Source organism: Lytechinus variegatus, chromosome 2 (assembly GCF_018143015.1).
Source record: "Lytechinus variegatus isolate NC3 chromosome 2, Lvar_3.0, whole genome shotgun sequence".
NCBI lineage: Eukaryota > Metazoa > Echinodermata > Echinoidea > Temnopleuroida > Toxopneustidae > Lytechinus > Lytechinus variegatus.
The window spans coordinates 24,554,322-24,608,723 of NC_054741.1; the positions used below are offsets into that span (position 1 = coordinate 24,554,322).

At 37.1% G+C, this 54,402-nt stretch overlaps 2 protein-coding genes across 2 annotated transcripts; one reads left to right on the forward strand and one right to left on the reverse strand.

The window, feature by feature from the left end:
* Positions 1-1,214: 1,214 nt before the first annotated feature.
* LOC121409698 (testis-specific serine/threonine-protein kinase 4-like) lies at positions 1,215-2,240 on the reverse strand. Its single transcript, XM_041601605.1, has one exon. The coding sequence runs from the start codon at positions 2,238-2,240 to the stop codon at positions 1,293-1,295; it is 948 nt and encodes a 315-aa protein (XP_041457539.1). The 3' UTR covers positions 1,215-1,292.
* A 25,123-nt stretch (positions 2,241-27,363) lies between these two features.
* Positions 27,364-53,452, forward strand: LOC121407654 (multiple epidermal growth factor-like domains protein 10). Its single transcript, XM_041598828.1, has 16 exons — positions 27,364-27,593; positions 28,483-28,588; positions 29,611-29,727; positions 30,230-30,259; positions 31,022-31,117; positions 32,010-32,114; positions 32,558-32,587; positions 33,352-33,450; positions 34,507-34,641; positions 39,913-40,041; positions 40,824-40,940; positions 42,662-42,694; positions 44,730-44,846; positions 50,221-50,424; positions 52,049-52,215; positions 52,689-53,452. Exons 1-16 carry the CDS (start codon positions 27,531-27,533, stop codon positions 52,806-52,808), a joined length of 1,668 nt encoding a protein of 555 aa, XP_041454762.1. The 5' UTR covers positions 27,364-27,530; the 3' UTR covers positions 52,809-53,452.
* Positions 53,453-54,402: the final 950 nt, after the last annotated feature.

The window sequence follows — 54,402 nt, forward strand, 5'->3', positions numbered from 1 at the left end:
ATATGGTACTAAAATTAAAATTAAAATCACGAACATTTTCCCTTTTCACTGAATCTTTTTTTTTTTTTGCTCTGGGTTAAAAAAACCTACCAAAATAAAAAAAAAATATCTGATATGCATAAAAAAATGGCCACACTACTGGATACAGGCCTGCTTGCTAGTAAGTGAAAGTAAAAATTGATTAATTTAATAAATCTGATTAAGTATTACACAGTTGTAATTTGATAGAAGTTTCCTGCAACACCTCGTCTCACAGGTTTATTTGGCAACCCTTCTCCATTTGAAGAAGAGAGAATATTAATGACAAGTGTGCAAATAATTATTGTTTATTTTCCGAGGATATTTTTACATTTAAATATTTTCTTAGCTGGATGCCTACAGTACTCCTGGTTACCCATTGCACATTTATGCTCTACCAAATATCCATTTTGCCTTCATTGCACACAATCTTGATAGTTCTGTAAATTGTATGGCGCCCTCTAGACTATAAAATTATAAATGATTGTGACAATGTCTTCTGCAGTAAATGATTGATGGTTGGGGGCAAGCTGTCTGGTATAAGCATGGACCGTAGTAGGTCCGTGGTATAAGTGAACAATAGTTTCTGACTAGTACATGCATATCCTTGCAGAAGACCAGTAAGCGCAATAATGTTAGTTTCAACACTTTCTAGCTACTATCAATAAGTCATAGATTTCTTTAAGTATAGTGAATTCTCACCACTATTTAGCATGTAGAAAGAGCGATATTAAATGTATTAAAAAGAGAGAAACTTACCCAACTCGTCACATCTTTTCAAACATGTTCAGTCAAATTACATGTATATAGTTAAAGGAGATGATTTGGCATGTTATCTTTAAGTTCAGATAATCAGAGAGTAATTATTTGAAAATATGAACTTAATAATGCCCTGTCAACAATATTGAACGTGGAAATCTATATATCATGTCAATTTTTATTTGCATATGTCATAAATATGTGTAAATAGATTTTAATAAAAAATCAGTCGAACAAGATTTTGTTAACGCTATCAATAAAATAAATATCAAACAAGGTAGTGATTTCTTGCTTTCACATTTCCTTTATTGCCTTGTAATGTGAATTACCATGGGTTTTGAGTTCTGATGTTATTTTCTGAACAGTTTCATTAATTCTTCTCTCTGTTATCTATTATTCTGTTTTATCCCCACACTTTGATTAAATTTTCTTCAAATCATATTATTCATATCTGGCATAGTAGCTCGAGATTTGTATGGGAAACTTTACTACTTAACATATTAACTATCGATGTATTAGTCTTTCTTATCTTGGGCAGCTGTGTTCTGACCTTCCCCCGTTTGCTTGGTTATGACTGATTTCTTAGGTTTCCCAGCAGTTGGTGTGACCCTGATATACCAGGCGTTTTGTTGAATCTCTTCCATGTTGATCCGCCGTTTTGCAGGGGACAGGATTCTACAGATGAGGTCCTTGCAGTCACCCGGGACGACCTTGCTGTTGGGGAATCCAGGAGGTCTTTGTACCTGATTCAGGAGAACCTTGTGGTTGGTGTCGTCGTATGGTAGCCGTCCGTACAACATGGTGTACAGGATGACACCCATGCTCCAGATATCTCCCAGCATCGGACAGTAAGGAATTCCTCTCAGGATCTCGGGAGGGGCGTATGCGTAACTTCCACAGTAGGTCTCGCTAAGAATGGTTCTCCCAGGTTCTGATGGCTTCATCTTGCTGCGGGCAAAACCAAAATCCGTGATCTTCAACATATTGTTTTTGTTGAGCAGCAGGTTCTCGCATTTCAGGTCTCTATGGACAACGCCCAAGTTGTGACAATATTCCATGCCATCAACCAGTTGGTGAAACCACATTCCTGTCTGTTCCTCCGGGCAAGCACCGTTGGCCTTGATGTAGTCCAGCAAGTCTCCATTATCCGCAAGCTCCATAATCAAATAGACGCGACTGGTAGTCTCGATTGACTGCAGGAAGCATATCAAGTTCGGATGTTTCAAAAGCTTGACAACCTGTATCTCTCGCGGTAAGAACTTGACGAGATAGTCTTCAGGAGCTTTTCGTTTGGACACCACCTTGATCGCTACTTTGCACTTGTGTTTATTGGAATATGCACACTTTACAGCGGCATATGATCCATGACCGACGGTCTCGTGAACTGTAAAGCCATGAGACTCTAAAACAGACTGCCCTTTGTCTTTGCCATCAAGTTTACTCGAGTTCTTCTCACTTGCCATAACAGGAAACCTTTTCAGAGAAGTATTCTACAAAGGAATTACCTTGAGTCTTTCCATCTTTTTCGTATTTCTAACCCGATGTTACATGGCTGACAAAATTTTATAACCTTCTTCACATGGCAAGTGTTTCGATGTATGACCGCGCTTATAATTGTATTTGAGGTAGATTAATAATTCATTCACCTGTCAAGAAACACTAGCGTTTCTATGCATATGCCACTTACTTTTCATGCGCGCGCAAGATTTATTGTTGACGCGTTTTACGTCAGTGCAGCAAATACAATAGATTCGCGCATTAAGGGAGCGTTTCATCAACATTTTTCTGACAAGTTGTCAAATCTGACAACTTATTGATTCTGATCAGCTGAAAAGCACTGCTTCCCCGGACTGCTCTTGTGGTAACTGTCGGATAAAATATCCGGCAAGCTCTTTCATGAAAACGCTCCCTTGATACCACACTATGTATGCATGTCATGTTAGAAACGGGGGGGGGGGGGTGTGAGGGTTGAGGACTTTCACAAACAAACTCGTCGCTTCAAATTATGTAAGCGCGATTTTCTTTTTCTCGCCTTGTATTAAAAGACTTGAATGCACTCGCGACATTTTCCACCCTCCAAAATCTTTCATTTTGAGACTTTTTATTCCAGACATCTCCACTTTATCTCTTTCTTTCCCACCCCCTCCTTTTCCCTCTCTTTGTGAGGAGATGTCCATGATCAGAGCTTCGGATGGATTAATATTTTTTCTAGTCTCTGACACCCCAAGTCATATCCGGGAGTCATATTTTCAATTGTAGCAGGTTTGCATCACCAACGAAACACTATATATGTCCAATCATCCTGAAACATAGCACATGGGATGGGTATTCTGGCCTACATTTTCATCACGGTCAAGTGACATGATATCTTTTCAAGATCAATACAGTTAATAACATATATCATTATTTAAAGTAACACCAGTTTCGGGCAGGCGTTGTCCTTATTTTTACAGTCGCTATGATTGAATTGCCCATAAACATAGAATTTTGACAGGGAAGAGAAAGTACTCAAAATAACCATGGAGCAAGTTCCATGAAATAACCAACCGTTTATCTTTCTCATGTAAAGGATTATAACTTCATCAAAAATATATATATATATTTGGGTCTTGCCGCTGTATTTTTTTCAAACCTTATTTCTTGCCTTCATAAAACACGCACAATCATCACGATGATTAATTCAAAAAGAAATCTAGATGAATAAATATCACTTATTTCGGCTTAGCTTATAGCATGCATGCAATTGAGCTGAAGATGTTGCATGAAAGCCACATAGTCTGGATAATCTTATCAATTTATAAAAATTTATTGATGGACAGGTAATTACTTATTTTGAAGCTCTTATAATCTCACACGCAGGCTTCACATGATTGATTTATAAATTGGCAGTGAGAAAAGGAGAGAAGGAAGAAGTGAAAGAGAGAGGGGAGGGAGAGGATATATACGAGGGGAGAGAAAGAGAGGGAGTGAAAATATAACAAGACCATTCTCGAGAAATTGTCAGTAGTGATAATGATGATATCGGTGGTGATCATGGTACTGAAGAAAAAAAAGAGAAAGAGAAGAAAGTGATGAAGAATGATGCGGATGATAGTAATCGCTATATGATGGTGATGATGTTCTTGCTGGAAACAGTGATGTTGGTAATAAACTAGAATATAACAACAACGACAATATGAATTGAAACAAATGCAGGTCAGCTCAGTCGGCATGCAGGATCCAGGCCTAATTTCAAATTAATTAGCACCTAGTAATTAGATGAACTGAAGGCATTCACACACATCGTCTCAAAGCATATTTACACTGTAAACATGTCTAATTACCACCCCCAGCATTCGTTTCATTCTTCCCTGATGTATCATGGATGTATTATTAGAAATAAAGATTTAAAAACAAAAATTTGGTTGTATTTTTGCGCAGAGAGAGATTGTCAAGCAATATACTGAACTGCATCCCCGGACTGCATCTTAGGAAAAAAATGTAGGCCGGGTGATGTCGAGTTCGTGAAGAGACAAGCCGTATCTTCGGTGATAAGAGAGAACATAATTATGTAACTGAAAAAAAAAATGTATCACAAAATATGAGACAGGAGTCCCCATCTTCCCCTCACACACATAAACAATTAAATTATTTTAAAGTGATTTGTCAAATTGCCCGTTTTATATTTACCACACGCAGGAAGAAAATGAAGACTATTCAAATTTCACAAACCTGATTCTTTTTTAAGTAAAACAAAATGCTATAAAAAAAAAAACATTTGTTATCATATAACACATTCTTCTCCTGGTTGTGGAATAGCCTTACATTTTTCATCAAAAATGTTTCTTTTTATTAACATATTCATTTAATGCTAAAGTTCACTTGGTCAATTCCATATCATGACATTATAATTCATTCATAAAGCATAACGGCGTGCTATTTTGTCGTCTTTTGCATAACATCGGCATAACATGTAATTTAAATTGATCTAATCAGTGGCGGATAGGGGGAGGGGGCAAATCCGGCACGTGTCCCCCCCCCCTTTATTTAGAGCAGTAATATTTTTTTGCGTAGAAAATATCGTGCATATACGCAAGTGAGTACCTTTTTTTACGTTTTTAATTAATTTATTTATTTATTAGATTTCTGGGTATGTCATAAAACTCCTAAACAAAACTGTCCCTGGAAAATCCTGGATCCGCCCAAATTTACAATCTGCAAGTTGATATGAAAACAAATTATATATTTCTTTTAAAAAAATCCACTCAAATAACAATAATAAGTACTTTTATCTCATCAGAGGGACAATCATACATTCTATTAAAAAGTGAAGAGTTTGTTGCAATAATGAAAAAAAAGTTTGCCCTTTGAAAATTGAATCTCGGCCTATTCCATTTGACAGAAATCGACAAAGTCATTTTGTACCAGACACTGTTCTCCTCTGACAATTTTAATCTGAGGAGCTTTAAAATCGATCAACTTCAGAAAATTGTAAATTGCTAGGCTTGGAAACAGGCAATGCAATGAATGCTTAACACTGGAAAAAAAATATTGAGTAAAATTTTAACCAGGACGGGGGTAATTATGTGTCCAACCAATTTGGGGCAGTATTTTACCAAATGCGGGAAGCATGTTGTCCAGTAAGGTTAAAAAACAAGCAGCAATTACGTTAGAATGGGCAAAATTTTCATCACACTGGATAAATAAATATGCCCAAAAGAATGCCCAATGTTGGTTGAATACATAATTACCCTAATGGAGCATTTTTACCCGATATTTTTTAGTTTTAGAGTAAAGCATGATATAAATATATTTTGAAGTTGAGCTCTTCTTTCTTTTCACGTTCTTGTCAACACGACAATTTGAGATCTTGTGTAACTCACCTAGATTCAGTAGGAGGCCATACAGACACAGATCATAAATAAATCTCAATCACTTCCTCGCTAAGTAACCTAATAGAGCATATAGAAATCAAACTCATTGCCAGGTTTCTCCATTTTATACCTTTCCAGGGTAGGGGCTCATTTTCACCCTTATCCAGGGCACTGTATGGGGGCTCATTTACATTATTCAAAGGTATATAGCTGGGGGAAGTGAATGCCTGGATCAGCTCGGATTCGCTATTCCCCAAGAGCTACCGGCAATATCATATACTCCCCACGCCCTCACAGACCTCATCCCTGCAGCTTTGTTTGGTGGTGGTGGTGGGGGGGGGTAGGTGTCAGATCTTGGGACTGAAATTCCCAGTCTGGTAATAGATTTGGTTCTGTTTGAAATGAAAGTAGTTACCACTTGCAATAATCACACAATCATTCAATATCTATATGTAACATAAATTTAATTCAGAGCGACCAGCTCTATAAATGTACATATAATTAAAGAAATTGAATAATCAGAATTAAATCATGAATCACATGCATATCAACATAACATCAAACTGTATTCAGCAGTTAACATCAGCATGAATTAACCTATACTGAATATGTTGCAATAGGTATCTAATGAGAGTGATTTATTTATATTTAATCAAGGCCTAATAATTTGGCATCCAAACGTGACAATATTTTTGGTTATTAATTCCACCAATTAAGTTTCATCAAAGGAGGGTTTAATACTTGGATTAATACCTACACTGGACCGTAGTATATCTAATCTGGTTATAATTTATATAGTTCAGAATAAGGACCCCTTCGACATCGTCAATGACTATCGTTGGTCCGATGAATATAGTCGTCTAAGAGCGAGCTGCGGTGGCCTCGACGACGCGAAGTAAAGCGAGCGAACTCTCGACGAAAAGCCAGTCCAGATTCGCGGACGAAATGATGAGGGCTGAGAGCCACAGTACGAAGATTGCTACGATGAATCACAAGTCACGAACTCTGAGTTCAAGGATGAAGTACGAGCCCAGCTCGTCCAGTTCTTTGGAACAGTCGTGCCTGGTGAGATGAGGGCAGATGTGGTGGCTTTACCTGGCCTGTGCTGCCTGGATCCAGCCTGCCAACGATGGGGATTAAGACTCCGCTGTGCCTGCACTACACAGCCTGCAACATACACCCAAAGTAATGGCCTACGAGAACCACACCCTCACACTCCGAGTTAAGACCAAATGTGGAAGGGTCTTCCTCTCCCGAGAATCAAACGATTTCTGATTTGCTTTTACTCAAACACCACTCCATCATGACTCTCACAAAGACAAAGTCATTAACATTCTCAATATTCCTCTGCTTTACTCTTCCACGCTGAACATATCCAATTAAAACTACTTAACTATCCAAGCTTTAATTTCACCTATTCAAAACTCCCATCTCAAACATTCTCAACAATCTTTTCCTCTCATACATAAAAACAAACATCTATAGAATTTTAGAGACCCATTGAACTTAACAAGATATATCAAGTTAAATGACCCAATGCTCATGACCTAAGCTTGTCAAGAAGTCAAAGTAAATTCCTAATCCTTACACCCCAGCGGGTTTGATCACTTACTTAAAGATACAGTTGATTGACTCTGGGACTATGACAAGAGTCAACCACCCAAATTCCTTTTATTATATACAAGCTGAATGGTTACTAGGGGTTAACACTAAATAGACTTACAGTCGCATTGTGACATATCTCCCCTTCCTTCAAGAAATTTCTATAATTTTTGGAGTGAGTTTCTCCGAACCTGGAAGGAAAATTAAACAATTAATATATATATACAAATATAAATGTATTTACAAGAAAACCAAAAACACTCATCCTGGTTTCTGCTTCATGTAGAATCATTATCCGGTATCCTACTTAGGTAGTCTGCACCGACGTTCTCTACACTTTTGATCGCTGTGATGGTGAACCGGAACAGGTGTAGTAGCAGAGCCCATCTCAGGATCCTTGCGTTTGCCACCTTCGACTTGGCAATACATTTCAGAGGTTGGTGATCCGTTTCTAGGTGGAAGTGCTTGCCATAGAGATACGGTTCAAACTTCAGAACTCCCCATACAACCGCTAAGCACTCACGTTCCATGACTGAGTAGCCTTGCTCTCTTGGAAGTAGCTTCTTGCTGGCATAGGCGATCGGAAACTTCTTACCTTCTGTTTCCTGAAGCAAGATTGCTCCGAGGCCATTATCTGAAGCATCGGTCCTCAAGATGAAAGGGTGATCTAGGTCTGGAAGATGGAGGATGGGTTCTCTAGCGAGCTTCGTCTTCAAGGTATTGAAGGCTGCCTCTTCTGCATCTCCCCATTTCACGAGAAGTGGTTCCCCCTTCTTCGTTCGATCAGTCAAGGGTACTGCTATGGCTGCAAAATTCGGAATGAATCGCCTGTAATAACCTACAAGACCTAGAAAGGATCGAAGTTGCTTTTTGGTCTTCGGTCTTTGAGCTTCTTGCACTGCTTTGACTTTGTCTTGCACTGGCCGAAGCTCTCCTTGACCTACTCGATGACCAAGAAATTCGATACTTACACATCCGATTGTACACTTCGTTGGTCTGGCCGTCAAGTTGGCCTTCTTCAGTCTCTCGAATACCTCCCGGAGGGTATCCAAATGTTCCTCAAAACTTACCGTGTGAATCAAAATATCATCAATGAAGTTGTCTACATACTTCAATCCACGGAGTAGATCTCTCATAATCCGACTAAAACTTGCTGGGGCGTTAACTAGCCCAAAAGGCATGCTTCGAAATTGGTACAAACCTTCTGGTGTCACAAATGCCGTCAACTCCTTGGCTTCTTCTGTTAGGGGTACCTGCCAATAACCTTTGGTTAAATCAATTTTAGTGAAATACTTGGCCCTAGACAATTTAGCAAATATTTCTTCCTGATCGGGAATTGGTTCTGCATCAGTTATGGTGACTTGGTTTAATTTGCGATAATCACAACAAAACCTAATAGACCCATCTTTCTTTTTTACCATAACAACAGGGGATGCGTAAGGGGAATTGGACGGTTCCACTATCCCTAAATCCATCATCTTTTGAACCTCTTCGTTCACCTTACCTCGCAGAGCATGTGGCAATGGATACGGCTTACTCTTAATGGGCTCCTTAGTGACAAGTTTAATGTCGTGCTTACCTAGGTTTGTCGATCCCGGCATATCTGTCAAGACTTCTTCATACTCATGTAAAAGAGAGTTGACTTTCTCTTGCTGGTCATCATCCAGTTGTGGACTGATTTGCACATCGTTGAGTGATTCTGTAGGGTTAAGATTAGGGAGATGAAGAATGTCTTTTCTTACCGAAGGGTCCACATCTTCACTCTCTCCTTCACAATCCTGGGATACGTCCTCGTCCACTACAGAGACACAAACAACATCAAACACTCCCGCACTTACCTCTTCTCTCCTGTAATATTTCTTCAGAAGGTTTGCGTGAAATGTCTTCGTCTTCCCGTCCAAATCGATTTTGTAGTCGAGAGGTCCTACCTTCTGCACCACCTTGAAAGGTCCTTTCCAGTGCATCAACAACTTGTTGTTGTCGCTTGGAAGTAGAAGAAGAACTTCGTCGTCGACTTCAAATTTTCGCTCCTTGGCTTTCTTGTTGTACTGTCTTCTGTATGTCTCTGCTGATTTGCTGAGATTCTGCTGGGCAAGTTGACACGTCGACTCCAGCCTCTCCTTCAGATCCAGTACGTATTGGTAAGTAGTCTTGGTATCTGGCTCGTCAACCTCACCCGTCCAGAGCTCTTGAAGAATAGCAAGAGGGCCTCGAACTGCTCTCCCATACAGGAGTTCAAAGGGTGAGAAGCCTGTGCTCTCCTGCACTGAATCTCTGTAAGCAAACAAGAGGGGGTTAAGATACCTTTCCCAATCCTTGGGTCTTTCTTCACACATTTTGCGGAGCATGGACTTCAAGGTACCATTGAAGCGTTCAACTAGCCCATTGCAAGCAGGATGATAGGGTGTAGTAGTCATCTGCCGGATGGAGAGTAGACGACTCACTTCCTTCATCAGCTCTGATGTGAATTGGCTGCCACGGTCTGTCAACACCTCTCGTGGTATCCCTACCCTGGAGTAGATGTCCATCAGTGCCTCCGCAACCGTCTGTGCGTCAATACGGCGAAGCGCTACTGCTTCTGGGTAACGAGTAGCATAATCTACAACAGTTAGTATGAATCGGTTACCTTTACTACTAGCTGGCTCTATCGGTCCAACCAAGTCCATCGCCACACGTCTGAAAGGTTCATCGATGAGAGGGGTTGATCCCAGAGGTACCTTCGTGACCTTTCCCTTCGGCGAAGTACGTTGACATGGCCCACATGACCGACAATACCGGACTACATCTGCATGCATACCTGGCCAGAAGAAATGCATCAAGATCTTTTCACAGGTCTTCTTATTCCCTAGATGACCACCTAGAATCGACTCATGAGCCAGTTTTAAGACTTGATTTCTGAACTTGGTGGGCACGACAACTTGTAACAGAACATCTGACCCTGGGGTTGCATCCATGTATTCCCTATAGAGTACATCCTTATTAAAGAAAAAGCAAGATGAATTTCCACCCTTACTTATCTTCTTTTCTCCTTTCTCAGCGGCTTTCCTAGAGGCATCCAACGAGCTGTCTTCCTGCTGGGCCTGGATGAGATTATCCACTGACACAATGTCTTCTAGTGGCTTGGGTACAGGAAGAGGAGGCCTTGTCCGTCCCGCCTGCCGCTTCTGCCCTCTTGTCTCCACTGCACTGCCTTGATGATCTCCTGGCGTCCAGTCTCCGTCTGGATCAGCTGGTTGCCTCGCTCCAGGAATATTACCTAATACAAGATCATAAACAGGGGTTGGTACACATAGAGCTTCTACCTTACCCTTGAAGTATGGTGTATCTATGTCGATTTTGGCACGTCGGAAGTTTCTCAGCGTCCGGTCGACGAGCAAACACGTCAGCCTATCTCCAAAGAACTGCTCTTCACGCACCAACTCATATCGGACGATGACTGTTGTGCAACCACTGTCGCGAAGAACATCCACGGGCTTCCCATTCACCAATCCATCGACGACTGGCATCTCCACTTCTGATCCACTCGCCACTGCCGATAGTACCGGTAGAGTGTCACCAGATGCCAACTTCACTCCGCTTCCATCTTCTGTGAGATTCTCCTGCACGATTAGACTCAAACTCTTGTGGTTGAAGTGTCCGGCCATCTCTCTAGTGTCGGTAGGTCCTGCTGCAGCATCATCTCCAGCTGATGTGTCTTCTGCTGACCTGCCTGCGACAACACTGGCTCCCATCTCTCGACGACCTTTCTTGTTAGGACAATTAAAAGAGATATGTCCAAATTTATTACAATTGAAACACTTCTTGTCATCAAATTTGGACTTACCTGGTTTTTCAGCCTTAGTGTGACTAATTGCATTGTTATTACTCTTATTCACATTAGGATTTACATTTTTAGAACTGGACTGATGGGCTTTATTCATTCTCCTTATTCTCATATCTGCATGGGCTTCATTGAATTGATCAGCTAGATTTAGAACTTCCGACAGATTACAGGGGTGACGTTCCTTAATGAACATCAATAATTCTTTTCCACATGAATTATATACTTGCTCCTGGATGAGCAAACTCTTCAGACCTTCCATATTGTCATCATAAGAGCTTAGCTCAATCCAATGATTGAGATACTTCTCAATCCTGCAAGCGTACTGCACATAGGTCTCACCATTATTGAGTTTAGCGTACCTGAACTTAGTCCTATACCCTTCTTCTGTAAGATCATACCCTTTAAGAAGTGAGGATTTTACTGTTTCATACTCCTGAGCCTGGGACACTGTAAGTCTTGAAATTATATCAAGAGCCTTACCTGACATCAACGCACACAATGCAGGTGCCCATACTGACCTATCCCAACCCACAATTATGGCGTGTTTCTCAAATCTAGACAAATAACTATCTAAGTCATCCTTTCCTTCTTGAAAAACAGGGAGGGGCGGAATACTAGGCTTATGTGAATGCCCTGCACGTGAAACATTTTCTGTCCTATTACTTTTCCTTAACTCTTCAAGTTCAATCTGTTTATCTAATAACTCTGATTCTTTTTTCCTAGCTTCATCCTCGGCATTCCTAGCTGCAACCTCAGCACTCCTTGCTGCTGCTCTTTCATCTCTAGCTTCTCGCACACATCCATCAACACATGCTCTCAATTTATCACCCTCTAAACCAAACTTCTCTCCTTGTGCAATGAACTTGTCTCTCTCCATACTGTAGGCCACTCCACAGGTTTAGTTACAAACTTACCATATGCAGACAGTTTACGCAGCGCAATGTAGTCCTGATGCACACAGCACTGGCACGTACAGGCGTACACGCAGTAAAGCCTCCTTGCCCTGACCTCCACATGCACCACTGTCTTCTACAACCTTGGACCTACAACAACTTTGTAAAAACAACCAAATGGAAAAGAGATCAAAATATCATTATCAGATCTACATACAAGTATAATTACAATCAATGATAACAATCATTTCATTATTAACCTAACCTATCAAATGGACAAGAGAGTCCCTTCGTGGTCGCCAAAATGTCAGATCTTGGGACTGAAATTCCCAGTCTGGTAATAGATTTGGTTCTGTTTGAAATGAAAGTAGTTACCACTTGCAATAATCACACAATCATTCAATATCTATATGTAACATAAATTTAATTCAGAGCGACCAGCTCTATAAATGTACATATAATTAAAGAAATTGAATAATCAGAATTAAATCATGAATCACATGCATATCAACATAACATCAAACTGTATTCAGCAGTTAACATCAGCATGAATTAACCTATACTGAATATGTTGCAATAGGTATCTAATGAGAGTGATTTATTTATATTTAATCAAGGCCTAATAATTTGGCATCCAAACGTGACAATATTTTTGGTTATTAATTCCACCAATTAAGTTTCATCAAAAGAGGGTTTAATACTTGGATGAATACCTACACTGGACCGTAGTATATCTAATCTGGTTATAATTTATATAGTTCAGAATAAGGACCCCTTCGACATCGTCAATGACTATCGTTGGTCCGATGAATATAGTCGTCTAAGAGCGAGCTGCGGTGGCCTCGACGACGCGAAGTAAAGCGAGCGAACTCTCGACGAAAAGCCAGTCCAGATTCGCGGACGAAATGATGAGGGCTGAGAGCCACAGTACGAAGATTGCTACGATGAATCACAAGTCACGAACTCTGAGTTCAAGGATGAAGTACGAGCCCAGCTCGTCCAGTTCTTTGGAACAGTCGTGCCTGGTGAGATGAGGGCAGATGTGGTGGCTTTACCTGGCCTGTGCTGCCTGGATCCAGCCTGCCAACGATGGGGATTAAGACTCCGCTGTGCCTGCACTACACAGCCTGCAACATACACCCAAAGTAATGGCCTACGAGAACCACACCCTCACACTCCGAGTTAAGACCAAATGTGGAAGGGTCTTCCTCTCCCGAGAATCAAACGATTTCTGATTTGCTTTTACTCAAACACCACTCCATCATGACTCTCACAAAGACAAAGTCATTAACATTCTCAATATTCCTCTGCTTTACTCTTCCACGCTGAACATATCCAATTAAAACTACTTAACTATCCAAGCTTTAATTTCACCTATTCAAAACTCCCATCTCAAACATTCTCAACAATCTTTTCCTCTCATACATAAAAACAAACATCTATAGAATTTTAGAGACCCATTGAACTTAACAAGATATATCAAGTTAAATGACCCAATGCTCATGACCTAAGCTTGTCAAGAAGTCAAAGTAAATTCCTAATCCTTACACCCCAGCGGGTTTGATCACTTACTTAAAGATACAGTTGATTGACTCTGGGACTATGACAAGAGTCAACCACCCAAATTCCTTTTATTATATACAAGCTGAATGGTTACTAGGGGTTAACACTAAATAGACTTACAGTCGCATTGTGACAGTAGGGGTCACGTAAACTCACCCTCTTTGCCCCTCCCCATAAACAGTGTCTCTCCATTCTCGATCTTATCAGGGATATCCCCCATTTTTAAGTGATAGTATTCCAGGTTTTGCATTTTAAAAATAATTCCCAAGGAAATTGCTACCTCCTATAAAAAGAAAAAAAATCCGTCTTTTTTCATAATGCCTCATGTTAAGGGAGAAATGAGATTTCGTTTCACAGGACAATGAGGAGAAAAATAGAATATTTCATATTTCATATAAAAAAAAATGCAAAAGAAATAGTGAGTGAGTGATGTCATCAGTCCCCTCATTTGCATACCGACCAGGACGTGAACTGTTTTGTGAAATTAAGCGAAACTTAAGAATGTCATAACTTTCTTATTTTATATCCGATTTTGATGAAATTTTCAACGTTACACTCTTAAAAATGCTGGGCAACATACTGTCCTCACGACAATTGGTTAAAACTTTATCCAATTCTGGGTAGTTTTAAACCAATAATGTGTTCTTTGAGTGAAAATTACACAGTATTGGTTGAAACAAGGAGATATCGTACCTATATCTCTTTGGTTGAAAACTACCCAGAGTTGGATAAGGCATCAGCCAACACCTTCATAAACGAGTGCAAAAATGTCAAAAGACCATTCTGATTCTGACTTTCTTCATGGTCAGCCCCCCCCCCCCCCACATTCAAACCTTTCCGCGACCCCTGCCCTTTAATTGCAAATGAAAATGTCGAGATTGAAAAAAATCATGGCATGACTGGGGTGGTTAAAACCAGGGGCGGATCCAGGATTTTCCAAAAGGAGAGGGGCACATTTTCCATATGAAAATTTGGCGAGCAAAAAAAAAATAATGGCTATGACTCTCAAAAGGTGGGGCGCGCGGGCCGGATTTACCCCTCCCCCCTTGGATCCGCCACTGGTTTAAACAATGTAAGCACTGCCCCGTCAGTAAAATGAAAAAATAGAGCCATGCAATAAAAGACAATACGAGTATTTCTATACCTAATTTTGTATTATGGATGGTCAAGAGTCATCCTCGGTTTTATGTTATAATTTAGAGTGTTAATGATAAGTAATGATGATATGAGGCGGAGACGGTCATGAAAAAATAAACTGAACTAACTACATGTACATTCATGTTATACATGGTATGGAAATGGTTACGAGAAAGAGTGATTACATTCGAGCAGGAAAAGTTCATTGGAAATACGGTTCACCATTCCAGATGTAATGCCACGTGCTTTCAAATCCAGTCCAATTCTGCTTTCACTTCGGGATGAAAGAGGGATCAGATGAAATGGCAAACAGATTCTCACCGGGGTATTTATATTCTTTTACTTCATGTCCATGTTGGCAATCAAATCATGAATATTGTTGAAATAATACCATTTGGCTGTGACTGATATGATGACACCATTATCTATCGATAAGACACGTTTAGTTCGATTTAATTATGTTCGAATTTCAATTTTTTTTTACTGAAAGGGGGTAAAATTAGTCTTCTGGTTTTCATATAGGCAATACAATCCGCCTTAATTAATGCACTAAAAGTGGCGTTCTAAACAAACTTCGTCAGGAAGCGCAAACGTTTTCACACAACTATAAAATATAGACCTTAAGGGATTATTCTGATGATAAAGAAATTAACCACACTTTACCCCCCCCAAAAAAAAAAAAAAATTAACAATTATCTATATTAATTACGAACTACCTTTTCGTCTCCTTAATTCAGCTATATAAATTCCTATTTAAATCGCAGATTTATGGAAGAGGCGCGAAGGAATACAGGATTTTGGTACCTGGGTAAGATTCTTCATTGAAATGAGTAACCAGTTGAAAGTTTTCTGTTTTATAAAACTAGTCATGGATATCGTTAAAAGCTGTTATCGACTCGAATAAGTGAAAGCTTTTTAAAAGTGTCAAAGAATTTTCACTCAGTGAAAGAGAAACTCTGTTCAATCAGACATTTTGAATCAAGATTAATTTATTACTAAAGTAATTAAACATTTCCCATGACGGTGCTGCTGATGATGATTGTAATAATATTATTATTGATAATGATAACAATAATGATAATATTGATGATAATAATAATCATAATAATGATAATAATAATAGCAATAATAATAATATTAATGGTAATAATTTTAGTAGTAAATTAGAATAATAATAATAAGAAGAAAACAAAGAAAAAGAAGAAGAAGAATAAAAAAAAAAAAAAAAATTGATGATGATAATGAGAAAAATTATGATGATACATTAAAAAATAAAAACCCTTTTGGGAATAGGATATGTTATTTAATTGAAAATGCAGTATTATTCTTTATTTGTGAATGTGGAGTAAAAATAAGAATAAGCGTTCCAGCATGAGTTGGTGAATTATTGATTTACATTTGATTTGTCATAGGAAGTAAATGTAAAAATAATTGTTTTGATAAGAAAGATAATATTCTGTAGCTAATTGCTCCTGCTGTGATAACCCTGGAAATCCAATCATTCTACTGAACCACACAAAAAAAAAACAGTCACATGAATAGACACATGATTCTCAAGTCCGTGGGCTGTATTGTTTGCCCTTATTCTGACGAAGCTTTAAGTATGAATAGGATGCCTTTTCCTATATAAAGCTTACCTGCTTGAGCTGAGAGTTTGAAAACATTAACAAGTTACAATACAGGTGGATTTCCAACCTACTCTGCTTCATTTTCATGGCAGAAAAAAAGTAATTTGAAATATTATGAAATAACTTTGAAAGGGGATCATTTTGTTCTTATCTCAGTGTAAACAGACGCCCCCATTTAGTGATTATTTTCATAAATTATGCATTTAAATTATATTCGAATTCAGAGAGGCTCGGTTTATTTTCATGAGAATGGTTATGAGACTAAATCCGTTCATTTCCCTCGTTCTTGTTTCTTTGATCCATTTTCCCAGTAATTTCACACCAATTTGCAGATACTGTTGTTTGGTGCTTTGCATAGAAATATAGGCCATTATTCATGAATGCATTTAAATAATTCGGATAGGCCTATGGGTCGTTACAAGCTTTGTGTTTGCTTGAAGTTTTATTTCCCCCATTCTTATAATTTATTTTAATTACATGTTTATTTTGATTTATTGAAGACATGATTTGTGAATAATTTTATGTTGTAGGTCTCAGTAGCGTAATGAACAAAATCTTTGAGGGGCAGACATTGCGGATAGGGCAACATTTCTGTTAAGCTTCGAGCGAGCGAAGAGAATGAGCAAATACGTTTAACCTTTTAATAAAAAAAAGAATCAAATGTTTGGATACGTTTGGGCAGAAGAAATCGAAAGAAGTGTTGGTATATTGTAGAAGGTTTATCATTAAAATTGTTATTAAGTTGTATGTTTCTTATGTTTACTGTGCTCTTTCCTGATTCGTCGATGGTGAAGACAATCATCTATTTATACTTCCTAGACAATCATGAATGATTTGAGAGCCAATTGAGCTGAAATATGATATCTCTACCATTAGTGATTTATGTAACAATTGGATATCCATACTTAAACCGCGACTTCAGAACTTGGAATACGGGCCTAAGTGTTTGATTATTGAGCCACCTTATCAAGTCCAGTGGCGGCATCATGGGGAGACGAAATGAAATGTTGAGGAGCAGGGGGTAGGGGCAGGCAAACCAAATCGTGTGTACCACAAAATCATCATTCAGGAAGTGAGATGACAAGGACTGGTTCCTTTGGTGCCGCCAATGACCATGTCCCTCCGATACTAACTAAGTTGATCGGTCCTCTGAGTGTCTTGTGCCTACTTTCTAAAACTTCAGCAACCATGATTGTTTTTTGTCTTATAATAAAAAATAAATAATCATTTTATTCGCTTAGCCATGGTTGAGATGTACTAAAAAGGTCAATGGTCGATTGGGAAGTTAGTTTGAAAACTATATTCTGATGATCAGCACGTAAAGAGCCTGACTAAGGTCAGATGAGATTCTCTGTTGATCTCTGCAGATGGATAATTGGCTGACTGCTTCATCTATCCCCCCCCCTTTTTTTTACTGATTAATTTTTTTATTTCTTCTAATTATTATGCATGCATAAACTCTCGAGCTAAATCCTGATCTGTTTTTAGTCGACTCGAGGGCATGAGACCTTCTCGCAACCTTATTACTATTATTACTTTTACTAATTTTAATTATATAACTCGTAAATTCGAAACGTCGCCCACATGTTTACAGTGACGTCATCGTTAATGAAGAACACGACACCGATTACGTTGGCAATATTATCATTTTCGGAGAGCAAATACGCACGTCTTTATTAGCTATAATTTTGTGTTATTTTAAAAAGTATGAGAGGATCGTGATACTACCAGTAGGCCTACGACTCTCGCAAATATAAGAAGGCCTATACTAAGGGGCCGCGGAACAGTTTTGGAAGATAGATCTCATCCCCATATTCACCCCTTCTGTGTGCATTGTACGTTAAAAGGTTAGAGGAAATCTGGGGCGCGTTACATAAAATTTTTGCCATAAAAAAACTCTGGCAATTAGATTTTTTAGTGTGTTATTTTCAATGGCATAATTTTGTTTGCCAGATTACTTGTTTATTTGCCATATTTTTTATGGCAAAAGTTTTATACAACCAGTCCCTGAAGTGCGCATTTAAGCAATTATGACCCTAGCTATAATTCTCCTAAATACTTAATTATACATCAGTGATAAGAGAGGGAAAATAAGAGGGGGATTTATCGTACATTTTAACACCTTTCCTTCAAAATCATCGTGAAATATGAGAAGAGACTTGCCCATTGCATATTCATGAAGACATGCATAGAATTGTTCATCTTAATAACGGACGACTTAAAATATCATTATAGCTTTGTTATTCCTTGTCTGATTTCGATGACATTTCAATGTATTGTTCGTGTGACTTTAAAAAATCATAATATTTTCAGCAAGGAGTTTTAACTAATTTCCAAAAAACAATTTGAACAGTTTCGTTCATCTCCTCGTGCAACAACGAAATAATGAAACTATTCAGAAAGACAATAATGAGCCGTTTCTTGATAACATTTATACACTTCATTATTTTATTAGTATTGCAAATATAGCATCATATAACACAATTGTGAGTCTGATAGTTGAAATTATTAATCTCTAGTTCATAATAGATATGACCGACAACAAGCAGTGTCACATCGACACGAGGTTAACATCATCACGGTTGCTATGGCAACATAACCACAGCTTAATTACTTTGAGATTATATTGACAAAAATACCATAGTCAGGCGATCAATAAAGGTTAACGATTTTCACAGACGATTGCACGACATCAGATATTCGATAATAGTGTCATTACACACACGATATTGTTTTATGAATGTCCGCACTAACATGATGTCGACATATCACAATCATAATACACACTCTATCACAATCGATATTCCATAGATGTGCAAACACCGAGAATCAAACTTTAATGCAGTGACGTACCTGAAAAATCTGACCAGAAGGGTAAACATTTTCCAAGAGGTTTGAAAAGAGGTATCAAAATTCTATCAACAGGTACTGCTGCCACCCTCATTATATGACCTACATCTCGCTTTACTGGGGAGCGTTTCATGAAAGGACTTGTCGGACGTTTATCCAACAAGTCCCATTTTATCCGACAGTTAATATAGTAACAGTGCCTCTCAGCCAATCAGAATCAAGGAAAGATGTCAGATCTGACAACTTGTCAGACAAAAATGTTGATGAAATGTTCCCCAGGCCTATTAGTCCAAAGTTGCCCCAGATGATTTTTTAATTATTGTACTTAACCCTGGAAATATTTTAGTTACATTTATTACAAAATGAATTAACATTGAATCTTTCTTATGCTCTTTCATTATGTTATCATGCATGTTGAAGAAACTTATTCAGTTATCATTCTGAGACAGTTAAGAATGATTGAGTGACGGATGAGCTGATATCTTGAACCTGTAGAGTTAAAGATTTGTGTCACAACTGGCTTTCCACACAGTTAAACTACAGTTGTAGACTTTTAACATAGTTTAAACTACAAACCTGCGTTCAGAATACTGGTCACTTGGTACAAACAATTGCAAGAAGAGGTCGAATGACAATAAAAAACAATAATAATTACAATCATTTGTTTATTATATAATGACAATCACCATGATGAGGTGACTTTGTGAAAATAAATAATGACTTAACTGCATGTCTGGAAATTAGATATTTTCAAATTTATCGTTCACTGGGACTCATGATTAAATACGTCAGGTAATACAATGTCAAATTATCAGAAAATTATAAGATCGGACACTCTTATCAACTTTTCGTATCTTACTACGATTATGACCCAGGTATGAATACAACAGCTTTACCCCCCCCCCCCCCACCTGCCCCCAAAAGACAAATTGTGTTGTACGAGTAATTTCACATCGATATAAGAACACATTACATAACACTTAAAACACGACATCCGGTAGCATGAATGATACAGTACTCCATACTTTAGGTATAACCAAAAGGTTTTAGTATTGTTATCGATATTGTGAGCTTTATTTTTAGACATCATCATGCTATGATGTTTGCTATGTCCAAGGACAGAAAAAATGCGATATCATCTCATATATTCAAAAACTTGCAGAACTTTAGTCCACTCTACAAAAAAATAAATACAGGTTTAGATAGATCCATGGTTTGGGGGTTTGTCGTTTACCACCAAGAAAGAAAACGTTCAATAGACACTGATGGAGTGTTTTATTATCAAGAAACTCTTAAATTTCCTTGACAAACGATTTGTAGAACAATGACGGTACAAGGAAATCATTAAACTTCTTTATTTTCTATTTTCTTATGATAAGGAATAAAAAAAGTTATCAGCACCATTCTATTCAAAGAGCGTATATTCACAATCTTGGTATAAAAAAGATAAGTACTTCCACACATATTTACACAAGTCATCATATAAACTAAAAATGGAGACAAGTGAATTGTTTTCAAGACCATGAGACAATGGCTAATAACTATGGTGAAAATTCTATCATGGCCACTGTCATGGGAAAATTGCTTAGCAGCCAAACATTATCAAGGTTCCCATGATAAAAGTTACCTTGGTTTAAGTTTTTGTGAAACAGGCTCCATGTATATATGGTGTATGATATACTGTTATTTGTTGACCATGATTACTTTTCACTGCTAGGCAATATAATGTTGAAAGTTGAGCACAGTGATAGAAGGGAGGTTTCGCAACAGCTACACAGACGCTTTCTGAAACGTAGAGAATCCATTGTCAAAGGCCCTTTCATTACACAGGAGACTTTGTCGAAAATCTGTGAATCAAAACATCAGTATCATCCTTAACTTTGGACACACAATATGTTTGCAATTTTTCGTTAGCATAGAATTTTACATCGATCAGCTGTCCCTGTCCACAAAATTTTGACAAAGAGCTATCCGCTGTTCGTTGTGATTTGGCGGACATTTTCAACAGATTAACTATGTTCTAGAATCCGTCCCAGTTGCAACTGCGAAAACTCGCTATTGTCGCTGCAGTCCAGACCGATCAAAACTTGTTTGTTATTTTGAATGATCCATGGTCTGTCGATTTGCAATCCGCAACGTGCATTAGAACTCCGGTGGATATCAAAATTGGTCTATCAGTAGACAAAACCAGAACGACTCTACCTTGACATCCTTCAACAATAATGACCTAAAGAGACCGACATCCGGGTAAAAAAGAAGGGAAAACTGGTGATGTATTAGTTTATTTGTCAATTCACTAGTGAATAATGTGCTTATCTTTCAAGCGAATGTCTTTGAGTACGGTTCCGGACTCTAGCCCAGAGATGATGGTGATACCGTTACACATGATCTTCGGTACAACCAAGATTTCCCGTTTCCGGTCGGCTCTACCAGTGATTAGGATGAGTAGTAGACACATGGAGCATTCTATCACTCTCTGAGTGGTCTCGAAGGCCAACCACCGCCAGGGCTGTGGGCTGTCCTCCGACTCTGACCTTGAACTAAACGTGCTGACTGCTGCATAGAATTTCATCAGGATGCAGATCCCACCAATGACGGAACAGACGCAGAGGAGACGAGCAAAACTGCGGAGAAGACCGCGGTCGACGTTAAGCGGAGTTCGCGAGAGATCTCGCGTGATCTTACAAGCGATGGAAGCATAGCCAATCATCACGATGGTTCCCCAAGCAATGAAGATTACCTGGCATAGCACCAAGAGAAAAATACTGCGCTGACTGTACATGACGGCCCAGTCAGCAGTCACTACCAGTGCGGTGTATCCCAGCAAACAGCACCCCATTCCAATACCATGTTTGTAGCTCGACGCGAGGGATTTACCACGATGACATGCGTTGGTTGTTGCCAGGAGCACGGCTAACAGAACCGTAAATGCCCCGATTAAACAAGGATAAGCCAGAGACCACAACACCTTGGCTACAATGGGCGGGAAGATTTTCCACGAGTTATAGGCGTCGGTAAACAAAATCAACGACCGTAGAAGGCTGAAGAGGCAGATTGCGATGTATAAACCTAGCTTCAGCTGGTACCCGTTGGACATTCTTGCCGCTTTGAAGGAGTATAATTTCAAGAATCGGTATGTTGAAAATATTGTAAAAAGCAGGAAGATGGTTGCAAAACCATAGACGTGGATGTTCCAGGTGGACTTCCAGACGATACGTGCTTCTTCCCAGTCGGGTACGGGTTCGCCCCGGGGTATCGGATCGAACGGAGAGGGTTCAGGCTCAGCCGTAGATACGCTATCCATTTCAGGAAATTGATTGACTGACATTGCGATTTTGCACTAATCTATAACATTTACCCTTTTTAGACTGATGATGACTTCGTTATTGTAATTGCAAGAAAAGTAAAGGCGAATGTCCATTGTTCTGTTGAAATATCATGAAGTTTTGTTATTGTCAGCAGTTTGTGGTTATGGGCATTGAAAATTGAAAATTCAAAATATGTTATGCGAACACTATAGCTATCACAATCATCTTCTCAAAGCTGGTTTCACAATCCATTTAAAAAATGCATAACTGATTTGAAATGCAGTAATACGAAGGTATTCTCACTTTGATCATCAATGTCAAAGTGTCCAATTAACTGGAGGCGTTGTTATACCACAATCTCACAGAGGCGAAATGATTACACGAATATCACCCGCTTGGTCACTTGAAGCAAGTCCTCTATCTGTAAGCTTTAGAAGTGAGAATACGACAAATTGCAATGTATCAAGATATTAATGCGACCGCTGTCACATTTTGACGTCAGGACACGAAGAGGCGAACAAGAGCGGTATAAGCTCGTCCGACAACACTGTCTGATCCTAACCACCAATAACATGAATGCATGAAGCTCACGTCGGCCTTCGTCAGTTCACTGGCATCTCCCCCGACAGTAATTTGAAAAGTCCAACCAATTTAGCGAGAGTGGTAGGGACAAATATCATGACCAGCCAACCGTATCAATTCGTCCCATCCACTTGTGGTTAATTTTCACGGCTATTTATGAAATTATACATTCAGATGGTCTCCTTTGTGTTAATGCTAATTGCGGCTCCCTTGTCTGCATTGACTAATATATTTTTAATATCGATGAACTGTTGGCAGTCGTTCGCGTTTCATTTGAATGATGACATGGAAGTCACGAATGCATGGTTGCATTGGTAATGGTTCGATCTTTATCAAAGTTCTGTCTCACCCCAAACATATGTATACATGTGTATATATTTTTCTATGTAATATGAGTCTGCTTTGGCAACCTGTCACCTTTCCCCCCTTAACTCCGTAAATGACTTCAAGTTCACTCCACCAAATAGAATATATATATACTACCTAGAAAAAAAGTAAATCCCCTAACCTTAAAATCAGGATGTTTATAGACTGATATAGAGTCCAGCTAGACTTTAATAATAGAACAATAATTATGTAGGGCAAGATACAAATTCGTAAGCATCAGTGAATGCTTTGACACAATGAGCTGGTTAATTTTCCAAACAAGGAACTCATCAGTTTTTTTCTTCGAAGTCTTGATCAACCTGAAAATCCCCTATACTGTAATACGAGAGAAAAACCCCTTTAGGACTGAAAACCACCACTCCTTCGAGCACGTGACAAGTATCGATGGCGCGCTCTGGGGTTTAAACAATTTCTAGGTTTCTTGATCGTCTGCTCGAGCACGTGAAATTACACGCCGTCGTGGTAGCAGTTATTTACGTATATATAGTCTGCTCATTTTCTTTCTGTTGTTTCTTTTTATCATAAGACAGATTGTTTGAAATTAACTTTTTAATTGTTCAACAGATATTATTACTGGAGGAAGGATGGATCGCGAGTTACTAAAAGGTCAACGTTTTAAACCAGTATATGATCAACACACATAGACCTATATTTTCAAGATTAGACTCTGTTGACCAAAGCGACCGGAAATGAATGTCCAGGAGTACGTACAGTATATACACACTGGAAGGGTAAAATTACTTAGAAAGATGGAGATATTATGCAAAGACTATATGCGGCACTGCAGTGGAAAAGTTAATACACCTCTTAAAAATGCAATTTTTCAACAAGAAAAGTTTTACGACTCAAAGATGAATGTTTATAGGAATATATAGATACCACAGTATAAGATAGCTTTGAATTTGGTTCAGTTTTGTTTTATGTTTTATTTTTCCGTATTAAAATTCAAACGATGCACAAAGTAATGGAGAATTACAACTGAGAATGTTAACGTAATGAACACTTACGAAAATATTCATGCTTTTGTTCTTAGAGGTCAAAATGGAGAACGCAGTAATTTCATATCTACTAGAGATAAATAATGAAATTATAACTCTAAGATGATTCAATATTCTAGCAGTGTGAGATACTTTCCCTCGTGATTTAGAAATAATCCCAAATAATTGCCAATTTAACGAACAATGGATTTTGTTATACGATTGATTTTAAGGTTTTAGAGTTGTTCACCTTATTGTTCGAAGTATGGTCGATTTATTATTTAACATGTGGGCGTTCAATTTCCAGTGGAGCACATACACAAGTCATATTGGTGAACTGCATGGTGTGGCTGTTGTTGTTTTATGAGAGGGGGGGGGGGACTGGAGCCTCCCTTCCTATTTTGACCAGTTCGTGAGAAAATTGTATCGTATTATTAAACATGGCATAGTTTCACTGAATTTTTTTAGCGTTCGGCTCACTTAATTATGTGCAAATGTAGGTAGCAAATTGATGAGAGAATGAATTATACTTTTAAAAAATATAAATGAGAAATACACACACACACAACCCCTCACACACTCACAGACACACAGACACACACACACGCATATACATATGTGGATGTGTGTGTGTGTGATAAGCATCTTGGTTTTCCACGTATTGGCAATAATAAGACATCAGAAATGCGAAACAAATGACATTCACGAGTAATGCAAGTTTGTAATGCCAACAAGGTCTTAATTCACTTTCCAAATTTTTTGGTGGTCATCTACCTTCTTCGGGGAAGATTCGTGAATATATATGTATATTTATACATACATATTTGAAACTGAGCCCCTCTTAACCTTTTGCTTCTTTACGTCATTACTGAGAAAGTCAGAGAAATATTTAGGGGACAATGATGGCTCTAGCGGTCTAGCTTCACCGATGCATTACCGACATGATCAATAATTTGCATAGGTGTTAGGTATAAACTCAGAGGTATGAAACCTTTGTTTACCGTTTGAGATATCTCGATTACAATGAAGAGTCTATGGCAGTCACAATCCATTAGGAGGTTGGATTTCGAGAAAGTGGACGGGCCCCAAGGCAAGGTGTGATATTACACTTCAATTGCCACATGGGAGATGAAGATCTGTTGTAAGAGAGAATGGGGAGGGAGAGAGAGAGAGAGTGAGATAAAGAGAAAAGAAAAAGACTGAAGGACTATGATAAAACCACTGCTCCCCTCCCTTGAAAAAATACATACATCTGTATTTTTTCTAGGGAGGGGAGCAAACTACTAATATTACTACTTCAACAACAACAACAACTACTACTACTACTACTACTGCTACTACTACTTCTACTACTACTACTCATTGGCGGCGGAAGGCAAAATATTTAGGGGGGGTCCACCTAAAATTTTGGGATGGACATAGGTAAAAAATTTGACAAGCAAAAAAAAAAGGTTGTCAACAAAAAAATTTAGTGGGGACCGCCCCCTCCCCACCTCAAACCACCCGCTTCCGCCGCCTATGCTACTACTACTACCACTTCTACTAATAATAATAATACCACCACCTTTCCTACTACTACTATTACTTCCACAACTCATTTGTACTACTTCAGAGACCTATTCTGAAAGATGAAAATGATAATGAAGATCTAAATAATAGACAGAATAAGGAGAGAACAGAAAAGGTACATGCAATGAAAACCAGAAATACGAGAAGAAGGCAAGAAAAGTTATTGAACCAAGGCGGTTAAATGCGGGCTGGTGGTGTGAAGCTGGAATGAGATATCGTACAATGTGCTCGTCATTTTTAAGCATCTACACGAAAAGTTGTGTAAAACCCGTACTGAAAAGGATAAACAGATTGATTTTGCTAATAGACAGGAATTTAAGAAAGCGGGAAATAAGTAAATATGAATAGATAAATACATGATAGATTATTTACATCGATCATGCATAAAGATCGTGCGAATACAAATGGGAAACTTTTCAGGCCTATTCTACCGGTTCAGATTTCAGCTTAAAAAAAAAAAAACTATTATGATATAAGAAATTATTTATTATGTTTGAGCTCAACTTCTTGACTGGTATTTGTTGATATCATAATAAATCATAGTAAACTCGCTAAAATATCCTGGTGTATCTTTACTCCAACCGGACACACTCTGGCTCTCCCATTCGTGTGCAGATAACACACTTATGGAGATGTAAGACATGTTAGAAAGTGCCGTTATATCAGGTGAACCAAGGTAACCGCATGAATCCCTTTTTCTCATGCTTTTTTTTCTCTCTCTCCACAAAACCCTCTCTTCTCTTTCTCGTCCTCACTTTCTATCTCCCCCTCTCTAAATCTATATGAGCTCTCCCACTCAATTCCTCTCCTCTCTCTGTGTCTCCTCTTTTCTATCTGTCTTATTCATTTTTTCTCTCTATCTACCGTATGCATCTATCTATCTATCTTTATTTATCCCTTCTCTTCTCTGTATTTCTATTTTGTCATTTCTCTTTTGATTCTTTCCGCTTTGCACCTCTTTCTATCCTATCGCCATGCACACTCAACACTGATTCCATTTTATGTTTTAATTTTTCTTTCTTCTCAGCTCCCCGACACCACAACCCTCCCCTCCTCTCTCTCTCTCTCTCTAAACTGTCGTACTTTCTCATTCCTCTCGCAAACAACAACTCAAAATGTTTCGAACCTTCCGCTTCCAGAGAGATATTAAACGACTCTACTGACACGCGATAAATCAAACATGCTGTCCACTAACAGCAACTTGTTTTTGTCAGCATAATTGCCTAATTAGTCTTTGCACACTCCCATTGCACAGCGGTCGAACCATGTTTCTCAAAGCTGTTGCATCTCTGGGATACATTTAATTTTAAAAATAAACTCTATGGTCAAAGAGTCAATTTACGCAAACTCTCTTGAGGATTATAAAGAAATCTCACAATCCAACGTCATTTTTTTCTTGTCAGTTTATGTGACAGCTTGCTCGTTGGGCCAAGTTTAGTTTTAGAACACCAAACAGCCCTGTATTCATTTAACTAGTTTTCTCTGTTGAGAGCTTGAGATAACTCCTTTATTTTATGATTGTTACCAAACATCTGCCTAATTATCTTGGAGTCCCTCGTCTCAAGCCACGGAGCCATCATCATGGGTATCTTACGTTCGTTCATCCTCGCCGTTTCTCTTTTGGCGTGTTTTCTCCTCTCTGAGGTATGGTGTGCATAATTTACTTGATAAGAATGATAGATAACCTATATACACTGTTATAAAACCCGATGCTACAGAAAAAAGAAGATTTTGCAAAAAGCAGTAACAGAATCATTCTGTAAATTCATAAAACATGATTTTTTTGCAATCTAACAGAACAGGTTTGTTTAAAAGGGGAGAAGGGTATTTTATTAAAGGAAATTTGTAAGGTTCCATACACCAAATACCAATTTCCTGTAAGATTACGCAATCTGGTAAGATTACAGGTGTTCTCGAGACTGCTGCAGGAGCTTCTTTAATTTTAAGGATTGAAATTTTCTATCAGTGTAACCCTTTATTATTATGCCATTATAATATGTTGGTATTTATAATCAATAAGTGAATGTGAATAATGATATATCCATGATTCATAACACAATATAAACAGCTGGCTGCCGTCTTTTTGGAGGAGTTTTCAAACATTTTTTGTGTACTTTCTGTAATTGGTGAGTGGAACCAACGGAGTTGGCTCCGCTGCTCATAAGTAACAGAGAATTTTGGTCTGAACACAATAACATTAAGAAATACACTGCCTATGGTGTAGGAACCTTAAAAACAATGATCCCTTTTATAAATACTTGTGATCATAACAAATGCACAATTTCTATATCAAATTTGCTATCCACCGATCAGATTGAAGGATTTCAGTAGCTTTTAACTGTTATTGTAAATTGTTTAATACAACACGTGTTACGAAACGGGTCTAAGGTCTTTCAAGTCATGGTGACATTCACGATGAATCAATTGAAATTGGAGTGTGATTAAAGATTAGTTGTTTCAGAGGTCAGATATGTCGACGAAGCCATAGTAAAATCACGATTGTATGACAAACTTTGTATAATACCATTACCAGGCTTCTGTTATTTGCGATGACGATCTGGTGTGCGAGCACGGTGTCGTTGACGAGGAGAATTGTGGATGTCGTTGTAGCAGTGGATGGTGGGGAGATCGATGCGACGGTAAGAGAGAGAGAAAAAAAAAACGACAATCACTCATGGAAAATATCAAGTTTCCATCGATGATGCATTATCCTTTATGCCTTATATCGACTTCATTGTGTGATGTGCCTCTTGTGGTATTTTCGTTTCCTAATAATTTTCTATTCATTTTTGTTTACAGAAACGTACTCAAAACAGCATTTGTATGGCCTATTATGTAAACGATCCATTAAAACAAATTTTGTTACTTCACAAGTCAGGTTCACATTCATTTTCATAGAAGATTTTTTTTAACAGTGATATACAATTTGCCATTTTCACGATTGATCTCAAAGTTTGGGTTAACCCTTTTGTTAAAACACACACTGTAAAAACTGTTGTGTTAAAACTGACACCAGTTGATGTTAATAGAGGACCACACGACGAGGTGTTAAAATTACCCCCTAGAGATCGAACATAACATCAATAAGTGTAAATGTAACAACCCAAGGTGTTGTGATGATACCTATAAGGTGTAACTAACACCGGTATAAAATAACCGATGTGGTCCTCTATGTACACCGGTTAACGATTGTAAAAAAAGGCTGTAAAAAATGAAGTGCTAATTTAGCACTTACAGTGCTTGTATAGTGACTGCACTGCGAGTGCTGATTTTCTAGTTCAAATTTAAACTAGAAAGTTAACACTCTTAGTGCAGTTACTATACAAGCACTGTAAGTGCTTAATTAGCACTTCATCTTTTACAGTGTAATTTTATTCCTAATTATATGAGAAATATACATAATTTACATAGGTTTAAGACTTCCATAAAAAAGTATCTGTTAAACTTATAATGAATTCAATGCCAAGCACTCTTTACTTTCTAATTTATTTCCTTAATTTCATCCAAGTGCATATAGGGACATGCCTAGCTATGTGGTATGCGCTATAAAAGAACTGATTAATATTATTATTTAAACATATATTAAAAGTGCATTTAGCACCTTATGGAAATAATCGTTCCTTCTCTCTTCTTTTTTTCTCTCTCCATTTTTGTCTCTCAGATAAGTGTATAGATGACCGAGGTGAAAACGCGTGCAAAGGATATGCACATCTCTGCAACAACACGCAATATTCGAATTTCGTTCGGAAAAACTGCGCCGCCACGTGCGAGTTCTGTGGTAAGGAATTATTAAAATCAATGAATTCAGTAATAAAAATAATCTTGTTACTTTCTTTGTTTCTAATTGATTTCTAATTGATTTAATTTCTCTTCAAAGCCGGAACTCATTATTACTTATAACGGTAGCGACATGCTTTCATCACATACCGTGGCGTCAATGGGGGTAGGGGGTAATTGGGGGCGACGGCCATCAATTAAAATATTTCCATCAATTAGAATATTTGGGGCATAAAGATCGATTTACCCCCCCCCCATAATTATAACGACTTGAAATATTCTTCATAATTATGTGATGCGTATATAGGGTTAGGGTTAACCATAAGTCGTTAAAATTGACACAAAAATATTATAAAACATTCACAATTTTCATTTTTGACATTTTTTCTCTTACTTTTACTGTCCCATTTTAAACATGGATCGACGCCCCTGATCACACAATATCTATGAATTTACTTTAAAAGTTTTACATTAACTGATTTTTATCTCGTATCGATTTACAGAAAAATTTGGGCCCGGCTCCGAAGGTTTTAGTAAGTATATAAGGAAAGGACATTAATAAATCTTAGTAAAATGATAATTTCTAAGGGTCATTTTTACATCATGAATATTTACCCATGCAGTATTCTTTTTATTTATTTTCAACGACCATACCTTTGACCAAGCATAATTATTTTCATGTTTTAAAGTTGTAAATCAAGTTAACTGTCTACACACAAACACAGAAATATGATATTGAAAGTAGTTTGCGATTCATAGAACATTTAGTGAATAAAAACAAAATGTTGAAATTCAAGACAACTTTTCTAATTCATGGCCCTGGGAAGCGGGGGTGCTAAAATTATCTGGGGTGCTGCCAATACGCTTTAAAAATTAAGTGCTTGCAGAGTGACTGCACTACGAGTGCTGATTTTTTAGTTCAAATTTAAACTAGAAATCAGCACTCGTAGTGCAGTTACTATACAAGCACTTTAAATGCTAAATTAGCACTTCATTGTTTACAGTGTAGTAAATACCACGCGCGAAAATGTGCAGTATGCTAAATAGCAGTAATTTAACCAAAATAATCTTAATTTGTTAGTGAAAATCCTTTAAAAAATTTCTGGACCAAATTGACCTTCATTTTGTAGTGGAAACCTTTTTTTTTTGCTTTATAAATTGAATTCATTACCTCCTGTTAAAAAATCGTTCCCAGGAGGCCCTGTTCTAAATTGCATGTATGTATGAATATTGAAATAAAAAATAGCATAAATTCGATTGAAATAAAACGAATTGATTTTTTTTGTTTCAAATAGTTTGTGATCTTCGATGCTCCGAACCGGGAGGAACGGTTAACGCAGTAACATGTACGTGTGAATGTGCGAGTGGCTGGTTTGGTGAATTCTGCGAGGGTAAGTTTGCTGATAATCAAATCATTGATCGTGCAGTGGTAATATTGCAGATGTATGATTTTTTTTCTCTCCAAAACTATTAAATGCTGCATATGTTTTCCCTTGTACACAAACTGTGATTTTTGTTTGAACTTTCTTTGTAGGTGCGATGATTTGTTTGGAATCATGATGACTTTTGTTTGAAAGAAAAATCTTGATATGTAAAAAAAATGTATTTGATGAAAGTTTTGAAGATCAGAAAACCAGAAAGTAAAATAAAAATTCAATTCTTTATGTATATGCATGTCATGTGTAATTCATTGTGTAGATGTGAAAACAAGTGAGGATATATTTCACCAACTCTCTCCCCCGCCATTAACACATTCTTAACCAATTAGATTCATGCCCTTCACTCGGTGATTGGTGAGTTTAAGTGTGTACCTATAAAGTGTTAGATTGAAAATATCACTTTATAACTTATTCAATGCAGATCAAATCAGACCACAAATTAACAAAAGGCATGGCATTCCCATGATGCACTGCGCGTTTGTTGACAAATCCAAAAATAGGTCATATTCCCCGAACTAGATCGCGCACCGATGTTGCGCACCGGATATTTTATTTGTAGCGCTAGCACGCCTGCACGGGCATCTTTTGTGACGTCAGAATGATTGTACACAATCACAGAGCCTCAATGACGTCACAACTTTGTACCGCACAAACCATTATGACGTCACAATGAGGAGTTACGAATATTCCAGCAATTAAGCATACAGTAATCCATTAATGGTCGGAACGGTTTTGAAGTATCATTGTACAGTCCATATAAACATTTGTTATGTTTTCTTCTTTTTAAAAGTGTAGAAATATAAATTGTCATATAAAAGTAACTGGACTCTTTGATTTAAAACAGATAAGTGTGAGGATACGTCTTCAAACTGTCAGAAGTGGGGCGTGGAACAATGTGCTACGTCACAATCAGTTATTCGTCGTTGTCCCGCTATGTGCGGGGTTTGTGGTGAGTCCACGGTAGTGGTATTTTAGCCTTTGACTCCGGGATCCAAAGATAACTTGGGCATATATGATTTCCATGATTAGTTTATTTTTTCGTTAATAGTCTTATATCATATTTCTTTTAATTAAAGATAAAACCTTTCCCTGATAATCTCGAATTTATCGTAATGATCACTGATAAGTTTAATGTTCTTTGTACTTTAGGAAACTAGACGTTTAATACAAGAAAATAGATCCTACATTTATATCACTTTTGTATTTTCTTATTTATTCAATAGCTATCTACAGCAACAATGCAATAATGGTTTTATACTTTGATTTATCATTCATCTATTATTTATCTTTTCAGTTTGAATTATGCAACAACAAAAATCACAAATGGACTGATCTTTACTTTTTCATGTTTATGTTTGTTATTTTCTAATTTTATATAAATATTCTCTGTAGAGGAATTCGGTCCTGGATCTCCAGGATTCGGTAAGTACTAGCATTCATGAGGACAACTCTTTCCCTTTCATAAACAATAACAAAGTAATGTTTTTTTAATCATTTATATTTTTATTGAGTACTCTGATTCACAAAGTACATTAGTTGATTATACAAGTTAGATGGCAAAACAAACTGTTGAAAGTGCTGCATGCGTACACTCTAAAAACGAAGAGCTAATTTAGCTCTTATAGTGACTGCACTTCGGATTGCAGATTTGTCTAGTTCGAATTTAAACGAGCAAAATCAGCACTCTGAGCTGCAGTCAAGGCACACTTTAAGAGCTCAATGGGCTCTTGGTTTTTTTAGAGTGTAATCTTATCATGTTTTGCAGCAATAAGATATTTAGCTTTTTACTTCATCTTAATGAAGGAAAAAAGGGAATGGAAGTTAGGCTTTTGTTTTCTAAACTTATATAAAAGCGAATGCAGAGAAGAAAAAAATAAACAAAATAATGTTATAATTCACTGATTGCAAAGATTTGAATTAGGACTAAATTCAAAGAGTACTCCGAGGAGCATTTTAAGAATGGCGGCTTCAATCGGAGTTTTATCCGATTTTTATCTGATTACATCCCAAATTTATTAGATTGAATCAATCAAACTTGGTACAATAAGTCTCAAAATATTGTGAACGGGGACGAATCCAAATCTAGATTACGATATCCCCGTGTATGATATCGATTGCTTAATATGTTGGATAATTGTCTGAAGTAACATTTTAATAGTGAATCTTTCTTCTCTTTTCGTCGGTAGTTTGTTTAAAGGACTGTGTCAATGGTGGAACGTTAATCGATACAGAGCATGAATGTCGGTGCTTGTGCGCTAAGGGCTGGGAAGGAGATCAATGCGAAGGTAAAAACGATTAAATAAATCTCTCAAACTTTATAAGAATGTCGGGGGTCGCGGAAAACTAAAAAAAAGTTTACCAAGACGTAAATATAACCATCTGAGTGTGATTTTTTTTTTTGCATTTGCATGGTCAGCCCCCCCCCCCCACTTTCAAAACCGTTCCGCGTCCCCTGTATGTTAATAGCTTTTACTCCTTTCAGGTATCTGCAAATTTGTCAGAAAATATTTGTTCTAATAAATGACATTTTCATGTTTCGAAAATTGAAAATACACATGTTTGTCATTTATTCGTTGTGGCCATAGCGGCTCTGTCTAGTCAAAATTATTGATCTAGTGACGTTAAGGATAAACTAATACATGATTAGAGTCGATATCAATTTTTTGTCACTATCGATGGAAATGAAAAACTAAGTTTATGTTATATTTTGTTTTATTACAGACTAAGTAATTATCCAGTTGCAGACTCATTGAAATGTCATATTCTGTAACTTTTTTTCTGTTATTCATGTATGCTTCTTCTCAACTTGCAATTAATATGTGATGTTATTTTCTGTAATATTTTATTAAGATTGTGTAAGTGTATGTTTTTTTTTTTGCATTGAATGATCAATATAGACTATCAAAAAATCTGAAATTATAAAGCAAAATTACGCACAGCCCATCACTATAAGCTTGTTATAAAAATAGAATGATGTTTTTGCCATTTTTAGTTGGTTTGGTAAGCCCAGAGAAGCCGGGTGGGTTCTAAAATAGTACAAAATAATGAATATGTTTTATGATGATAAATAATTGTAATGATGACATTTGGAAAGTGTTCAATACTCAATCTAAGTATATTATTGTCTTTTCACAAAATAATGATTGAAATCTGAAATAGAACGTTATTAAATTTTCTGTGCATAATGAACGTTTTCTCTTCGTTATGTTTTATACACTGAACAGCTCTTATGACATTTCACAATATTTTTAGCCGCCAGTTTATGATGTCACATTATTGATAACACAGTGGAACTGTAATCTAAAATATTTCTAATATCTTATTTTTTTCTCTCTTTACAGTCATGTGCAAGGACAGCGTCAAGAAATGTCAATATGACGTCAACAAGCTAAACGGAGGCTCATACTACCGATATGACCAGTGTTTCAGTGAACCCTATGTTTATGATAAATGTCACGAAATGTGCGGAAGATGTGGTAAAGTAAAATCGATGTCGTAAAGATTCAGTATTATGGAATTCAATAAAGTTGGTTTCTGTATTATCTGCGGTTATAATGTATGAGGCTATATCATTGCTGCCTTTAGTGGAAGCGTCGTGGTGTAGCGGTTCTGACTCTTGCCTTGTAATCAGAGGGTCGTGTGTTCGAATCCCATCATGGCCTAGCGTCCCTTGGTAAGGCGTTAATCCACACTTTGCCACTCTCCACCCAGGTGTTAAATGGGTAGGATGTGAAAGCCTATATGTAGTATGCCTAGCAATTGGGTCTTGTTGGAATGCTCCCCAGGGAGTGGAGAAGGTACATACATTGTATGCGGGCATGCAAGCATCCGATGACCGGGGTAATAATATGTCTGTAGAGCGCTTAGAGACGTCGTTCCGATGTATTAAGCGCTATATAAATGCGGAATATTATTATTATTTATTTTCATTTCCTTTGAATTCTTATCCACATGTTTCAGTATATCATTATTATCATCATAACCATTTACAAAAAATACGATGTTTATGTTTATGATTATTATCATAACAATTACCATTTTTGCTATCATTATTATTATTGTTATTATTGATTAGTAGTAATAGCTTGCACTAGTGGTGGTGGTAGTAGTAGTAGTAGTAGTAGTAGTAGTAGTAGTGGTGGTGGTGGTAGTAGTAGTAGTAGTAGTAGTAGTAGTGGTGGTGGTGGTGGTGGTGGTAGTAGTAGTAGTAGTAGTAGTAGTAGTGGTGGTGGTGGTGGTGGTGGTAGTAGTAGTAGTAGTAGTAGTAGTAGTAGTAGTAGTAGTAGTAGTAGTAGTAGTAGTAGTAGTAGTAGTAGTAGTAGTAGTAGTAGTAGTAGTAGTAGTAGTAGTAGTAGTAGTAGTAGTAGTAGTAGTGGTGGTGGTGGTGGTGGTGGTGGTGGTGGTGGTGGTAGTAGTAGTAGTAGTAGTAGTAGAAGTAGTAGTAGTAGTAGTAGTAGTAGTAGTAGTAGTAGTAGTAGTAGTAGTAGAAGTAGCAGTAGAAGTAGTAGTAGTAGTAGTAGTAGTAGTAGTAGTAGTAGTAGTAGTAGTAGCAGTAGAAGTAGTAGTAGTAGTAGTAGTAGTAGTAGTAGTAGTAGTAGTAGTAGAAGTAGCAGTAGAAGTAGTAGTAGTAGTAGTAGTAGTAGTAGTAGTAGTAGTAGTGGTGGTGGTGGTGGTGGTGGTGGTAGTAGTAGTAGTAGAAGTAGTAGTAGTAGTAGTAGTAGTAGTAGTAGTAGTAGTAGTAGAAGTAGCAGTAGAAGTAGTAGTAGTAGTAGTAGCAGTAGAAGTAGTAGTAGTAGTAGTAGTAGTAGTAGTAGTAGTAGTAGTAGTAGTAGTAGTAGTAGTAGTAGTAGAAGTAGCAGTAGAAGTAGTAGTAGTAGTAGTAGCAGTAGAAGTAGTAGTAGTAGTAGTAGTAGTAGTAGTAGTAGTAGTAGTAGTAGTAGTAGTAGTAGTAGTAGTAGTAGAAGTAGCAGTAGAAGTAGTAGTAGTAGTAGTAGTAGTAGTAGCAGTAGAAGTAGTAGTAGTAGTAGTAGTAGTAGTAGTAGTAGTAGTAGTAGTAGTAGTAGTAGTAGTAGTAGTAGTAGTAGTAGAAGTAGCAGTAGAAGTAGCAGTAGAAGTAGTAGTAGTAGTAGTAGTAGTATTGGTGGTGGTGGTGGTGGTGGTGGTAGTAGTAGTAGTAGTAGTAGTAGAAGTAGTAGTAGTAGTAGTAGTAGTAGTAGTAGTAGTAGTAGTAGTAGTAGTAGTAGTAGTAGTAGAAGTAGCAGTAGAAGTAGTAGAAGTAGTAGTAGTAGTAGCAGTAGAAGTAGTAGTAGTAGTAGTAGTAGTAGTAGTAGTAGTAGTAGTAGTAGTAGTAGTAGTAGTAGTAGTAGAAGTAGTAGTAGTAGTAGTAGTAGTAGTAGTAGTAGTAGTAGTAGTAGTAGTAGTAGTAGTAGTAGTAGTAGTAGTAGTAGTAGTAGTAGTAGTAGTAGTAGTAGTAGTAGTAGTAGTAGTACTGGTGGTAGTGGTAGTAGTAGTAAATACCAGTCAAGAGGTTGAATTCAAACATGATAAATAACTTCTTTTATCATAATAAGTGAAGAAAACCTGAATAGTAGTAGTAGTAGTGGTGGTAGTAGTGGTAGTAGTAGCATCAGCAGCAGTAGTAGTAGTAGTAGAAGTAGTAGTAGTAGTAGTAGTAGTAATAGTTTTATCATTATAATTTTATCATTATACTTTTATCATCATATACGTACTTTAAACATATCATAATTGATATCATAAATGTATTTGCTTTTATCTGATCGTGGCAATTCAAAATTTCATCAGTATCATCATTACCCATATTGACTGCAAAAACTGTGGAGTTAAAATTGACACCAGTTTGAACAAACATAATTCTTTTAAAAAGAATATGGCAACTGGAAAAAAAACAAGGTAATCCCCATTGCCTATCAGAAAGCACCTAGTTGCAAGACCCAAAGTTAGGATTATCGTTAAGGGTGTTTGCGTGCCTATGAACAGATGAAATGGGATAATTATCTCAATAGCATTTGTCAAAAACAGATTGAAAATGGATTGAAGCATAATCTTTAGAGAGGATCTTAAAGCTGATATATGGGGTAGAAACTTTTACATGCTCTATACTTTCATGAAGGAAACTTCAAATCATTTGAAGTCACCTGATTAATAGCAAAGGTTTATTATTTGAAACCTGTTTGTCATTTTATTATAGTTTGTTTGCATGAATTTTTGATTTATAGCGATCATATAAATATACCAATAAAGCCTACTATAAAGAATTAGCATTTATATAGGATTTGTGAAGAAGTATTTGTGTATTATCAATCAAAATAAGATCGACACTCAAAATTATATAAACTGATAGATATTTATATTTGTATATTGCTCAATAGTTGACTGCTTCAATAAAGCAGATATGAAATATTACCACATTGGGTTCAGACCCGGACCCATAAACATGAATTGCAAAATAATGAATATCTAGTGGAAGAGCCGTGGTGTAGTGGTTCTGACTCTCGCCTTGTAAACACAGGGTCGTGTGTTCGAATCCCACCGCGGTCTAGCGTCCTTTGGTAATCCACACTTTGCCACTCTCGACCCAGGTGCTAAATGGCTACCCGGTAAGATGCGAAAGATATTGTATGTTTGATTTTGCCAGCGCCATAATGTGGCTGCGATGAATGCAATGAATGCTCCCCAGGGAGTGGAAATTGTTCACTTTTCGTGCTTGATTGAAATGAATCCAATGACCGGGGTGATAATATGCTGTAACGCGCTTTGGGCCATTCTGGGAAAAGCGCTTTATAAAAATTGGCTATCATTATTATTATAATTATATCTAAAATTGTGTACATCAATAAGATTTGTTAAAGCACTCTATCAAAATCTTAAGAAATGAATAACCCAAAACCCCTGTCGTTTATTTGTATAATATAGACAAAACTTAATGGAAAGTGGCTGGCAACATCCCGAAGCTAACTATTCTCATTTGGTTTGTTCATTTGTGTTTTTTTTTCATAGAGAATTGTCCCTCTGCGATCTTTGATATGCCTGTTACTCTGTTCCACTCTTGCCATGCTTACCGTTCGATTTCCCAAACGTATATTATCACAAATGCACTCGTTTTTGCGATAAAATCCCGTAAAGCAGCGCCTCATTTCCCCGATCATTAAAACACCCTAAGCTTCCAGCAATTTATTTGGGTCAGCATTCTTATTTTTTTTACCAGAGCAATTGTCTAGCTGGGGATAAAGGAGAAGTACACCATCAAATTATTAATCCTTACGATTGTAATTGGAGGCTTATGTTACCTAAGATTCATAGGTAACTGGAAATTGGGACAGATTTCCCTCCCAAGTTATGCAATTACATCAACCTACCGTTCCAGCTTTCAAAGTGAGATACACAACCACACAATACCCAATTATTAGGTATATAGGAGATTGTGTAATATTTTTGATAATAATTGTAAATGCGATTTATTAGGCACCATGTCTATCTCGTTAGAGATGTAGTCAAGGCGCACAAGACAGTGAAGGGGAAGCAAACAAAATATGGCGTTAATAATTTCATGTTTTCATACACTGTAAGAAAATATTGGATAAAATTTATATTACCACGAGGGAAATTATGTGTCCAACCGATTTGGGGCAGTATTTTACCCAATGCAGGAAGCAGCTGCGTACCTAGGATTTTCCAAAAGGGGGGCAATTTTTTGGGAGGATATTTCGTCCGCGAACAAATTTGACAAGCGAAAAACAAGGTCTTCAACAGCAAATAAAGGCCATTTCGTCCCCCCCCCCAACAAAAAATTGACAAGCAAAAAAAAGAGAAAAAAAAGGTCTTCAATTTCAAAAGAGGGGGCTCAAAGGGAGGGGGGCACGTCCCCTGGATCTTGTGACTCGTCGGGGGGGGGGGGGGCAGGGGTACGTCCCCTGCCTGAGTTGTGACTCGTCAGGGGGGCAGACTGCCCCCCCCCCTTCCGACGAGTCACAACCTTAGATACGCTAGCGGCGGGAAGCATATTGACCAGTAAGGTTAAAAAATAAGCAGCAATTACTTTAGAATGGGTATAATTTTCATCACACCGGATAAATGAATATAAATGTCTAGAAGAAATGCCCAATGTTGGTTGGACACATTATTACCCTCATGGAGCATTTTTACCAAATATTTAAGAGTGTATACCGAAAGTTGGATTATGGGGGTTTTGTTTTGTTTCGTTTTTATTTATTTATTTATTTTATTATTATCATTTTTTTGGGGGGGGGGGCTTTCGTCAATCTTGATAGAAAACGATAGGCTACATTGGATTTATTGTTTCTCTCTCAACGTGTTCGCTATACTATTATGCTGATTATTGTTGCCAAATATCCTTGAATTTCTTTTGTACATTTTCATGATCTAACTAGTATGCCTAAATTAATTCTCGCTATATCGCAATTCATATCGAGAATGGGGAAAATGAATTAACGCAATGAAAGTTATGTGGAACATAGATGATACTTAAAATTATAGATTTCCATTTTAACTAACACGTTTGACACGGTTCCGCCACCATCAGATAAATGGATTGTTGCACATAATTCTACAACTTATGTTTATATTTGAGAACTCTTTAATTCCGGTTACTTACTGATTTCCTTAGCTCAAGTTCATTTTCGTTCAAGTTTTTGGAGGGACAAGTTTGGTTTAAGTTGCAGAAAATTTGTGATTGAATTTTGCTTAAATATTTCTTTCGTATTTTCTAGAGAGTTTTGGGCCGGGGTCTCCTGGTTTTACATGCACTCTGTCCTGTCTCAACAATGGTACACTAATCAACAATGCAACTCATTGCTACTGCCAGTGTACAGACAATTACATCGGAGTCAGATGCGAAGGTAGGAATTAAAAGTACTTGTACTTTTCATTTTAAGATGCCAGAGAATTAATATGATCATTACTTCCAGTAATGGAGAAATTGTAATGTAAAGGAGGTCATCCCGATGGCAAGATGACCCGAATAAACTGTATAGGAAAATTACATAAATATGAAGGGCTACAGAGAAAATGACAGTTCAGGATTTTTAAAGATTCAATTTTGTGATGTCGCATGCAAGCAGGCCCCCATGTGCAAGACATGTCACCTCATACTAATTTCCGTTTCTCAACAATTAACGCGGGTTTTACATGTACATTAATTTCAATCGGGCATACACAGCAAAAACTGTGGTGTTAACATGGTTAACCGGTGTACATAGAGGACCACACCACTCATTTGACACCGATGTTAAATTTAGTTTAACACCATAGGTGTTATTACAACACCTATGGTAGTTTTATATACACTCTTTGGTGTCATGTCAATCTCTACTTTTCTCTAGGGTGTAATTTTAACACCTCAGGGTGTGGTCCTCTATTAACACCAACTGGTGTCAGTTTGAACACCACAGTTTTTACAGTGTACCATTTCATCTACGTTTTTAGGGAGAAACGTTGCCACTGACGAACGATTGAAAAATAAGACTTTATGGGATATATTCATAACACATTGGACAGTTGCTGGTTTCTGACGTAGCAAACATTACTCATATCTTTCAATTCTGTTGTTCATGGATGGATTTTCGTCAAATCTTCAATTTACTGGTCAAAACATGTGTCTTGTATGTTTTATGTTTTTTAGCTGAATGCAGAGATCTAAAGAAGCGTTGTGGACGGACTCGGGCTTCTGACTGCCACAACCCGGACTATATCCCTTACATGAAACAAAACTGCCCTGTCACATGCGGACTTTGTCATGGTAACTCAAAATGTTTTTTAAAAAAACCCTTACACCCCTCATCTGCATGACTGTTTGCAAGCAGATACTTACCTGGAAATATTGTGCTCTGAAGCTAAAGTGTTCCTTACGCCAGAGACGTAAATCGTGTTCGCAGTATTGTCAAGTATGGCAGTGGAAGATAAGAAGCGCATTTAAAGATTTAATTATGGAGAATTTGGCATCTGAATAAAGAGAATTACGAATGAAGTAAAAAGAAATTGTATACTCTAAGCAATCATGTCAACAATGCCCTTTTAAATGGCGAGTGTCTTTTACCTATTTTACAATTATTGCCCTTTTGTGATTAACATGAATTTTAGTTTTCTCTTTTTTCATAGTGAAGGTTAAACCTGAGTGCCTTGAGCTCTATGATCAAGGCATTTAAGACTGTATCAAATTTAAATTGGCCCGTATTCTGAAGTCGGGTTTAACTTAAACTCAGGATTAAAGGTGTGGTTTAAGTATGGGAAGCCAATTGTTACATAAATCACTTACAGTAGAGATATCATACTTCAGCTCATTTGGCTATCAGATCATTCATAATTGTTATGAAAGTACAAATAGATGATTGTCTTCTCTATCGATGAATCAGGAAAGAGCACAGTAAACATAAGAAACATATAACTTAATGCAATTTTAATGCTTTTGGCTTCCCATACTTAATCTACAACTTTAAACCTGAGTTTAAGTTAAACCCTACTTCAGAATACGGGCCATTGAGTCCACTGATATCAGCAAATCCCACATGATTCGATGAAAAGGGGTGTCGTAAGGGAATCTGGACAATACACTAAATGTAATTAGTTGGAAACATAACCTCTTCAAAGCGCCACAGGGACATCTCAGAAGGTGTGAGACTCCATGGGAATGCTGGATGTCTGATATACATGTATAGAGTGTTAAGGCACGTCAGGGTACCGTCTTAAAAAGAGTTGCGATTGATCCGATCAACCGCAACTATGGAAAGCCAGCAAAGTCAACATTTAAAAAGCATGTTTGTTCAATTTTTTCTAGATATGAATATATATATCCATTAATTCATTGATTTCTTGACAAGTTGGTGTGTTCTCCTTTGTTTTTAACGGACATTTTGCAAATTTCCTGTAGAAAAAATTGTGACACTGATGGATTTCCTTAGAGTTACGATTGTTTGGACCAATCGTAACTCTTTGTAAGACGGGGCCCCCGGTGTTATACCTTACGTGCCTTTAATTGCAAGTGCCAAATCTCCTTCATTTGCACTAGACCTGACTTCTTAACTATAGTTTTACATTATATCCCACGAATCGTGTTCTTTTCCTATCGGCCAATAGCCGCAATTTGATGAGAAAAGTTTCCAATAATTTTCATTTTAGACGTTAGAGCCTTGTAAAAAAACTTTGCAATTGCTAGATTTGCCGTTTTAAGGGCGCCTTTATCTAGTTTCTAAATAGACTAAAATACAATAAAAAGCAGAGAGCACAAATCACGAAAAAATCCCTGTAAATAATAAGCTATGGTACACCTCTTCCATAAAAATAGGGTGTGCATCGTACTTTCTATGAAGTTAGAGGAATATCCTGAATAATTATTTCCACATTTCCGCAAAAATAGTTGATGTCATCGAATCTTTAAAAATCATCTTTTATGATTCTTTGATGCTGTGATATATGAATTTGGATTACTAAATTTGATCAATTATTTTTAAATTTTCCCCTTAGAATTGGACACAAGCTGGGGTGACTATTTTCTTGGTAAGTTATGGTAATTTTCACCTATTGATGTGGGAACTGCCACGATATGAATATTGAATTATTGATTGATTCCCAAGACCATAATCAATACATATTCAGCCACTGATTTTCATGATGGTGCTCGAATGCATCAAATACATATTTATAGGCTTGGTCCCACTGCACTTACGGATACAGAGAGGGTGGTAAAACGAAAAAGAATCTTGCCATCCGCTGGAAAACGTTATGATTGTATCCGTTATGTACGCTTTGCACTTGTTTCATACGCTCTTTATCCATCGAGCATCCGTCCACTGTGTTATGTTCGCCCATTCTGGAGCAAATGAAAACGGATGGAGCCACCTCGAAATATTGCTCATCCCGCTGTATCCAATATGAATACGTTCTGTGTCCGTCGGCCAGTGGGAACAGGCCTTAAAATGTTCAATTAAGGACTAAAGCTTCAATCGACTTTTATTATCGTGCTGTAACTTTTGCATTGTATGTGTTACGAACACGTGTTGAGTAGGGGGTTGAATGAACGGTATATCTACCACCCCAAATAATGTTTGCATGTATTCCATTATTATGAAATTTTCTTGTCTAGCAGATTTTAATACATCCATTATTGACAAGTTTGCTTCTCTTCTAATAAAGGTCGTTATTCGTGGAGAACAATAATTCCTCCCTAAACAATTCCGCATGGTTTGACCATTCTCTTTTCCACATTTTGGCAGTCAAACAATATTTGTTGAAAGTCAAGGGTGTAGAGGCGGGGGGGGGGTGCACCCTCCCGCTGAGGCAGAAGAGTTCTGACACTGGCAAGAAAAACAAAATTTGTACCCCTTCTGCTTTCAACAGCTTATTTTCCACACTTGAGTTCCACCTTCCCATGATGTACACTTCCCCATGCTCAAACCAGCCTATACGCCCTTAATTGTAATAAGGTTAATATGATTAACCCTAAAAAGACTGGGGGGGCTGATTCAGCCCCCCTCGATATTTTCGCAATAAATCTGTAACGCGAAAAGTTGGCGTGGCGCCGCGCCGTTCCATTACTTTTTTTTCAAGTCTTGCGCAACCTTTGAGACCAAATTTGCGACGCCCGAGTACGGAGTTCCGAAATTACGCAATATTTCGTAAGTGCATGTTGACCCCAAATTGCTAAAAAACGCGAATTGTGTACAAATCCAAGCAAATTGTGTTTTTAGCCAAAACTCATAAATGTATCATTATTTTCAATTTTACTAATCAAACTGAATTAATTTTATCTTGTTGATGGTAAGAATAGAGTCGCAGCGATTTCAATAGGCCCTATAAAAAAAACAATAAAAAACAAAAAGGTCGAAAAACACAGAAATACATAACAAATTTAAAAAACAATAAAATACATAAGAAAAGAATTGTAACAATGATTTTTTAAAAGTGCATTTGATCAGAAGCCTGCAAAGAGTCTGTGAATAAAAATTAGCAGTTTAGATGCCTTATTTAGTTAATTAGAGCAAATCTTTAATTTTACGTATAAATTAGCATAATTGATAAATTATGAGATTTTTTCGAGAAAATTTGATCCTACAGCCTTGGAGATTATGACATGGATAACGCACATGCCAATTTTTGTCGCGATCGCGCGGTCAAAGGCCGAGATCATCGGGGGAGGGGGGTTGAATCAGCCCCCCAGTCTTCTTAGGCATCAAAATAGCCCAGTCTATTTAAGATTATACAAGAACAAAGAAAATCCATTACAATGCATGCTCGACGTAAACAAGGCATTTGTTTCGAAATTTAAAAAAAATAAAAAAACATTTTCCAAAGATATTCTCGAGATATCGAGACATCTCATTGACTCATTTTTATAAGAAATTGGGTTGATTTGTCATTTGAATTTGGAATTGCTTCTTCGGTATTTTACCGGATTAAACGAGAGAAATATTGTCGATGGGGAAGCAGCTAAAATCCATGTGAATGTTGGCAAATTAGAAAACTAATTTACCCGAAATTCTTTACTTTTGATGCCCCTCACGGATAAGAAATTGATATATTTCTCTTTCTTCAGCAAATGTCGAGACACCACGGAGCGCTGACGAACTCCTTGAGGAGAGAGCCCTCAACGGCAATTATCGATCTCATCTTGGTGAGGGCATCGAGGTGGTGTTTCTAATAGATAATTCAGGTATGAAAAAAAAGCCTCAATACTACAGTCATGTAGTATGTATTTCACTTCCTGTTATCCTTTCAGTCATTCACCTTCACTTGTTTGCAAACTCCCACAATGTCATCTAAGAATCCCAACACCCCCGATACCATTTAACTGCTAAGCCTTGACCATAAAAAGACAAACCCTCAGTGACGTAAGCTAACTTCATGGAAGAAGTATGACTCACACTCCAGCCCCAGTCACTTGCACAGAGCATCACCACACCCCTTATACCAAAGAAAGTTTGATAGACAGTTAATTGTAGAGCAATCAGATCAAGTTTAGATCACTCCCACCTTAAATTGTTACCCCCAAAAAACTAATGATATAAATAAGACTTCTTGATTATTAGAGAGAAAGACCAACGATAGACTACTAGACCCACACTGATCCTGACTGACTGACTTCAAGACTTAGACGTCCATCCAGTATTGATTTAACTTCACTTCGAATCTCAATCTGATACTAAATTATATTACATTCATCTTCCTGTAACATAACATTACTTCTACTCCTAATTCTACATCTACTTGTACTTACAATCTACGTCTTCTTCTTCTTCTACATCTACTTCTACGTCCACATCTACTTCGAACATCTATACGTCTTCATCTACTTCTATGTCTACTTCTCCTAAATTTCTTCGTCTATTTCTGCATCTACTTCTAAATCTACTTCTACTTCTACATCTACTTCTACATCTACTTCTACGTCTACTTCTACATCTACTTCTAGATCTACTACATATACTTCTACATCTAGATCTACATCTAATTCTGTGTCTACATCTACGTCTCCTTTTTGATCTACATCTTCTACATCTACTTCTACTTTTACCTCTACTGCTCCATTTACTACTCCATCTACTTCTAAATCTACTTCTAATTCTATAATTCTACATCTACTTCTACGTCTACATCTTCGTCTACTTCTAAATCTACGTCTGCATCTAATTCTACGTCTACTTCTACATCTACTTCTTTATCTACTTATAAATGTACGTCTACTTCTACATCTACTTCTACACCTACATCTACTTCTACATCTACTTCTATGTCTACTTCTCCGAAACCTTTTCGTCTATTTCTACATCTAATTATACGTCTACGTCTACTTCTACATCTTCGTCTGCTTCTAAATGTACGCCTACTTCTACATCTACTTCTTCATCTACTTCTATGTCTACTTCTCCTAAACATTTTCGTCTATTTCTACATCTACTTGAAAATCTTCTACTTCTATACTTCTACATCTACTTCTACTTGTACATCAACGTCTACTTCTACATGTAATATATAGTCTACTTGTACATCTACTTCTACATCTACGTCTACTTTTACATCTATGTCTACTCTTACTTTGACATCTACTTCTACTGCTCCATCTACTACTCCATCTACTTCTACATATAGTTCTACTTTTGAATCTACATCTACTTCTACACCTACTTCGACATCTACTTCTACGTCTACTTCTGCATCTACATCTACTTCTACGTCTACTTCTCCATCTACGTCTACTTCTACGTCTACTTCTCCATCTACGTCTACTTCTACATCTACTTCTACTTCGACATCTACTTCTTTGTCTACTTCTACATCTACTTCTACATCTGCTTCTACTTCTACACCTACTTCGACTTCTACTTCTACATCTACTTTTACTTCTACTGCTCCATCTACTTCTATACGTCTACTTCTACATCTACGTCTACTTCTACATCTACTTCTACATCTGCGTCTACTTCTACTTCTACATCTACGTCTTCTGCTCCATCTACATCTACATCCGCTTCTATATCTACATCTACTTCTACATCTACTTCTACATCTGCTTCTACTTCTACATCTACTTCTACATCTACTTCTACATCTACTTCTACATCTGCTTCTACTTCTACATCTACGTCTACTGCTCCATCTACATCTACTTCTACGTCTGCTTCTACATCTACTCCTAACTCTGCTTCTACATCTACTCCTACATTGACTTCTACTTTTACTTCTACTGCTCCATCTACTTCTACGTCTACTTCTACATCTGCTTCTACTTCTACATCTACTTCTACGTCTGCTTCTACATCTACTCCTACGTCTACTTCTCCATCTACGTCTACTTCTACATCTACTTCTACTTCGACATCTACTTCTTTGTCTACTTCTACATCTACTTCTACTTCTACACCTACTTCGACATCTACTTCTACATCTAATTTTACTTCTACTGCTACATCTACTTCTACGTATACTTCTACATTTTCGTCTATTTCTACATCTACTTCAAAATCTACTTCTACTTCTATACTTCTACATACTTCTACTTGTACATCTACGTCTACTTCTACATGTAATATATAGTCTACTTCTACATCTACTTCTACATCTACTTCTACTTCTACATCTGCTTCTACTTCTACATCTACTTCTACATCTACTTCTTCATCTACTTCTACATCTGCTTCTACTTCTTTATCTACTTCTACGTCTACTTCTACATCTACTTCTACATCTGCTTCTACTTCTTTATCTACTTCTACATCTACTTCTACATCTGCTTCTACTTCTACATCTACTTCTACATCTACTTCTACATCTGCTTCTACTTCTACATCTACTTCTACATCTACTTATACATCTACTTCTACATCTGCTTCTACGTCTACTTCTCCATCTACGTCTACTTCTACGTCTACTTCTCCATCTACGTCTACTTCTACATCTACTTCTACTTCGACATCTACTTCTTTGTCTACTTCTACATCTACTTCTACATCTGCTTCTACTTCTACACCTACTTCGACTTCTACTTCTACATCTACTTTTACTTCTACTGCTCCATCTACTTCTATACGTCTACTTCTACATCTACGTCTACTTCTACATCTACTTCTACATCTGCGTCTACTTCTACATCTACGTCTACTGCTCCATCTACATCTACTTCTACGTCTGCTTCTACATCTACTCCTAACTCTGCTTCTACATCTACTCCTACATTGACTTCTACTTTTACTTCTACTGCTCCATCTACTTCTACGTCTACTTCTACATCTGCTTCTCCATCTACGTCTACTTCTACATCTACTTCTACTTCGACATCTACTTCTTTGTCTACTTCTACATCTACTTCTACACCTACTTCGACATCTACTTCTACATCTAATTTTACTTCTACTGCTACATCTACTTCTACGTATACTTCTACATTTTCGTCTATTTCTACATCTACTTCAAAATCTACTTCTACTTCTATACTTCTACATACTTCTACTTGTACATCTACGTCTACTTCTACATGTAATATATAGTCTACTTCTACATCTACTTCTACATCTACTTCTACTTCTACATCTGCTTCTACTTCTACATCTACATCTACTTCTTCATCTACTTCTACATCTGCTTCTACTTCTTTATCTACTTCTACGTCTACTTCTACATCTACTTCTACATCTGCTTCTACTTCTACATCTACTTCTACATCTACTTCTACATCTGCTTCTACTTCTACATCTACTTCTACATCTACTTATACATCTACTTCTACATCTGCTTCTACGTCTACTTCTCCATCTACGTCTACTTCTACGTCTACTTCTCCATCTACGTCTACTTCTACATCTACTTCTACTTCGACATCTACTTCTTTGTCTACTTCTACATCTACTTCTACATCTGCTTCTACTTCTACACCTACTTCGACTTCTACTTCTACATCTACTTTTACTTCTACTGCTCCATCTACTTCTATACGTCTACTTCTACATCTACGTCTACTTCTACATCTACTTCTACATCTGCGTCTACTTCTACATCTACGTCTACTGCTCCATCTACATCTACATCCGCTTCTATATCTACATCTACTTCTACATCTACTTCTACATCTGCTTCTACGTCTACTTCTGCATCTACTTCTACATCTACTTCTACGTCTACTTCTCCATCTACGTCTACTTCTACGTCTACTTCTTCATCTACGTCTACTTCTACATCTACTTCTACATCTACTTCTACACCTACTTCGACTTCTACTTCTACATCTACTTTTACTTCTACTGCTCCATCTACTTCTATACGTCTACTTCTACATCTACGTCTACTTCTACATCTACTTCTACATCTACTTCTACATCTGCTTCTACTTCTACATCTACGTCTACTGCTCCATCTACATCTACTTCTACGTCTGCTTCTACATCTACTCCTAACTCTGCTTCTACATCTACTCCTACATTGACTTCTACTTTTACTTCTACTGCTCCATCTACTTCTACGTCTACTTCTACATCTGCTTCTACTTCTACATCTACTTCTACGTCTGCTTCTACATCTACTCCTACGTCTACTTCTCCATCTACGTCTACTTCTACATCTACTTCTACTTCGACATCTACTTCTTTGTCTACTTCTACATCTACTTCTACTTCTACACCTACTTCGACATCTACTTCTACATCTAATTTTACTTCTACTGCTACATCTACTTCTACGTCTACTTCTACATTTTCGTCTATTTCTACATCTACTTCAAAATCTACTTCTACTTCTATACTTCTACATACTTCTACTTGTACATCTACGTCTACTTCTACATGTAATATATAGTCTACTTCTACATCTACTTCTACATCTACTTCTACTTCTACATCTGCTTCTACTTCTACATCTACTTCTACATCTACTTCTTCATCTACTTCTACATCTGCTTCTACTTCTTTATCTACTTCTACGTCTACATCTACTTCTACATCTACTTCTACTTCTACATCTACTTCTACATCTACTTCTACATCTACTTCTACTTCTACATCTACTTCTACATCTGCTTCTACTTCTACTTCTACGTCTACATCTACGTCTACTTCTACTTCTACATCTACTTCCTGCTTACTTATTATGTTAAATCTACTTCAATTTCTTCCTATGTTTCTATATCCAGAATAAAAATGGATTTAGATGTATAATTAGATGGAGATGCAGAAGATATAGATATAATCATGTAGAAATGAAAGTGGAAGCAAAAACGGCATGGAAAAATTTAAGAGAAAGAAGTCACTTCAGAAATGTTTTAAGTGGGAGAAGAAGTATATCGAAGTAAAAGTAGAAGTATGCATAAATACGGAAATAACTAACATTAAAATGAAAAAGAATACATCAAAATGAGAAATGATATAGGCCTTCAAGTAGTAGAAATGTTCAGTAGATGATGTCTAAGAAAAGATTGAAAAGGTCAAAAGAAACGTAAATATGTATCATCTCACTCCCTCCTTCACCCTAACTCATCTCCCTCTCTATTTCTCACCCCACCCCCACCCCTTCTCCCCCCCCCTCTTTCTTTCTCTTCACAGGTAGTGAAGGAGCCGATTATTTTGAAGTCAAGCGTGCAATGCTACGTCAGTTCATAGATCGACTTGACTTTGCCACAGAGGGAGGCATTCGCCTTCTCTTCACCACTTTCGCTTACACCATCCGAGTGAAGAATAATCTCTATGACATCATCGCGGGTTCAAAGGAGTCGGCTCTAGGTTCCCTCCAAGAGATTTCATTCGAGGGTTCGTTATCAATAATGGTTCCATGACATTTGCTCTGGCGACAATTGCTCTGCTGTAAACTCCACACACTAATGAAATTGCCACAATCCACCCTGGATTAAACACTATACCCTGAACCTAATACATCCCCATTGAAACCCTAACCCTATATCTTAGACGAATTTAATTCCAGAGCAAATGTCGTGTCACCATCAAGAACAATAGCCCTATATAGGCCTGAAGTCCCTTCATTATAAAATCTTATTCTTATCAGGCTTTGATATTACGAACTCTGAAAACTCAACTAAAATCCACTCTAATCAATAAATAATATTCACAAACTCTTATCATTCAATGTACCATTTTTTATCAGTTATTAGTATGGTCTCAAACTAATCACTTGATTAAATTCAAGTTTGATCAATTATTGGTATGGACTCAAACTTTGATAGACCAACTCAATTCTACTCTCATCAATAATTCGTATGATCTTAGTACTTAGTATGTTTTCGTTCAGCAAGAAATTTACCCACCTTGTGCTGCACTCAACCCTGGTGAGGTAAATGGGTACCGGCAGGAAGTAATTCCTCACAAAGCTGTGAGCACCGGAATAGGTAGACTAGCTTAGCCGGGGTGATATAGGAGCACCTTGAGCACCTAGCAAGGTGTATACGTGTGCTATATAAATCCTATATTATCATTTTTTATCTCCAATTCCCATCTAATAAACAATAGTATGGTCTCAAACAGCTATCACATTACCCGAATTTTTCATTAAACTCAAATCCACTCTCATCTATTTTTATAGAGTATGGTCACAAACTCTAATCACTCTACTTGATTCTACTCTAATCAATAATTAGCATGTTTTCAATCACTACTCCTTCAACTCAATCAATCCCACTCTCACTAATCACAAGTATGGTCACAAATTTTGATATTTTGAATAAATTCCACTTTAGTCAGCACCACTCTAACCAACAATTAGTGCCATCATTAAAGGGATGCTCTGGGCTGAAAATAATATGATTTAATCAGATACAGAAAAATCGGACAAAACAAAACACTAAAAATTTGATCCAAATCGGACAATGAATAACAAAGTTATGGCATTTTAAAGATTTGCACTATTCCGGTGAAACGGTTCTAGGCATGTCTTCATGAATATTTGATGAGCAAACTGATGATGTCATATCCCCACTTGTTCTTTGTATTTTATTATATGAAATTAGGTTTATTCAAATTTTTTTCTACCAAGAACTAAAAAAAAATTATTGAAAACTGATTTAGTGCATTAGATATTCATTGCTGCAACTTATTTCACTATAGAGGAGAAACATTATTCACTCATGTATGAAAAAAATGAAACAATTACCGGTATGATTTTATATAATTTTTTACATAAGAAAAAAGAAAGTGGGGATGTGACATCATCAACCCAACTAATGAATATTCATGATGACGTGCATATAACTATTTTCACAAAATGATGCTAAACTTTAAAATTCAATAACTTTGTTATTTGTTACCCGACTTTGATGAAATTTTCAGCATTTTGCTCTGTGAATTTTACTCTATTTATTCAGATATAAATTTTCAGTCCGGAGTACCCCTTTAATTAGTCTCTTGTTCTGCATTGGACCAGGTGGAGAAACTCGCCTTCGTTTGGCACTGCGGACTGTCATGAACAACATCTTCGCGCATTCCCGGACCAACGCACGTCAGGTTCTGTACATCATGACAGACGGCCTGTTTGCGGAAAACGACTTCCCGGAGTCCAGCGCCTCCAAGCTACAAAAAAGGGGCATAGAGGTGAATTCCCTCCCCCCTTTTTTAAGGTTGCAGGATAAAGATAAGAATGTGTTTTGTAATGTTGTTCTTATACATAAGCCGAGTGAAATAAGAAGTCCTGCAAATAAATTTACAAATGATCCTACAATAATTATGCCCAGCTTGCTTAAAAATAAGACAATTTTGTGAAATGTCAATATTTAGATACAATTTATGAAGTTTCGATGTATATAAATGACTTTTGCTGAAAATATCGGATATAAAGATCATCCTGAAATATGAAATATCCTCTGGAATATGTATTAAATTTTTCTATTTCCTCTCTCTTCTATCATGATGGCCATTATGTTATTAGCATCACTTTTTTTAAATTTGATTTCTCCAACTGATCATGTTCTTATATGATTGTCACTATCATGATCATCACTATTGTTTTTTGTAGGTAATATTACCATCACTATTTTATCAATTTCTATTAATCATGTTTCTCTTAGGTTTTCGCATTGCCGACCAACGAGTACTATGATGACGATACTCTGGCAGCTCTCACAAGCTATGCTGTCAATCACGTTGTCTTTGTCAAAGATGCAGACGACATCCCATTGCCTTATTAACGTCATCCACCTCTTAAAGTTCGAGGGTTTACATGGTATCTACAAACAGATCTTATGATTTATCCTCTAAACTTTTCCATTAGCCATACTGTCCCACTAGAAATTGATTACAGTGGATTGTCTTATGAAGTCCTTGATCTACACATTCAAATTTCACTATGTTGTAATCAGCATTTTAAAAAAAGTAAGTAGTGTAATTACATGTATTTTGTGGAAGTGTCATTTGGTGGTAAGAGGATGTACGTCAACCACCTGTATAATTATTTTGTAGATACAATTTTAGGTTATACATACTTTTGAACTGGATTGACATCAATGACAACAGTAAAGTGCATCATGCCACCAAAGGAAACCAATGATTTATTATTATTATCTAAAGCACTACAACAGTACATTTAACTCCATTTATGTAATATGAAATAAAAAGGTCAGTCATTAAAGAGCAATGAAGAGTTTGAAATTTCATTAGCAATGTCAAATATGCTGAATAATTAAAGATTGCATTACGATACGACGGCCCTGTTTTGAGTTCTATGTCCATTTCTTATGTTACACATCAGGACCCCATCTGACAAAGAGTTGTGATTGATCCAATCAACCACAACTATGGATGGCAAGCAACGTCAAAATATCAAATGCAAATTTGTTCAAAATATTTTCTAGATATGATGTATATTCATACATAAATTGTTCTATTGAAGATTCAGTGTGATTCTCTTTGCTTACTATAGGATATTGCGCTAATTTCTTGCAGAAAAAAATCATGGTATGGATGGATTTGAATACAGTCGAGATTGATTGGATCAATCGCAACTCTTTGTAAAACTTGTCCAAGAGTGGGCAAAGGGTCACATATTAATTTTGTTTCTCATTGCTCATAACCTGCCGAGTGTGAATTTGATGTATTTAGGTAAAAAAAGGAAGTGAGATTCCACTCTATCAATGCTGAATTTAAAGTAAAACACATTGACTTTGATATGTATCAATAAGAGCTGTTCCATTTCTTAGCCCACTCACATTTGTTCTACGGTGGCCATACGGCGAGTCAAAAACAGCCATTATGATATTTTTCGTACCAGCTACATATATGTAGTTGTAATAAAAATGAATAAAACGGCTTTTTTCGACACGCAGTACCATCGTCCTTAGTAGCGCAAATGTGACCGAGGTATTATGGGGAATGCACTGAATTACTTAACCCAATGAGAGCAGGTACTGCTTTCATCCCTTTAATATCATGACATTGTATTTCTTAACATAGTGGCCCATATTCTGAAGTTGGGTTTAACTTAAAGGGGAATGAAACCTTTGGAACAAATAGGCTTGTGTAGAAACAGAAAAATCAAAGAATAAGAATAAAGAAAGTTTGAGAAAAATCGGACAAATAATGAGAAAGTTATGAGCATTTGAATATTGTGATCACTAATGCTATGGAGATAGCAAATTGGCAATGCGACAAAGATGTGTGATGTCACTTGTGAACAACTCTCCCCATTACTTTAGTATATATTTCACTTGAATTGCTGATTTTATCACATCTATCCATAGATCATGTGTTCATTCTACATGAGGGCATGTAATACATATTTTTTAG

What these genes read in the sequence shown, in the direction of transcription:
- LOC121409698 (XM_041601605.1), bottom strand. Translation starts at nt 2,240, where the DNA reads ATGGCAAGTGAGAAGAACTCGAGTAAACTTGATGGCAAAGACAAAGGG.
- LOC121407654 (XM_041598828.1), top strand. Translation starts at nt 27,531, where the DNA reads ATGGGTATCTTACGTTCGTTCATCCTCGCCGTTTCTCTTTTGGCGTGT. An exon ending in CTGGGGTGACTATTTTCTTG is followed by an intron (nt 42,695 to 44,729) that starts GTAAGTTATGGT and finishes CTCTTTCTTCAG; the next exon opens with CAAATGTCGAGACACCACGG. An exon ending in GTTTCTAATAGATAATTCAG is followed by an intron (nt 44,847 to 50,220) that starts GTATGAAAAAAA and finishes TTCTCTTCACAG; the next exon opens with GTAGTGAAGGAGCCGATTAT.